We start from the raw sequence: 69,875 nt of genomic DNA on the forward strand, positions 1-69,875 counted from the left end.
CGCATCCTCCCCTCCGCCCCTGCATCCTCCCCTCCGGCCCCGCCTCCTCCCCTCCGCGCACCCGCATCCTCCCCTCTGCTCACCCGGCTCAGGCTCTCTTCCACTGTCTCCCTCAATCCCACTGTGTCTCGCCCTCATGTAAACTTCCACTGATCCCCTCTCTGATGAGGCTGGAAATGACCACACATTTTCCTCATAACTGGGAACTTTGAGAGCAACAAGAAATGAAGAGGAACCTAAGAGTCACTTCCTTGAAACACTCTGCTCCGGCCCGTCACACTAAGGGCTGCTGCCCATCTCAGTGTGAAAGCAAGTGGCCTCCCCATGGCCCACGAGGTTCTGCTGACGTCCCCCCCTTCCTTGGTGAGAGAGCCCCCAACCACTGCTCTGTGTCACTCTGCTCCAGCCAGGCTGTGTCCTTGCCGCCCTCCACGCACCCAGAGGTGCCCCGGTGTCCCTCCCTCCACCCGTAGCCCCCTGGCCAGTCCTCACCCCGTGGGGACTTTGCCCCTGGGTCGGTGTCGCCTTCTCACTGACACTTGCTCCCCACGGCCCTAACCCGGACCTGCCTTCCAGTCTCACTCACAACCTCCGTACATCCTAAGCAGCTTATCGGCATGTTATGAGCGGTGTGTACTGTTCTGCTTCCCTGCCCTCCCTAGAACTTACATTTCATGGAGACAGAAGTTTCCGACTGTTTTCTCTCCCCATCGACCCCAAGTACCTTGAAACCATCACTTCCCAGTAGTGGGCGCTCAGTAAGTATCAGAAGGATGGGGCCCCTCCCCTGCTTCCTCCGTGAGGTCTGAACAACGCGGCCCTACTAACTGTGTCTCTACATGGTGGTCCCTCAGATCCAACACATGCCAAAACAAGGTCTTCCTCCTCCTTTCTCTCGCAAGTGTGCACCTCCCTTCTGCACCCAAATCCTGAACTCTCCCTTTGGGGGCATCTCATAGCAGTGCTGGGAGCCCAGGGAGCCCTCGGTAGGAGATCACAGCCGAGACCTGACGGATGCCCAAGTTCCGCTGGTGACGGGGCGGCAGGGGTACCTGAGGTCAGCAAGGTGCTCTCAGGGACTGAACGTGATTCCTCAGGCAGGATTCTGTCGTTCGACAGGGACAGACAGGAACGAGGGGTCAGCAGAGGGCTTTGCTCAGGAGAGCGACGTTTGTGCGGAGAACGCTGGACGGATGCGGCTGGGAGAGGGATCTGCGTGCAGTTCTCTGCCCCGCGCAGCGTGGACCAGATGGAGTCAGGGGCCGTGGAGGAGGACCAGGCAGAGTTTCGGTGACGATCATTCCGGGTGTGGTGATGGAGCCTGAACTCGCGGTGGCTGGAGGAAGCCCACGAGGGTGGAGACAAGGGAGCCTGCTGGAGAGACGCGAGGCTGTGGGAGGGGTGGGACCAGCCTTGTCTTAGCCACGGGGGTAAGGAGAGCCGAAGCTTGGTGTCCGCCCGGGCAGCCGGGTTGATGGTGGTGCCGTGGTCCGAGATGAACACAAGGAGGGCGTGGACTCCAGGGCCCGTGGAGGCCTCCTGTCGTCGGCTGGACGCACGGGTGGGATCTGCAGAGGGACAGGGCGGTGCGGGCGCCATCTGGTGGAGACTGGAGGTGGGTGGCTTTGCTGAGTGCGGACAGTGAGAGCAGAAGGCTGGGGCCACAGCACCAAATGCGGAGGCGAGGCGAGTGGAGACGGAACGAAACATCCCCCAGAAATTAGGGAAGGGCTGGTCATTGGCATCTGGGGGGCCACCGGTCCACGGCGCGTGGGGACAGAAGCCAGGTGGCTGCGGGCCGAGGGGGCAGGAACCCAGACCATGGCTGCCGGTGAGCATTGATGGACGAGAGGGGGCCAGGCGTGACAGAGGTGCCAAGTCGTGGGGACGACTGGGGGCTCAGCGGAGACAGCGGCAAACAGGAGAGCTCGGAGGAGGGCCCAGCCCTTCGGGGTGCACAGGGACACGGAAGCCGCCCCAGCCCTTCCAACTGTTCAGGAGAAGCCAGAAATCTGTGCTTCTGTGTGGAATGTGCTGATTTTCCAAAACGATGATCAAAGTGAGGGTGTAAAGAGTTTTCTGTTATAAAACGTGTAGGATAAGAAGGGGGCGTAATAACACAGTGGTGTCTGGGAGGGACCTGCAGCGTTGCTCAGGCTTCATTTAAATGCTCCCTCTGCCCCGCCATGAAACCTGCCCCCCAAGTATTCTTAAAATGTTGCTCTTCTAAATCTTTGACTTATTCTCTAACACCCAAAGCCCAAAGGAAACCAAGGAGCCGGCAGGCCCCTGGCGAGTGGATTATGCCTCCACGCTTGCCGGCCGTGCTCTCTGCTCCACTGGTGGACAAGGAGGATGGGACTGGTGGACCTGCAAGTACTGATGCTTTATCCAGCGGAAGTTTGTTTTCTGATGTAACATAGAGAGAAAAGAGTCATTTAGTTTTTTAACAAATATTTAACCTACAACCTTGGCATCACTTATTAAGCAATCCACCCTTTCCTCACTAATTATATCCCATGAGCTCTGATTTAGGACTTCCTACAGTTTCCACACTGTCCCATTGACTAAATGGCAGTACTCATTACTTTTAACATTTATTTTATTAAACTATTAGTTCCATTTTATTGTATTTTCTTATCTCCACAATAGCAAGTCCTCTTCATTAATCCTCTCCTTTCTTTTTCATGAACTTTATTTGCTATTCTCATCTGTTCATACTTGCAGATGATTTTAAGAATTATTTCATTCTGTTTTTTAAATTAATTAATTTGTTTTTATTTTTGGCTGTATTGGGTCTTTGTTGCTGTGCACGGGTTTTCTCTAGTTGGGGCGAGCGGGGCTACTCTTTGTTACGGTGTGCGGGCTTCTCATTGCAGTGGCTTCTCTTGTTTCAGAGCGTGGGCTCCAGGCACACGGGCTCAGTAGTTGTGGCATGCGGGCTCAGTAGTTGTAGCTTGCTGGCTCTAGAGTGCAGGCTCAGTAGTTGTGGTGCACGGGCTTAGTTGCTCTGCGGCATGTGGGATCTTCCCGGACCAGGGCTCGAACCCGTGTCCCCTGCATTGGGGGGCGGATTCTTAACCACTGTGCCACCAGGGAAGCCCTTCATTATGTTGTAAGAAAAATAAAATTTGGTGAGCTTTCAACTATAATCGAATTAAATTTTAAAATCTATTTGGAAATATTGGTAGCTTTACAATATATTTTTCTCATCAAGGAACGTTTTCGTTATTAATTGCTGGAATATAGGAAGACAGTTATAATATCGGTTTTGAAATCCCTTAATTATAATAAGGTTCTGGATTTTCTAAGTTAAAAGCCATGTTATCGGATAGGGAGGGTGGGAGGGAGACGCAAGAGGGAGGGGATATGGGGATATATGTACATGTATAGCTGATTCCCTTCGTTATACAGCAGAAACTAACACACCATTGTAAAGCCGGTATATTCCAATAAAGAGATGTTAAAAAAAGAAAATAAATAAAAGCCATGTTATCTGGAAATAATGATAATTTTGTCTACTTTCTCCTTTTCGTAGTAGGTAGCAGAGGGCAGTGTTGTTGTGTAGTGGTGGTTATGAAGAAGACTCATCTTCATCCTGATCTCAGCAGGATGGGAGTGATTCTGGTGTCAACCACAGGGATGTTACAGGCTATTGGTTAAGAGATTATTATTATTTTTTTACCTGAAGTCATGATTTATCGGAAGCCATTGCTAAAAGAATCTACAACAAATGGTATTGACATTTTTTTAGTTCTAAATTTTTATTGGAGTCTAGTTGATTTACAATGTTGTGTTAGTTTCAGGTGTACAGCAAAGTGATTGAGATAAATATATATATAATGTGTATATACATATATCTATTCTTTTTCAGACTCTTTTCCATTATAGGCTATTACAAGATACTGAGTAGAGTTCCCTGTGCTATACAGTAGGTCCTTGTTGTTTACCTGTTTTATATAGAGTAGTGTGTATCTGTTCATCCAAAACTCCTAATTTATCCCCCTCCCTTTCCCCGTTGGTAACCATAAGTTTGTTTTCTATGTTGAGTCAGAGATTATTTATATATTAAAATAAACCACTTATTTGGGGATGACAAATGTATAAAAAGTTTGGAATCGTTTTTAATCTAAGCCTTTCCACATCAGCTGGGCTCTCGTGTGATCATTTTAGTCGCTTTGCCAGCCTGGCAGCCTCCGTGCACTCCAAGCGGCGGCACGCTTGCTTATCTGCAGTGTCTGCCTTCCTAATGTGCTGCTGGGTGCTATTTGCTGGCTTTTTATTTGACTTTTGTAACTATAGTAAAACAAAAAGATAATTGGCATACAGTTCTCCTTTTGTGCAAAGGAATTTGCCACTTTGTGAGATGAATTGGGAAGAAATTCCCATGCCCTGGGACAGTTTACAAAACATAAGGAAGCTCTGCTCCTGGTATAAAGGGAAGATTCGTGCTGGTGAAGCACCTGAGGCCACTGGCTTTCTCTGAAGCAACCCTAACAATTCTTGTGTTTATATTGTCGCGATGTTGAGCTTTCTGTCTTCACTTGTCAGTTTTCTCGGAAAGTGGTGACTTTGAGACTAACATTGACCATTGCATGACTGACTGCCTTTAGGAATTGTCTAAGCTCTTGGTGTGTCATTTTCCTCATCTGTAAAATGAAGCTATAAAAAGAACCACTGCGTAAATCTCTGCCTTTTCTTCTGGCTAATACTGTTTATTTTGTGAACTTTCATTTTATAGCCTGTTAGAATAGTGTCAGGGGGCAACCAGAAACTCTAACTGTCCAACTTAACAATTCCAAATTTCTAGCCCACACCCAAATGGGTTCACATTTTTCTCTTGTTGACATCCCTCAGGAAGAGCCACAGCCTTGGTGTTTGAGGACGCGTGTGTCCTGGTGCTGCCACGATCTAGGGTAAGTCCATGAACTTTCCACTGTGAGCCTCAGATTTTCATCTGAAGAATGTGAGCCTTGTTCTCCCAGGGCCGTGGTGAGGATTACAGGGGGGGGATTTATGTGGATACACCTGACACTTGTTATGGGCTAGGTGCCCCTTTATGGCGTTGAGGCTGGCTCTGGGGGACCCACCTGCAGGATGGAGAAAGCGTGCCGGAGCAGCCACTGGACTGTTCTGGAAACACTGCGTGTAGGAGCACTGTTTTCATGCCCCTTTCACTCCCCCATCACCCCTGTCACGTGCTGGACAGGTGGCCTCTCCCTCAGCGACAGGCCCCTCGAGAATGTTCTGGACTCCTCCTCTCTGCTGCCCAGCCACCCTCTGCCTTCTGTTTTCTCTCCTCCAGAATCGGGTTGACACCTCCCCTTGCTGATACTCCCCTCTGGATCTTTTTGATATTATGGGGTTTTATCTTTTTATTCCTTTACCATATTTTAAGGGGGCCTTGACATGGTGCAAAGATAGACACGTGACCACTCTCCCCTCTTGGCCTGGGAGGCTGCTTCTGCTCCTGCAGACCCCCAGCCCTATGGAGAGACCCCATGGGTCTGGGGTCTGGTTAAGCTGGCTACCATACACCCCACCGTCCCATGAGCCCTCCTGGTGTTCCTTCCTCTTGTACAATCATCTCTGAAACCAGGTGAAAGACCAAGCATCTACTAATATAGGTGACCCTGGTGGCGAAGGGCTGTGCATCGTTATTGTTGTTAGATTCCTTGGGAAAGTCTGGGTTATAAGAGCAATTAGACGGTTTCAAGATTGCCAGGGGGAGGAAAAGGGCAGTGTATTCCAGAGCCCCACGGGTCGCCAGGAGACCTAGAGCCGCCACGTTCAGTGGTAAAGGCCTAACTTGGAGACACTTTCTGCTCCCCTGCTGCTCCAGGAGCCCGCTGCCCTCCTTGGGCCAGAACTCACCCCCAGGCTGAGCTCTGCTTTCTTCCCCAGCCGTCCTCAGCCCTCATCTGTCACGAAGCTCGTTTGCAACCCTGGGCTCCCCACACGGAAGGATGAGGGGGAGAACGTGACCAAGGTTGGCGCCTTCATCCTGGTGGGCTTCCCCCCGGCCCCCTGGCTGCAGCACCTGCTCTCCCTCCTCTTCCTTCTCACCTCCCTCTTCGTGCTGGTGAAGAATCTGGCCGTCATCCTCACCATCTGGGGCAGCTCCTCCCTCCACAGGCCCATGCACTACTTTCTGGGCATCATGTCGTCCCTGGAGATCTGGTACGTGTCTGACATCATCCCTAAGATGCTGGACGGCTTCCTCATGCAGCGGGGACGCATCTCCTTCATCGGCTGCATGACTCAGCTCTACTTCTTCAGCTCCCTGGTGTGCACCGAGTGCGTGCTCCTGGCCCCCATGGCCTGCGACTGCTACCAAGCCATCATGACCATGGGGCTGTGCGTCCAGTTGGTGGCCTTCTCCTTCGTGAGTGGCTTCACCATCTCTGTGATCAAGGTCTACTCTATCTCCAGCACCACGTTCTGTGGCTCCAATGTCCTGAAGCACGTCTTCTGTGACATCTCCCCCATCCTCAAACTGGCCTGCACGGACTTCTCGACCACCGAGCTGGTCGACTTTGTCCTGGCCTTCATCATCCTGGTGTTCCCGCTCGTGGCCACCATGCTTTCCTACGGACACATCACCCTGGCCGTCCTGCGCATCCCCTCGGCCACGGGCCGTTGGCTAGCCTTCTCCACCTGCGCCTCCTACCTCACCGTGGTCACCATCTTCTACACGGCCTTAATCTTCATGTACATCTGGCCCCAGGCCATTGATTCCCGGAGCTCCAACAAGCTCATCTCTGCTGTTTACACTGTCCTCACCCCAATCATCAACCCCTTGATCTACTGTCTGAGGAACAAAGAATTCAAGGATGCTCTGAAAAAGGCTCTGGACTTAGGTCAACTTTCACAGTAGCACAATTAAATGTCCTATAATCTAATCTGTGGTGATAATAAAAACATAGGACACTTTACTTTCTTTAATAGTGACACTTTATGTAATTAATTAATTTCTTTTTGGCTGTGCCATGCAGCTTGCAGGATGTTAGTTCCCCCACCAGGAATCGAACCCGCACCCTCAGCAGTGAAAGTGCAGAGTCCTAACCACTGGACCACTAGGGAATTCCCACTTTACGTTTTTTAAAGAAAATTTTTAAATGTAATTTAGCAAACCTACAGAACTGTGAATAAATAATAAGTCTTCATCTGGATTTGGTTTCACAAAAGAACCACACTTATGTCACCAGCACCCAGATCAAGAGTCAGAAGCTACCCTCACGCCCGCATCCCCAAGATTTCCACTATCTGGACTTCTAACACCAGATACTACTTTTGACGTTTTTGAGGTTTTTATGAATAAAACCATGAAGGATGATTTTACATTTGACTTCTTGCATTCATTATGATGTTTGAGTGAATCCTCAACGTTTCTGCATGTAGCAATAATACATGCATATAATGTGTAATATCCCACAGTACAAATACATCACAATACATTTATGCATTTTACTGTTGGGGATAGAATTATGGATACTGCCTATTATGGATAGTGCTGCTATAAATAACTGGTTTGTGTCTTTTCTTCAATGTACATACAGTTTTGTGAGCTGTGTGCTAGGCCAGACCTACGTATATAAAGGCTATGCCTACAATTCCTGCAACAAAAGATTCACGTATGATCAGGCTTCATAGAAACAGCAAGACTGTTTTCCCAAGTGGGTGCATGAGAATTCCAGTAGCTCCATATCCTTACCAACACTTGGCATTCTAAGCATTCTCTATTTGCCATTCTTCTGGGGTTGCAGAAGAAGTTCTCACTGCAACCTTAACTCTCATTTCCAATGGCCAAGTCTTCTGGGCACTTTTGTAAGTTTAGTGGTTTAATGTCCTTCTGGATGTGCCCTTTCTGAAGGGCCCTTGCCATCAGGTCTTTTGCCTATTTTTATATTGAGTCACTTTTTCTTTTTAACATGCAGGAGTTCTTACATATTCTGGGTCCATGGCCTCTGTTGGTTATATTCACTGCAAAAATGCCCTAGTGTCTGGGCTTGCCTTTCATTCTCTTAATGGTGTCTTTTGATGAAGAGAAGTTCTTTATTTTGATGTCCAATTTGTTCATTTTCCCCATTTATAGTTAGTTCTTTATTTTCCATTTGTTTGCCTATTCCAAGATCATGAAGATATTCTCCTGTTTAATTCCAGAAGCTTTGTTGTTTTACCTTTCATATTTAGATTCAGTCCATCTGAAACTGATTTTTATTTATGTATGAGATATGGGTCAACATTAATTCTTTTCTATAGGGATATGAAATTGACAAGAACCCACTATTTATTGAAAAGACCATGCTTTCCCCTCTGCAATGTCACCCTTTTCATAAACCAAATACCTATCTATCTGTCTATCTATCTATCTATCTGTCTGTCTATCTATCTGTCTATCTATCTGTCTGTCTGTCTGTCTATCTATCTATCTATCTATCTGTCTATCTGTCTATCTATCTATCTATCTATCTGTCTGTCTATCTATCTATCTATCTATCTGTCTGTCTGTCTGTCTGTCTATCTATCTATCTGTCTATCTATCTATCTATCTGTCTATCTATCTATCTATCTATCTATCTATCTATCTATCTGTCTATCTATCTATCTGTCTGTCTGTCTGTCTATCTATCTGTCTGTCTGTCTGTCTATCTATCTATCTATCTGTCTGTCTATCTATCTATCTGTCTATCTATCTATCTATCTATCTGTCTATCTATCTGTCTATCTGTCTGTCTATCTACCCTTACCTCTTTTTGTACTCCTCCTTCTGTCCCGTTGGTCTATCTATCTATCTATCTGTCTGTCTATCTATCTATCTATCTGTCTATCTGTCTATCTATCTATCTGTCTATCTGTCTATCTGTCTATCTGTCTATCTGTCTGTCTATCTATCTATCTGTCTATCTGTCTATCTACCCTTACCTCTTTTTGTACTCCTCCTTCTGTCCCGTTGGTCTGTCTGTCTATCTATCTATCTGTCTGTCTGTCTATCTATCTATCTATCTATCTGTCTATCTGTCTGTCTGTCTATCTGTCTATCTATCTATCTGTCTGTCTATCTGTCTATCTATCTATCTATCTGTCTGTCTATCTGTCTATCTACCCTTACCTCTTTTTGTACTCCTCCTTCTGTCCCGTTGGTCTGTCTATTCCTGCACTAATACCATGCGGTTGTAATTACTACAGCTGTTTCATATATCTTGGTACCTGGTAGTAAATCCTCTGTCCTTGTTCTTTTTCTTCAAGATCGCCTTGGTTATTCTTAGTCCTTCCCAAATGGGGGTTGGGGGAGATACATTTTAGAATCAGCTTGTCAATTTCAACAAAAGAAAACTTGGGGGGCTTTTTATTGGGATTGTATTAAATCTATAGATCAATTTGGAGGTAACTGTGCTCTTTACAATTTTGAGACTTTTAATCCAAGAATAAGGCAAATCCTCTCTTCATTTACAAGTCCTTCAATTTCTCGATACACTTTTGTGGTTTTCAGTGTAGGACTCTTTCACATGTTTCTGGGGATTTGAGTTTTTTGGGTTTTTTTTTAAAAAAATTCTAACACAAATGGCATCCTTTCTTTTAAATTTTTAAAGTTAAAATTAAAAATTTTTATCTCTCTTGTTGCTGGTACATAGAACACAATTTTTTAAACTTTCTTCTTGAAACAATTACAGATTTACAGGAAGTTTCAAAGAAAGATGGAGGGAGGTTCTGTGCACCCTTCACCCTGTCTTCCCCGATGACACTGTCCTACATGACGGTAGCTTCCACACTGGGACACTGACTTTGATGCAATCCATGGAACTTAGATTCTACCAGTTATACATGCATTCACCTATGTGCGTGCACCTGCGTGTGTGTGTGTGCGTGCGTGCGCATGCATGTGCAGATACGCTTGTAGCTCTATGCTATTTTGCCAGCTGTGTAGCTTTGTGGACCATCACCATCAAGATATGGAACGTTTCCATCACAACCTCCCCCCATTCACTAGCCTCTGGTGACCACTAATCTGTTCTCCATCTCTATATAATTTTGTTATTTCAGGGATGTTATTTAAGCAGAATTATATTGTATGTAATCTTCTGAGATGGACTTTCTTCGCTCAACATAATTCTCTACAGGAGTCCAGGCTGTTGCCTATATCAACAGTCCATTGGTTTTTCTAGCCGAGCAGTGTTCCATGGTATGGATGTTTAGCTGTTCACCTTTGAAGAACAGGTGGGTGGTTCTCAGTTTTTAGCTGCTAGGAATGAAGCTGCTACGAACATTCATTCGAGTTTCTCTGTGAACCTAAATTTTCATTTCTCTGGGGTTAATGTTTAAGACTATAATTGCTAGGTTGTATTACAGTTCATTTTTAGTTTTACAACTTTTCCAATTTGGAAACTGCTGAACTGCTCTTCAGCAGAGCAGCTGTACCTTTTTACATTCTTACTAGCAGTGTATGAGTGAACTAGCTTCTCTTCATTTTCTCCACCATTTGGTGTTATCACTGTTTTTTTAATTTGGCCTTTCTGATAAGTGCGAAGTGGTAGCTCATTGTGGATTTAATATACATTTTTCTAATGGCTGATGACGTTGAACATCTTTTCATGTGCTTATTGGCTATGTGTATTACCTCTTCAATGAAATGTCTGTTCATGTCTTTTGCCCACTTTTTAATTGGATTACTTGTTTCTTACTGTTCAGTTTTGGGATTTCTTTATGTGTTCTAGATGCATGTGCCTGGTCACACCTGTGGTTTGCAGATGTCCACCCCCACCCCCACCCCCACAGTTGCCTTTTCATCCTCTAAGCGTTTCTCACAGAGCAAAACGTTTTTAAAATTTTGATGAGGTCCAATTTACCAATTTTTCCTTTTTTGTATTATGCACTTGGTGTCAAGCCGAAGAATTCTTTCCCTAGTCCTAGGACAGTGATGTCCGATATTTAATTTAAGGTTATTTTGTTTCCTACTGGTATCACTCTCCCTTTTTTGCTAGGCCATCAGTAAAAGTTGTTAAACACAGAACTTTGTCTTGGGAAGTGAGATGAAGGATGTGTGTTTGCTTGGGGTGAAGCAGGAAAGACAACCCGAGTGCTGGAGGGAAGATGCGAATGGGGTGGACAGTGACACAAGGCCAGAGAATCTGACAGGGAGGTGTCCCCACCCTCACCCCCCCGGACTTCTCAGACGCGCTGGCAAGGACATGGAGCTTCTCAGACATATCAGAATGTGGAGCCAAGCCTTGGGTAATAGGCGGTGACTCCACAGGGCTGGATGACTTAGGGCTACCTGGTCACACCTGCTCATCCAACTGTTTTTGAGGTGCACCTGTGATGTGTTAGGAGCTTTGCTTGGGGCTGGGGGCACAGTGGTGTAGGATCTGGAAGTGGCCCACGCTCTCAGACAACGCAGGGTGCAGAACCCTATTCTCTCAATGTGGCTCATTTACATCAGAATTAGCTGGAAGCTTGTTAAACACATTTTAGGGCCCATCCCAGATCTTCTAAATCAGACACTCTGGCACTGGGGACTAGGAATCTGTATTCTGGACAAGCAGGGATTCTCTTATTAGAGAAACATCCATTGAAAGGACCTTCGTTTTTACAACTCCATGATCATTCTGAAAAGTTGAAAACCAAATGAAATTTAAACAAAAGAAAAGTTAGGGCGTTAAAAATAAGCCCGAGGAGGAGAGTGAGGATCATAAAACCTTTTCAAACGGCAGCTAGTAGGTAAGAAATCTCACATGAAAGTCACCTACTAACCTGAAAGGAACTGAGGCCCCAGGTCATTGGATCGATTGATTGCGGTTTTAACGGCGGAATGAGGGCAGCTTTTGTTTGCATGTTACTCAAGGTGTCAGCACCACCAGGCCCGCCAAGGGGTATGAGACCTCTTAGACCTGGAGTCGTGAGCCAGGCGGGGAGATGGGCCCTGGGCAGGTGGAGGATGCGCGGACCTCAGCCAGGCCGGCCCTGCTGGACAAGCGCCGTGGGTCGGGAAGGTCAGTCTACGGTCCTTCTTCAGAGCCTCTCGGACGCCCGCGCTCGTCCTGGGTCGCTCTCACACCGGCGCTCCTTTCGCCCCCCGCCCCAGCCCCAGGCCGCCTTCCTAGCCTCGGGTGGTTTGTGAACTATGGAGACACTTTCAAGGAGGTGGTTTTGAAGTCCGCACCTGCCGGTCTAGGGAGTTTGGGAGGGTGGGGAGCGTCCTGGGCGCGGGATGTGCTGCAGCAGTAACTACGAGGTCTGGGGCGGCCTCGGCTCCTGGCACTGCGCGGCCTCAAGACCGGGCAGTGGGCAGGCCTCATCTTAGAGCCTGGGCGGCGGGAGGCCCTCCTCTTGGAGCCCGGGCGGCAGGCGGGCACTACAAGGTCCAGAGGTGGCGGGCGCCAAGGGAGACCCGAGGTAGATCAGCCCCCAGCTGCGCTCTGCGCGCCTGCGTCCGCCGCCCGGAAGTTCCCGACAGGCGCGGCGCGGGCATCCCGGCCGTGACGTCACTGTGGCGCGCCGGTCGCGGGAGGCGCCCTGTCGCGACTGCGTCCCCTCGGGTCCTTGAGCCGGTGCTGACCGCGGAGCCATGGCCTTGAGGCTGCTGAGACTGGTCCCCGTGTCCGCGACCTCTCGGGGCCTCGCGGCGGTCGTCCAGCGCGTGGTGAGGCGGCGGCGGGCGGGGGCCGCGGGTGGGACCTGGCTTGTCCTCCTGGCGCCGCCCCTTCCTCACCTCCCCGGGCCTCCCGGCGTCATTCTCGGGGAGGATCCCACTGTCCCCTGGAGTGTTTGGTCCTGAGTCGCGAGGGCAGGCCTCGGAAGGGCCGCCGCGAGCTTCTCCAGGTCGTTTTCTCTCAGCTCCGAGCAGAACGTGGGGCCCGGAGGGGCCGCCCTGCTTGGGGAGGCCAGGTTGCAGATATCATTACCCAGTGCGATTGTGCGATAGACGGATGAGCTGGTGTGGGCGAGCCCCGAGAGCCTGGGGGCGCTCATTCATTCATTAATTCATGTGGCAGCGCTGTCAAGGGCCAGGTAAGGGGCGATGTGACGTTGAGCAGAAACGACAGAAGGCGTTCAGGTTAGATCTGGAAGGATTAGGAGGACTTCCTATGGTAGAGACAGTGGAATGACATTGTACGCAGATTCAACAAGACCAGCAAATGAACTGTGGCTGGAAACCTTAGGAAAACGATTTTATGACAGTGACTGTATCATAGCTCCTTTGGATACTAGTGGCTGGAGCAACGTTGGTGTCGAACTGTAAAGGGACTTGACCTCTGTGCTCAGGATTTTGATGAGCAAAGGATTTTGAACAGTACAATAGCCTTATTAAAAAGTCATATAAATGTTTTCAGGAGATAACTTGGGCTGCAAAATAGAAGAAAGAGTGAAAGAATGAAAGAGGGAAAGGTGATTGTCTTTATAACACCCAGCGTCCTTCCCTGCATTAGTGAAAGTGAGGGCCCCAGGGTAGAGGGGGCTGCCGGGCACACACTAGATGGACCCACCTGTAAAACTGTGTTCACCTCTGGACCCTACTCCCTACAGGGGATGTAGATGGATTTCAGTAGGTCCAGAGAAAAATGAATAAGATGAAAAGGGTATACAGCTTGTTACTTGGAATAACTGAAGGAGTTGGAAATGTGTCGTGAAAGATACTTATTCCCTGTGATTCCAGAGAGCCGAAAAATGGGACTGAGGATGGGAAATAATAGAAAGCCTATCATAACCATAAAAAAGCACTTTCTAAAGATTTGAAGTCAGGGAATAGTTGATTGCTTTATTCACATATCACTGTGCACCTGCTGTGTGCCACATCTGAGGTATATTCAAGTTGGAGGGAGACACAGATGGGAAACAGTTTGCACATGGCTCAGAGGTAGCCTGGAGGAGAGAGTGATTAATTTCTGGGGTGCAGGGTACCAATATGATTAACACCTCGTCACTTATCTCATCTGCTACTCTTCCCCCATCCCGTCCACTTGGCACCAGCCACACTGGCCTTGCTGATCCTTGCGGTGCTCTTGCCTCAGGGCGTTGGCGCTTACTGTTCCCCCTGCCCGAGAGGGAGACCCTCTTCCAGATAGCCACGTGGCCAGTTCCCTCACTGCCGTCCAGTCTTGGTTCAAATGTCACTCTTTCTGCCAGGGCTCCGTGACCACCCGTTTTAACGTACCTCCCACCCCGTACACCGTCCTCCCCTTCACAGCACGCACTTAATATGCTGTATAGTTACTTGTTTTGTTTTCCTGTGGAATCTTTTGCCTCACTGCTGTATCCCCATTGTCTAGAAAAAAGACTGCATAGTATGGGAATCTAATAAACAGTTGCTGAATGAATGAATGAATGAGTGAATGACACACAGTTGCAACTGAGTAAATTAGGTGTTCACAGTTGTTGGGATTTGAGAGTTTTGGAATATATAGAGAACGTCCTGCCATGTACCATCCTGGTGTCCTGTCGATGGGCCTTTGGTTGGTTCCAGTTGTTTGTTATTGCAGGTGTTACTTCTATGAGCATTTTGATATGTATCATTCCTCCTGTTTGCTTCTCTTGGTTGCGGTGCTTTCTCAGATTCTCCTTGTTTCTGATGACCTTGGCAGTTTTGAGCAGTACTGGGTGGGTAGTTAGTCCCTCAGTGGGACTCGTCTGATATTTTCTCGTGACCTGACTGGGGCTGTGTGTTCTTAGGAGGAAGAGCGCAGAGGCAAAGTGCTGTTCTCATCACATAATATGAAAGGTACACTGTGAGCGTGACTTATCACTGATGACCTTCATCACCTGGCTGAGGTAGTGGTAGTGTCTCTGCTGTGAAGTTACTCTTGCTTCCCCCTTTCCATCGTGTCCTCTTTGGAGGGGAGTCACTGCGTGCACACAGGGAGTGGGGGATTATGCTCCCTTCCTCGAAGGCAGAGTAGCCCATAAATTGTTTGGAATTCTTCTTTATGAGGGGTTTGTCTCTTCTCCGCATTTATTTATTTATACCAGTATGGACTTGGGTATATTTATTTTATATTTTGGGGTAAAATTCAGTACAGCTCTACTTTGTTGCTCAGACCGTTCCAGCTGTGGCCATTGGGAGCCCTTTCAGGGGGCTCCTGTATCCCTGTAACCTGCCCCTCGTGGTGTGTGTTGGAGCACTTCCTTACTACCTGGCCTGGCAAGATGGTAGTCATAGAATCAGCCATTTCTCTGAGGAGCCCTTGTTCCTCTTACTGGACAATGGCATTAGAAATCAAGACCTAGGTACTCCGTGTAATTGATCTTGGAGTGTTGTTGCTTCTAGGTCCTCTCAGCAGACAGAGCAAGGAAATGTACTATACTAACCTGTGTATATACCCGTATCTATAAGTATTTCTCTGTGTGACTGTCTGCATCTGCAGTCCACTAAACACGAGTTCATACTGTGTCTGTAGCTCTAATGCGGTACTGCATGGGTCTTTCCAGCTCCTCCCCTCGCTGATCTGTGGGGGTTTTTTTGTTTTGTTTTTCAGGGATAGAGGTTGTTTGAGTTTCAGTGTGGAGAGTAGATTGGGACACTGGAGACAGGAGTCAGAGCAGGCATTTGCGTTGCAGACGAGAGGCATGAGGATGTCCGCAGAATTGGTGCACGGGGTGGGTGGGGGGGCCGCTGGCCAGAGAGACTTAAGATTAGGATCAGTAGGGTTTTGTGAGTGATTATGGAGTTGGAGGGAGGAGGAGGGTATCAAAGGTGACCCTTGGCTTTGCTCTGTTCTGCTTGGTGGATGGTGGATGGGGAGCTTGTGAGGGGAGCAGATTGGGGCTTGGGGTGTGGATGCTGAATTCCAGTTTTAGGTCTCTTAGCTTTCAGGTACTTTCAGGACATCTAGGACATCAGGAGCTGTTTAAAGGCATGAGATAACCCGTTCCAGAGCTCAGGACAGGAGCCTGCACTAGAGAAATGTTCTTTATCCCCTTCCGCCCTGTCTCCCCCTCCCCCTCCTTCCTGCCTTTCTGTCATCCGTCCATCCATCCATCTATCCAATTTTTATTGAACGTGGTAAGTGTGTCCTGTTCCAGGCCCTGAGGATTTAGCAGTGATCAAAACAGGCAACCCCTGCCTTTATGAACTTACGTTGGGGGTGGGGCTGAGAGGCAGTCATTCAACAAATAGGTTATACAGATGTCGATGTTGGCCGTTTTGTCACCGAGGGTCTTCTTGGCATTTATTTTTACCTAATAGCTGCTGATGCCTGCGGTGACCAGAATGCTCACGTGGTGCTGTTGTATGATGTGTGTTTTTCAGGGAGGAATTCATACAAGTGTCCAGAGCAAGCTGCAGTACGGCCCGCTGGCATACCTGCTTGGTGAAAGAACGACCAAAAAGCTGACAGAAAAGAGCAAAGTGATAACTGTAGATGGCAACATATGTTCGGGGAAAGGCAAGCTTGCAAAAGAAATAGCAGAGAAGCTAGGTATGAACTTGTGTCCTGCAGAGTAACACTATTTACTCAGATATACAGTTACTTATCTGAGTTGGATTTTACTTTAATATTGAGTAGGTAGAATTGCGCCTAAGGTAGGTTTTTTACGCTTTTGAAATATTTACTGAAAAAGCTGTTTTTAGTCTTTCAGATTTGGAAAATTTTAGAAGTCCATGCTGATTGTCAGTTTGAATTGGGATTTTATCTTGACCACGTAAGCAGAGCACGTTCACAGGAGCAGTCTCATTTGAACTGTGTAACAGCCCGTGAAACAGGGCTGACATTCTGCTCTCACTTACGGACGGGCAACCTCAGTAAGAAGCTGGGTCACAGGCTGCTTTGTGTAGGGCCAGGAGTCCACCCTGTTTCCTGACTCTGGAGCCGGTGTCGTCCCCGTGCCTTTGTCTAGTATTTGACAAGCCGAAGCCCAGTTCCATGCAGCGGGCACCCACACTCAGAGGCAGCTGTCCTCAGGAGGAGTTCATACGAATGGTACAGTGAGAAATGCTGCCATATAGCCCTGGAGCTTCGTGCTGCCCTTACACACGTGCTTCAGACAGGTCATCTTCCGTGTCTCGTGTGCTCCCTTTCACGCACCAAGAACACAGGTGTCAGGGTAACTTTCCCCAGGTCTTCGCCGACCGGCCTCAGCGATGGTGTTCAGATGCATCTCTGCCGCTTGCTGGTGGGATGCACCGTGCCCATAGCATGTTTTGTCCGGTTGTTTCTCTCCTCAGGCCTGAAGCACTTTCCCGAGGCAGGGATCCATTATGCAGCCAGCACCACTGGGGATGGGAAACCCCTGGACATACAGCTCAGCAGCAACTGCAGTTTGGAGAAGTTTTACGATGACCCGAAAAGTAACGATGGCAACAGCTACCGCCTGCAGTCCTGGTTGTACGCCAGTCGCCTCCTGCAGTACGCGGACGCCTTGGAGCACATGCTGAGCACAGGTGCAGTATCTGTGGTCGGGTAGCTGTCAGGCATGTGCTGCACTTGAACCCTTTTCTGAAATGCAGTCGTTTTAGATTGCTGCTCATTAGAGCTTTTTTTAAAGGGTATTTGATGAGGCAAGCTCTGGCTTTCCAATAAGATCATGGATTCTCTGAGATCCATGGTGGTGGGCGTGGGGTGGACGCCCCGGGGGTCTTACTGAGCATCTGGGATGGGGGCAGGGTTGCAGTGAACAGGGGCGGGGGGGCGTGGGGCAGGACCTATGGTTCCAAAACGAAATCTCTTTCTCTAGTAGCCAGGTGCTTTCGTCGGGGCTGAAAGAATGAAACAGAACATTATATTGCCAAAACCAAACAAGTATTGTAGCTTTGAAAATGATTTCCCACTTAGAAGTGCAAGTATGTTCTTTTGAAAATATTTGGTTTGGAAATGGAACTGTAAATAATTTTTTCCCTTTCTAAAATGAAAGGGCTAGTTTTCATTGCTTTAATTACTATCTGAGTTTTGATTTTTGTTTCCATGTGTTTAAACAGGGCAAGGTGTGGTGTTGGAACGCTCCATCTACAGTGACTTTGTCTTCCTGGAAGCGATGTACCGACAAGGCTTCATCCGGAAGCAGTGTGAGTCCGGCCGGCAGGCTGGCCTTCCCGGGCACGTGGGGTAACTTGGTAAAGGCCCTGCTAGACTCACCCTGCAGTTAGTATGCATTTTGTGAACATCTGTTAAATAGATGAATAATGACTCTTTTGGTCTGTAGAGATGAGAAGCACTGCCCTGCAGGGTGGCTGTGAGTGCTGCGGTCGCCGTGTGCCAGCCTCACGTGTGTGCAGCTGGCGGTAACGGCCGTGACTGTTACGTGGTTCGCAGGTTGACACGTGGCTCTGAGAACCGCGTGTACCTTTGGCCTTTTATTTGAAGAGAAGTGTGCATCTGAGGGCTGTCCGTGGACCGTCGGCTGACAGATGGTGCCTCTCTCGTGCCAGGTGTGGACCACTACAACGAGGTGAAGAAGGTCACCATTTGCGAGTACCTGCCCCCTCACATGGTCATCTACGTCGACGTGCCCGTTCCCGAGATCCAGAGCCGGATCCAGAAGAAGGGAAACGTAACTCAGCCTTTAACTCCGAGACCACTGTCTCTTTATGTGTCCTCGTTACATTTAACATAGACCAGTGCTTCCCACCGATACTTATAGTGGGATACTGTGAATTCCTGGTGGCCCCTACAGGGATGGGGGCACGCACATGGGTCCCCCCGGGAGAGCGGGCACTTGTGAGATGGACGACTGAAGGAGGCCCCGGTCACTCACTGCTCTCCTCCAGTGCTCTCCGTCCCTGGTGCCATCCTGCCATTGTCCCCTGACCCTGGGTCACCTGAACCACTCTGAGGATGGGTGCATCTCCTGACAGGACTTCCCTTTCAACAACGGGCTTTTCATGCCCTGTTGTTTCCTACAAGTTGAAAATAATTTCTAATACCCTTTCAGTTTACCACTCCCAAATGTTGGGCCTGTCTTCCTCTTTTTCCTACTCAGTAAACAGTAGAGCAGTGATCTCCACACACGTTCATTTACTCTTAGGGGCGTTGAGACAGTCAGGTGCCTAGAAACCCTGCGATTTGAAGTTGGCTCTGCAGGTGTGATGCAGGATGCAGGTTAACAAGGCCCGTCTTTGCCCTTTTGACTAGTTCTTATTTGGAAAGATCCCTCCTACTTAGAGTATTTTTTCCTGGGAGGAAATGCTCTTTTTGACATTTTGATGAAAAGATAGGCTTGCCTGGATATCTGTCATCCCAGGGCCTGTCCTCAGCACTGGGAGTCTTGTGGGTGCTCCATGAGTGCCTCTCTGATGGCAGGTCCTTGCCAGGGTGGCAGAGCCCCTCTGGGCGTCTTCGCTGCAAAAACTGAAAGAGGCTGTGGGCCACCCTGCTCGCTCATTTGGCAGTGAACACACGTGACACCCGTGTCTCCCTGTTGATTAACAGTCTGCACCTGTGTAAGAGTTTACGCCTAAGTGTGACGTGTAATGTAGACTTTGGAGAATATTCCATCAAGTGGCGGAAGGAGGGAACTACAAGTCAAAAGTATTTAATTATCATTCAGTGGAATAATTTTGAACACTTTTGCTTATTAGAGTGATGTTTATTGAGAAATATGAAGATATATATTGAGAATTCTCTAGATAACTCTTTTGATACCTGGATAACAATATTTTAGAAACCATCTTGAGGAACAACTTAGAGCTATGAACATTTTTATTTTTCCAGTATTCCATGAATACTGTCACCAGCTAAAATTATCACTGTGTCTAAGTAAAGGAGACATTTTATCAAAGAAACATTATGTCATTAATAGATGTGTGTTCCTATATTCTAGCGGGGAGACTAATAGTAAACAAGGAAATAAGAAGTACGGGAAATAAAGGCAAATGCCATGAAGAAAATCAAACAGGGTGACAGATAACTTAGCCTTTAGCGTTGCTAAACCGTGAGAGGTTTTCAGTATGGAAACTTGCCACTCATAATTGGAGCTTTACGTTTCTGAAATTGGCAGACGTCGTATGAAAGGGAAGTGGAGATGGAAAAAGTGGGAGAGGTTGGGGTGAGTGGTAGAAAAGCGGGGTGGGCAGAGAGTTGGCCACGGGGGCGGGTTCTGCGGGTTGGGGGGAAGTGGGCCAGTCCCCCTCCCAGTCCCCTTGTGCGGCATGTCGTCTTGCATCGCCCGCACTCGGGCACGGCCCAGAACGGGAGGCGGGGCCGTAACTGTAAAGGGGGTTCTTCCTGATCCTGTTCTAAGTCCACCTCTTAGAGTCTGTGAAAGAAAGGTCATGCCATACGTTCATCTGGGCAGGCTTCCGTGCTCTCTGCGGCGGAATGAGAACTGTTCTAACCGGTACCAAAGCCCCTCCCATCACCCGACAGTTCCTAGAGCACCCAGCATGACTCGCTCTAGGAAAGCTGTTCATTGATTGTCTCACCTTTTCCATAAGCGCGGGAAAAAGAAAAGTCCAAACGTATCGCACTTCTCTGCTTTTGTTTAGCCACATGAGATGAAGATCACCTCCGCCTACCTTCAGGGCATCGAGAATGCCTATAAGAGGACCTTCCTTCCCGAGATGAGGTGAGCCCAGGGCACGGTGGATTTACTTATTTATTTTTATTTAATTTTATTTTTCTAGATGTTTTTGATGTGGACCATTTTTAAAGTCTTCATTAAATTTGTTACGGTATTGCTTCTGTTTTATGGCCTCAAGGCATGCGGGACCTTAGCTCCCTGACCAGGGGTCAGACCCGCACCCGCTGCACTGGCAGAGGAGGTCTTAACCACTGGGCCGCCAGGGACGTCGCAAGGCTTTATCCGACAGATCTCCACACGTGCAGTTCCTTAGGCCCCACCAGCCCAGGGGCGCACTCTTGTTGATTTCAGTGGATGTCGTCTGGGGAGTTTTAATCTGACGTTTATAAGCAACAATGCCAGCAGATATTTCAGTTTGAGTTAGTAGGTTTGGGGTTGATTTTTGCTTTTTGATTTGCTTATTTTGCCAAGACATTTTTTTGTTGTGTTTTTAGAATATTTTGTTGCTAGTAGTGAGCTGAAGCTGTATTCTATGACAGGTTTTAGGGTTAGAGAACTCACGTATTCACTCTAGGTGGCAACTGAATGGTCATGTTTATTACCTGGAAGGCTTGCCTGAAGGTGCTCAGTGAGTCCACACAAAATTTGTGAAAGGTCAGCAACGTCTGTACATACTTTTTTTTTTTTTTTTTTTTTTTTTTTTTTTTTTTTTTGCGATATGCGGGCCTCTCACTGTTGTGGCCTCCCCCGTTGCGGAGCACAGGCTCCGGATGCGCAGGCTCAGCGGCCATGGCTCACGGGCCCAGCCGCTCCGCGGCATATGGGATCCTCCCAGACCGGGGCACGAACCCGTATCCCCTGCATCGGCAGGCGGACTCTCAACCACTGCGCCACCAGGGAGGCCCTGTACATACTTTTGAAAGATGTTCTTAAGTGAGGTCTGGGTCAAATGAAAACACCACCAGACCTTTTTTCCATTTGGTTTCTTCTCTCCCTCCCTCTTTATTGAAAGCACTGAGGGATTCGTGGTTTATCCACTCGCTCTAGATGGTCATTCTGTGGTCTGCGTGTGTATCATGTGGAAGGGGTCATCTCCTACTGTCACTCAAGTCCAAGTAAAATTAGGATGTTTGAATAATGCTGTTAATGAAGGTCTCTAGTAGTATTTCTCAGACTTTTAGAAAACGTAAGCCTCTCGCGATACCTTAAAATATTACACTCTTGTTGTTTAAAATTTCAAAGTAACTGTAAAATTGTGAATAAAAACAAAGTAATGTCTAGCAGTTTTGGAAGAAAAGTTCGATTTTAAATTGGAATGTAATTTTTTTAGCTGTGAGCATTGAGGCTTATAGTATCTCTTGCTTGCTTGTGATAAGCTTTTCTCTCATAGGCAGTAGAAACAACAGGGTGGACTGTAGGTCGTACTGCTCTATTTTCAAGGCCAGAAGTGCAGAAAAAAAGTCAGTTTTGTAAATCTTGTCAAGGGGAATATATAGAGCTATGAGGATAAACAGAGATAGTGGACCCTAGGATTTCAGTTCCAAAGATTCCTCTTGGAGATCTTCTGACTACAAAATCACCACCGAGACAAGGCTGCCCAGCAAGTTCTCAAATAGGACTTTCAGCTGTAACATCAGGAAAGTAAAGGCTAGATTGAACTTGCAGATGGGGGGGAATTTTTCTTGTACCTGACAGTTATCTTCCAGAACTTACCCTCAGGGCTTCCTGATCATGAAATGTTTAGCAGTGATTCTGAGTATCCGTTGCTTCATCTGGTGCTCCGTCCTTGAGCTGCGTTGAGAGTCAGCTCGTGGCCTCTCCAAGGTTCAGCGCTCCTGAGGGGCCACTTTCTGTTGTGCTGGAGATCAGACAGCCTCCTCCTCAGCTGGTGAACCCAGCCCAGCACGTTGCCCTCTGGTGACTGGTGAATCCCAGCGTGGAGCAGACGGTTTTTCACATCCTCACTGATCAGGGCAGATGATCAGACGTTCAGCTGTTTTCACATCCCTGCCTCGGTGGTCAGGTGCGGGCCTTGTGGGTCGCCGCACGATTTGGAAGCCGTGGCTCGCTGGTGATGGACTGGTAGTTCCTAAGGATGGGTTTTTACTGGCTCTTGGTCTCTGCTGGACGGTGGTGGCGCACGCTGGGTCACCCTGCCGGGGTCAGTCTGGGGAGCTTGGTGGTTTCACCGTAACAGCGCAGATGTTGTGCCTTCCAGCTGATTCCCGGGCTTGAAACAGCAGCTTTCTCTGCAGTGTCATTACCTGCACCTCATTCTGAGAAACCTTGTAGGCGGGGTGAGCTTCCTGTGTTGCGGTGTGCAGGGCCCTCGTTGGGAGGCGCCCGAGGACGTGAGGTGCGCCGGTCATTTACAGCGGGGCCTTTGCCGCCTCTGCTGGTTCCTCGTGCCAGGGCCCCTCACTCTCCTAAGAAGCAGGTCGCACTTTGGAGGGAGAGGCTTCTCTGGCGTCTTCACAGGTTTGGCTGAGTCTGGATGTTTTTAAGTGCCACAGGCTTAGTTAGTTCAGAGTCGCTCAGGAGTGTTAGACCTACTGTGCGTTGTGAAACGGACCTCTGTTTCTGCCGTGCGGACTTCCCAGATTCCCAGGTTGGTTTCTTTCTCTCTTTGTCCCTAGCCTCAGCCACCTGAAAGGGGAAAGTACAGCCAAGGGTCTGGCTCTGTCTGTGGAGCCGAACCTGTTGGGGCATGGAGTCAGGCTTCCACTCCGAGAGGCTGCGCTGCTGTCCTTTTGTTTCCGTCTCTCTCCTTGCAGACTCACCACCAGTCGGGCACCTCAGGCCCTAACGCTGGCTTCTACTTTGATAAGCAGTGAGCAAACCAGATGAAATAAAAAAGAGGGTTTTTTTGTTGATGTTTGTTTGCTTTTCACGCAACACATGTAGCGCGGGACTGTGACTACAGAATATGTTTATTTTAAGATGATGCATTTATTCACCTGAAAAGAGGAAACTCCACTCTGTTTATGATGGTGTTACAGGCCGTCCTGTGCGCTGCTGCCCGACACTGCACAGGGGCCGGGCTTCCCGCCTGGAACCGCTTTGCAGGAAGGTTGGGTGGAGCCCTGCTTCCAGTAGTTTGTATCGAAGGAGCTGTATGTGGGCATATGCATGGGGGGCCGTGTGTTCTTGGAGTATTGACCCTGGTGTAGATGTAGCTCCCGTCAGCAGGGGGCACTCTGGTGTAAAGACGCCTGAATGAGAAGATGTGGAGTGGTGTTCATGGGAGCGGTGGTCCAGCCTTGCCTTTCTGCTGTACCCTCCTGGAAGCGGGGGGCGGGGGGGGGTGTCAAACACTTCTGCAGAGACAGGCTCTCCAGTGGGCCTCTCTGAAGCGTCCCTCGGGTTGGTCTGGAGGTGGTGGCAGAGGCAAGGGCCCGCGGACTAGGAGGCGGGTTTCAGTCTTCGCCTGGCTGGGCAGCCAGGTCTCCGCACGGCAGTGGATGTGGTGAGGAAATGGGTGGACGTGCAGGAAGCTCACTCCACTGTCCCCCTGTTTGGGACCCGGCGTGACTTTTCAGTGTCCAGACTAAGGACCTGGACTAAGGGAACCGAGTTGCTACTGTCCTGTTGCATAGTTTGGTTGAAACAGGTTATTTTGAGGGTTTCATTTGTCTCCAAAATTCCAGCAGCTCAAGTAATGTGCCCCTCCCATCCCCCCTCTGGCTCCGCGACCCCCACCCCCCAAACACCACTCAGCTGCTCTCTGTGCGTCCGTCCCACTCAGGCCCCGGGCTCCCCTGTACCTTCCTCTAGCGAGTGCTGCAGCTGGAGATGGTTTGTATGGCAGCAGAGATGACTCGTGTCCCTGCCCCCTGTAGACGCTGGCCTCATGCGCATGCAGTGGGGGGCGGTCCAGTCAGAGGGGAAGTCAGGAAACAGACCTGCGGCTCTCACCGTCCAGCCTCGAGCATGTCCCTGCTTCTGACTTGCTCTCCTTAGCTGGTCATGCCCTGTGAGCCAGTTCAGAGAATGTAGAGTGTTGATATTTAGAGTGGGAGCCTTGATGTCATGTATTCATTTGTACAGGAACATCCACGTGGAAAATTTACATGAATGTCATCTTGTTTTCTCTTACAGTGAAAAATGTGAGGTTTTACAGTACAGTGCAAGGGAAGCTCAAGATGCAGAAAAGGTAAGAAGATGGCTGAAAGATTTATAATTATTCTTAAATTTAATTCGTGTATAAGGTTTTTACAAATCAGGTAGTGAGTTCAGCTCCTACTGGTCTTAGAGGCGTCTATGTTTTATAATCTAAAAGAAGTACTGAGCCAACCCATCACATTCCCCTGGTCATGAGATTTTGATTTTCTTTTAAATTATTCAGCTTCTAGAATCTTAAAATTATGGAATGGTGAAGATACAAAGAACCTTAGGTTATCTGCACCAACATTTTTGTTAAACAGATGGTAAAACTGAAAGTTGGATTAGTTAACAGGAAAGACTTATTAAGACTGTTGACCCTTGAACTACATGGGTTTGAACCGTGCGTGTCTGCTCATACGTGGATTTTTTTCAGTAGTAAATCCTACAGCACTGCACGGTCTTCAGTTTTCAGTAATAAACATCCTGGTGCTACACGGCACCGTGGATGTGCAGGGACCACTATCCACGCACAAGGAGGGCCGCCTCCAAGTTGTACTCGGGTTTTTGACTGCGTGGAGTGTGTTGTGCAGCAGCCAACTGTGTAAAGACACCAGCTTCCCCCAGATTCGCAGGTGCATTTGTGACATCAAGTCAGCCTCTGCAATTTGCAGAACTTAGTAATAACCAAAAATTTTGAGAAATAATACCATTTTCCTGCCCAAGTATGAAAACATATTACAAAATTATGTTAATTAAGGCACTGTGGTATTAATACAAGGATTAATAAATAGCTTAATGGAACAGAACAGAGTCCAGAAACAGGTGCATATGTGTGTTCATGTGTGTTTGTGACTTTAGCTTGGAAAAGCCAGTACCTTAAATGTTGATAAAAAACAAAGTAGAGGAAAATAGATTATTTCTTAAATGGTATTGAGGCAAATGACCATCCGTTACGTTAAAGAAAAAAGGCCCGTATTTTATGTTATACATTAAGCATAAATTACTAAAAACACAAAACAAAAGGTGTCAAAAATCTAGAAGAAAATACAGGTTTTATGATCTGGGGTTGGGGTGTAGGTGGTGACAGCAAACAGAAAGCTTTGCAAAGCAGTTGGCTGCTTTAATGATAGCACAGCCCTCAGCTGCCTCCTGGCTTGGGGAGAGGGGAGGAGAGAGTTAGAGGGAATAGGCCTCTCTCCTCCAGGACGGGAGACCCACAGTCAAGTCCGGCTCTGGGCCCAGCACTGGCAGTTCTTTTAGGCTTGGTTCTTTCTACTTGGACCAGTTAAGTTGCATTTCATTTCCTTCCAGCCTTCTTTTTCTGTGATGTTGATTTTTGTTTATCTTTAGGTAAGTTTTATTCCTTTGACAGACTGTTTCCATGGCATGTGCCTGAGCAGAAGAGTAATACATTTTCTCTGAGACTGGGTTATTATTTGTGTTTATAACTGAATGTGCTCCAATTCTTGAAAGCTAAAGAGAGGTCCCCAAGTTCGGTGTGTTTTCGGGGAGAATGCGTCTGGAAAGGCCGCCCCACTGGGAGGTCAGGCTGTACAGACCACAGGCTTTGGGGCTGAGGAACTTGGATTATTGGAGCTCTCTAGGAAATGTATTTATTTTCTTGTCCTGTTGTTGTTTTGAGTGGCTGAATCTTGCCTTCTGGAATAAAGTTAGGGAGGAAATGAGGAGTCTGTGAGGAGTGCTGATTTTCCTCCGTCATCTTGATTCTTTCTGCACCTGCTCCTTTTCTCCCAGCCTGCCAGGGAGTTGCCACAGCACCCCAGGTGCCCACACTGGGCGTCGTCACTCGGCCCCCACTTCACAGAAGGCTGTCTGCCCAACTTCCTTTCATTTTGACTTGCACGGTGCGATTCTCCCTGCCAGGTATTTGTGGTTTGTCGTGCACTGAATGTTGTCTCATTAAATTCCTCTGTCCAGGTGATCGAGGATATTGAGTATCTGAAGTACGAGAAAGGCCCGTGGCTGGACCAGGACGACCGCACTTTCCACAGTCTGAGGATGCGGTGAGTCTGCCGGAGCTGGGCATTGCTGGGATGGGGCAGGGCTGGCTTCCAGTGTGGCGCGTTGCCCGCTGTGGGAACTTACAGAATTTTGGAGTAACTGTGTTGCAGGTTGCCAGATACTGAGGCGTACTTCCTATTCCCTTCCAAACAGGCTCTTGCTCTCTCTGATCTGACAGTGAATTGATAGACTGCCATTATTAATTCAACAGATATTTTGCTTGCACCCTGTGCCAGGCAGTGTTCCAGATTTAGGGACTATAGTGTCAAGTAAAAGTCCTGCTGTCACTGAATCAGTGGAGCCATACGGGTGCTAAAGGCCGGGGAGAAAGGTGACCCTGAGCAATGGGGCAGCGAGTGGCTGGGGCGAAGGACAGAGGGCGCTCTGGGGAAGGCTCGAAGGCCTCGCTCCTGAGGAGACCCGAGTGTGCGAGGACTGGGCCCCTCAGTGTCTGGGGTGAGTGCGGGGCAGGGATGCCGGCGGGTGGAGAGGTCCTGAGACGGGAGCCACTGGGGCTGGAGCCGGGAGAGAAGGGGCGGGGAGGCCACGGAGGGGAGGCCACGGCAGAAGGGGACATGCTGAATGAGCTACTTTGTTCATGAGAGATGCAGTAACACGTGGGCAGTATTTTGCCCAGAAAGCCCATTAGACACTCAGTGCGCAGAACTTGTGCTGGGTGCTGGTCACACAGCGCCCTCTGCTTTAGTACCTACTTGGGTCCCAGCCTCCCAGCAAGGAGGCAGGTGCTCACCGTGGTCACGCTGTCCCTGGTGCGTGGGGCTTGGTGCTCCAGCCCAGGGAGACGGCGGTGCAGGCCTGCTCTGCTCGCAGCAATGGGCAGGTTCTGTAGGCGTGCGAGCTGTGCTTCTGCAGAAGCGTTCCAGGCAGAGAAGACAGCTCCAACACAGGAAACGTCACTTTCCTGTGAACGTAGGTGACTGCCCCTGTGCTGGAGGGACCCGGGGAGCCGACCCCCGTTGTGCCCTGGGGCGGGGGCCTGGCGGAGGCTCGCATCGGCCTGCGCTGCCGGCACCCGGGCTCAGGCGGTGGCGGGGCTGGGTCAGTGTTGGGGAACACACGTCTGTGTGACCCTCGTGTGGCCTTCTGCCTGGGTGACCGCTCTGCCGTCAGCCCATCGGGTGAGCGCCGCGGAGCTGGTCCGCTGGCCTTCCGCGGCGCAGGGCACTTTGCTAGGTCCGTTTTTCTCTCAGTAGCGAACGCACTTGTTTTTTTCCACTTGGACGCATCCTAATATGAGCATGTATGGAAAATGGACTGCCATTAGTTTTCCATGCCCTGTGCTTGAAAGTGAATAATTGTTCCTTTTGAACCTATTGATTTAGTTGTTAAAACTAAGACTTAAAATTTTATTCATTTTTCACGGTTTTTGTTGTGTGTGTGTTTTAAGGTGGAAGAAATCGCATGTTTTGTACCAATGAGAGAGGTCCTGTGGCTGGGCTGGGGGTATGGATGCCGAGAGGACAGGAGAGGCCCCAGAGGAGGGCGTGGGCTGGTGCACTGGTGGGCAGTCCCTGCTTCCCACGCCGGTGCGGGGCAGGCGGGGACAGGGCGGGGCTTAGGGAAGTGGGTCTGTGCCAGGCGTGCCTGGAGCTTCTCTTCAGCTGGCTTCTGTCTTCATAGTGAAATGAGAGACGGGTCCTCAGCCCCGAGAGGCCTTGAGGGCGGGAGGCGCCGTTTGAGGAGGGAGGAGAAGGTCCAGAACGCTGTCCAGGCCCGTGGGGAGGACCGGAAGGGGAAGGAGCTGTGGACGGCTGCCGGGGATGGGGGTCCGTGGTCACGGAGGTGCGGTGGGGGCGAGGCGGAGCTCCGCATGCGAACAGGTTGGGGCTTGCCCGGTGGATGGGAGCGCGCAGGGGAGCTGAGAGTGCGTGTGAGGAGGGAGAACTGAACCTGGGGAGGAGCACTGGAAACAGACTGGGGTCAAGAGGGTCAGAGGTCAGAGTCACAGCCACTCGTAGAAGAAAGTTAGGAAACGGAAGTCCAGGACGGAGCCAGGTCACCTGCGGTTCTGCCACCACAGGGGCCAGTGTCGGAGTTTCATGCAGGCTCTTCCAGTCTTCTGTAAAGTGTGGGTGTGTTCATATATTTCTAAATAAAAATTACCTTGTATTATGTCTTTGTATTGTAACTTCTAATACGAGCGTGTCCCTATCTTGACAAACGTTTAAAACTCGATTTCTTAATGGCTGCTCACGCTGCATAAATCCACTGACTGATGCCAGTCAGGGGTTGGCAAACTGTGGTCTGTGGGCCCACCCAGGCCTCAGCTGCTAAGAACGGTCCTTACATTTTTAAAAGGAAAAAGTACATATATGAAGCCGTACGTAGCTCTCTCAGGCTGAAATATTTACTCTCTGGCCCTTTACAGAAAAGGTTGTTGACCTCTGAGATACAGGCATAATCCATTTACCGTTTCTTTAATACCAGTCTTTTGGGTTACTCCCACTCCTTCGTAATCGTAATAACAGTGGTGAGCACAGTGTATTTATTTTTGCTCCATTTCAGGTCGCTCTCTTAAGGTATAAACGTGGAGTTACCGGGTCAGATGATAGGAACACATTTTGCAGCTATTGGTGTGTTGTGAAATTGTCCTCCAGAAGATGTGTACCAGCTTGCACACTTGAACTGGTCCTGTGAAAGCCCTGGTTAAGACAGGATAGTTAAAATAAGAAGCAAACAAAAACTTGTGATTTTGATATCAAAGAAAAGCATTTGCTTTATTTTTGCATTTCATAAACACTGAACTTCAAACAGGTTTATTTTTATTGGCTATTTATTTGTCCTTTGTGAATTTTTTCTTCGTGTTTATTGATCTTTTTAAAGCACCAGCTCTTTGTTTTATTGATTTTCCCTGTTGTTTTCTTATTTTCAGTTTCATTGACATCTACTCCAAGTTTTATTGCTATTTTTTTTTAACCTGTTTCCTTTAGGCTTCAATTGCTCTTCTTTCTCTAGTTTCCTAAGGTAGAAGCTTAGATGACTGATTTTGGATCTTTCTTCTTTTCTAGTATATGCATTCGATGCTATGAATTTCCCTCTAGTTTAATTCTATTGTGGTCTTAGAACATACTTTGTATGATTTCTGCTCTTTTACCTTTGTTAAGACGTTTCATATGGTCAGCAATGTTTTCTGTCTTGAATAATGTTCTGGCTGAGCGTGAGAAGAGTGTGTATTCTGCTGTCCTCAAATGGTGTGTTCTACAAATGTCAGCGAGATTGAGCTGACTGATGGTGATGTTCAGGCCATCCGTGCCCTTACTGCTTTTCTCTTTGCTGGATCTGTCCGCTCCTGAAGAAGAGTGTGGAAATCTTTACCTACATGGCAGATTTGTCTGTTTGAGTTTTATTCGTTTTTGCCTCGTTGTATTTTGGAGCTCTGTAAGTTGCATACGTGTTTAGGATTGTTAAGTCTTCTTGGACAACTGACCTCTTTATCCTTACGCAGTGCCCCTCTTTATTCCTGATCCTTTTCTTGCTCTGAAGTCTGCTTTGTCTGAAATTAACGTATCTGTTCCAGCTTTCACTTAGTCTAGGAATGGTGTATCTTCTTCCTTCCCTTTACTTTTAGCCTGTCTTTGGATTGATTTCAGGTGGGTTTCTTATAGACGGCATATAGTGGGTCTTCTGTTTTTAATCAACTCTGTCAGTCTCCATCTTTTAATTGGTATATTTGGATAGTTCACATTTAAAGTGGCTGTTGATATACTTGGATTAATTTTTACCATGTTTGTCATCATTTCCTATTTGTTGCATTTGTTCTTTGTTTCCTTCCCCTGCCCCTTTTTCCTACCTTTTCTGGTTTTAATTGGGCATTCTGTACGATTCCATTTTATCTTTTCTCTTAGCACCTCTGTTGTACTCTGTAACAATTTGTTATCGTTGTTGTAGTTTCCAGTTCACGTCTGCCTGCTTTCAGGGGCAGGTTCCTCCCTCCATCCCTCGTGGCGTCGCTGTCACTCATTCCACTCTCTGTGTGCTCTAATCACCCATATGTTGTTGTTACTGTTATTCCAGGACAAGCAATTGATTTTCATTTTTCTCAGCTTCCTTTGTTGTAAGGACTAGAGGGATGGTTTCCAGGCTATTTCCTTGTTGGAGCTGAACCTGGAGTCCCTCTTTGTTTTTTAAAGCTTAGTGGTTGACTTTGTTTTCTGTCAGATACTTACATATGTATATGTGTTTGTAGATTTACCTAAATGACATTATGTACTATTTCATTCTGAACCTTGTTTAAAAGAAATAATCTTTACAGGCAGACTTGAGAGAGAATGCAGGTTGGTTCCAGACCACCACAGTAAAGCACGTCTCACAGTAAAGCAAGTCACGTGAACTGTCTGGTTTCCCAGCGCGTATAAAAGTTACGTTTACACCACACCGTAGTCTGTTAGGTGTGCAGTGGCATTATGGCTAGAAAAGTGTACGTACCTTAATTTAAAAATACTTCATTGCTAAAAAATCGTAACCACCGCCTGACAACGCAGGGTTGCCCCAAACCTCCGACTTGTAAGAGACGCAGCGTCTGCACAGTGAGGTAAAGCAGAGCACGTGAGACGCGGCCTGCCTGCACTGCTGCCTGGCGTTCCCCCGCTGCTGAGGTCTCGAGGTGTCAGCCTGATCACAGGCACACAATCAGCGTCGACGCCGTGTCTGGGAGGTGTCTGAGAAACGTTTCCTGAGTCCACAGCACTCCGTCTGGTGGAGGCTCCCGTCCTCTTGCAGGTGGGGGACTGGGCCTCCAAGAGCACTGCCCCGCTGAGGTCCTGGAGCTGTGGTGGGCCACGCAGCCCGCAGCTCGCCGCGCCCTCCTCGGTCTCCCCTCCTATCTCGGCCTCGGTTGGAGTCCGGGTGGGGTCGTTGCTTCCTCCCCTGGGGTCATCTGCTTGAACCCTCCTTTTCCCTACTGACCCCTCCCCTTCCCCTGGGTCCTGCCCTCAAGGTGGTGCTGGTCTCCGGTGACTCTTCTTCTTTGGGGTTTGATCTCCGCTGCTTGGTGAGTTATTTCTTCATCCCACCCATCCCCTGTGCGTACGCCCGCCAGGTTAATTTTCATAAAATGTCACAGTGACCCTGTTCTTTCTTTACTCAGAATCCTTCAGCGGCATCTCTTGGTTTAGGCATAAATCCAAGTTTCATTTCCTAGAATTAATTCAGTCCTAATCATCTCGTTCTACCTCTTCCATCAGGATACAGACAGTCTCCTGAGTCCATTACCTCCCCCTCTGCCCAGTAATTACCCAAAGATCTGAGCATTCTCCTAAGCCTCGCTCTAGTCACCTTCTTTTCTACTTGAACCCTTCTCTTAACTTTCCCGGCTGTCGTTTTATGTGGATTTCTATGTGATTCTTGTTAGTATTAGCTACTGCGGGGCAGAGTACGTGAAAAGCATACAAAAAGGTGACTGTCCTGGCACCCTGACACCTTGCCGAGACTGGGCAATGTGGGATGCCTTTGCCCCTGCTTCCACGGGTAGTAAGCACAGTGTAATTCCTAAAGGTGCTCTGGAATGCGCATCAGTTAGATGCTAGGCCATGTCCCACGTTCACGTCTTCAGATGATCATCTTATTAGTTCTTCGGTTATGTTGATAGCAGAGCATGGAGAGGGAGCCTGGCATTCCCTCACAGTTTACAAATCACAGCATTCAGTCGTTTTAATTATTTTTGAAATAAATGGTATTGTTCTTCCTTCTCCCAGTTTTTTGCACCTCTGCCTCCCAAGGACATTGCATAATGGTTTACAACGGTCATTGTGTTTACTTTCATTTAAGTACCATTTTGTAATTTGGGAGACTCAAGTGAAAATTATGACCATTTTCTAAGATAATTATGGTAAACCCGTCATTTACCAGTTATACTCATTTTGTCTAGAACCTGACCAAATTATTGGTTTAGGACACTTTTGTACCATCTCCGAACGGGTGTGGTATATAATTATGTGCGTGTGAGGGCTTATTTCCCAACCTTGATAGCATTTTGTGTTCGTGTCCGTAACCCATAACTGACCGGCGCCGCCCTGGTGGTTTCATCCTCATGCTGGAGACTTGGTCCCAGTGAGGCCTCCACTGCGCCCACCTTCCTCGCGCCCCCCAGAGCCTGGGCTCCCCTCTCGCCCTTGCTGCCTCCTCACTGCGACTTGTGTTTCTGAGACTCCTGGAGGCTGGCTCTCTAACAGGAGGTTCCAGTACCACAAACACTGCAGGGTATGAGCTTGGTGTCAGAAGTGTAGGGTCTCAAGCAGAACTTTGCGATCCAGGAGAAACTAAAGACTGCTCTGGACATGCTTGAGGAGAAAGTATGAGCATTCTGTTCATTGGGAAACAGTTTGAGCCATAAGTCATAGTTCACTATTTTCTTTTCTTTCTCTTCTTGGCCTCGCTCTTTCGTTTTGGAATTCCGTGGCAGAGCGTGTCGTTTCGTGAACCACACTGTAGGATGCTCCGTCTTCTCACGGGGGGCACTTCGGCCTGTGATGTGAAGAGCGTGTGCTCAGGGTTTGAATCTCCTTAATTAAACTAAGTGCTCTGTGAACAGAATGTTTCCTTTCACCGCTTTTTGCTCCTGAGTCATAAAAGGCTTCCTGTTGTCTTCGTTCCTTGCTTATCTTCAATCTGGAATGTGTCTAGTTTTTGGAGGCTGAGATTTGGGGTTTACTGGAGACGAGACACACGGGCTCTTCTTGGTCATCGTTTAAGCTGGTAGTGAGAAAGTGAAGGAGCAGTTTATCCAAGTTTGAGTAAGTGGGAGAACAGTCACTGTAGGTTATTTTTTTAATCTTCAAAGGCAGTTTGAAGATATTTGTTCAAAGATACACCCATTTTGAAAGCGGGGTTGTGTGTAAACTGTAATTCTGCCAAATTAAGCACGGATGGCGCTGTTGCTCTGTATATTACACACAAGCCCCCAGGCCAGTCTGTTCTTTCCAGTTCTTCAGGGTTGTTTTAGGTTTTTCAAACCACAGAGAACATCAAATCATACCCCACTTTGATATTTATTAACATTTAAAAATATAAACTTCAGTTTTAGTTGAAATTGTGTATGGTGAGATCACTTTAAAAATCATCCTTGCTGTAATAAGTATAGAAAAATTCTATTTGTGTTAAAAATAAATATGTACTTTATTGATACATGCTGATGAAAGGTATTCTATAACCAACTTACGGTTAAAACTGAGAAAAAAATTCTCATGTTTGGGCGTGTACGTTATAGCCATATGCAAGATGTCACAGCAGTGTTTGCTTGGAGTGATGTTTGGTTATTGGATTACTAGTTGTCATGCGAGTGACACTGACACAGTGTTTACGGTGACCCTGGGATGTGCCTGTGCCTCCTGTTCAGTCACATTCGGCCTGTCACAGGTTCTCAGTGCTCTGTGGTCCTCTATGGGCGAGAGGGGCCGGGCGTCGCCTGGGCTTGGGCTGGGACCAGGCGGTTCTGACTGCGGCCGAGTCTGCCCAGGGTGCAGGGGACAGTCCTGGGCTTGTCCTCACAAAGCGGCTGAGAGCCAGATCCATTTAAAGAGCTTCCGTTGGGGCCATTACAGACAGAAACGTCTTCTGCCATTATAAGTCATTAATGGGAAAGGGGCCATTTAAAATAATCATTTTCTTTGTTTTGAGCCCGTAGGAAAGGAAACTTTATTTTAACATTGTTTCCTAAAAGCACTCAAAATGCTTTTTATCTTCAAGTATAGTGGTTATATTCAGACTAAATTTAATTTAAAATAAGCAAGTTATAACAAAGTATAAATATTTTAGCATTCAAAATAAAATGGTGAAGCATGGAGTGTGTCCTCTCATGTGTGTTTCTCGGTGCCAAGAAAAGCAGGGAAGCAGACGTTTATAAGCAGGGGTGCAGCAGGCTGTCCTGCGGGGCAGTTCACCCCAGCCCCGCCCTCCGGTTCCACGAAGGCCTCGTCAGCCTCGGCTCCTGGAATCGGTCCCCCAGGCGGCGTGGGCATCGTGCGGGGCGTGGAGGGTGGGGTGGGGTGGGGGAGATGCAGGAGAGTTGCTCGTCTCTTTCCCCCAAGAGTCATTAAATGTGCACATTTTTCATGAGAGCAGACCACGCGCGCGGCACTGTGACATGTGGTGTTTGTGTTTAGCTTTGTATTCCTGGTAGTCCTATGTTTAAAACACACTGCGGCTCCTTTTTTATTTTTCAAAACTGTGTCTGTCCCCAAAGGGAGTCACCTGTGGCCATGAGACTCTTGAAAGACCCCGTCTCCGGCTCTGGAAGTGGTTTCAGAAGAGCAGCTCCCACAGCCCAGATGGTCTTTGGGGGAAAGTTTGGCTTCTGAGATGACTGCTTGGGAATGCATGGTTGAATTTTTTTAATACGGATGTTTTTAAAAATCAGCCTGAGAGCGTATTTTATTATATTTACTTTGACGTTTAGTGTGACTGTATCTGCCTTATCTTCTAGGGTTCAGAACAAGTTGGAGGTGCTGAATTACACAACCATCCCTGTCTACCTCCCAGAGATCACCATCGGCTCTCACCAGAGTGACCGGGTCTTCCATGAGTTCATGGAGGTGAGGCGCTCGAGTGCCGGGTCTCAGACGACTGGCACAAAGCCACTTCTCTGAAGAATGCTTTCTGTTTGTTTGTTTTAGTGAGAGAGCTCCGTTTTCACTGCAGTAATTCTCCTTTCCCCCTTCATCAGTGTATTGACGCAGCTCCTCGAAAGGCAGGGCCGCGTGCAGGGCGCTGCCCGTCTGGGCTGTGTATGCCGCGGGCAGCCTTCCGGGTCAGCGTGTTGTCTTGACGTCAGGACCTTCTCTCTTCCTCAGCTTTCCTCTACGTCCTTTCATGTCAGATTTCACTTCTGGCGTCGCCTTCCTCTTCACGGTACATCCTCCATAAGGAGGGAAGGTGTGTGTTTCTGCAGAAGGTCCTCGGTTGGACGGGAGCCCTTGGGAGGGCGAGGGGCAGGAGTGAGGCGGGAGCTGGGCGGGGCCGAGTGTTTGTTGGTCTTCTTTCTAATTTCCGTAGCTTTTTAGTGAATTACCTGTTTTCAGCATGGTGAATGGTGAACTTAGAGAACACTGTAAGTTCTGCCTTGCAACCTGGCCGGTGAGTGAGCACCTCCTCTGAGAATCGTGGCATCAGTGGGGTAGTGAGACCGTGACCCGTTTCCCCGTCAGTGGTGGTTGTGTTTGGTTATCGGCAAAGGCGAGAACTGATTGTACTTAGGTCAGAACTTCAAGCTGAGCAGTCAATACTTAGGTGAGTTGAAATCTTGGTTAGATATCTTTGCATGACTGTGATTCTCTGATTTGATGCTTGATCAAATGTCCAGGGATACCCCGTTGCTCTCTTTCTTACCTGAGATACTTGGCCTTTTCTTTTAAGTAAGTTCTTTTGGTGGCCTTGGAAGTGGTTTTATTAAATGTAGACATTCGGGGAGGTACGTAAAACTGTAAAGGTGTCACTCAGAGGGACCTACAGTTAGTACTTTGGCATGTTTCTTTCTTCCTGACGTTTGCGGGGATGTGAGTGCGTGCGTGGTGTCTCTTTCTCTTTTTGAGGGGAGCTGGCAGGCCAGAGGCTGAGCCGGCTCCTCTCGGCTGCTGGTGCCTCAATGCCGCTCCTGCTGAGGCCGGGAGACCCACCCCCGTCACTGTCCCCACCCTACACGTGATGACCCACTGGGCCTTGATGAGGCCGTCTTACAGGCGGCTGGGTCCTGTCATCAGGGCTGCTACCTTGTGCCGGCCTCCACCGTCCTACTTAAATTTGTCCTGCAGCTTCCTGTCTGGCCTCCTCCGCGTCGGGTCTCTCCCTGCAGCCCTCCTCTGCAGTGCAGAAGCGCCTGAGCTGAAAGGCCAAAGCGGAAGAGTCTGTCCCATGCCTGCAGCCCTTCTGTGACCTCTGATGAATCCGGTCCTGCAGGGTGGGTGCCCTGGCCCCTGCAGAGCCCCCTCCCTCATCACAGCCCTGCGAGCGCCTGTGAGCCCACTGGTGGTGTCCGTTCGTCCGTATACGGGCCCTGGGGGCTTGGAGGTGGTGCACAGAGAATTTTGAAACAGATAAATAAATTGCCCTTTTAACTTGTAAATTCTTCTGATTACCCCAGAGTAGTGATTTACTGATAATGTGTCTTTAACGCCCTCACCTTTAAACAAGGAAGCAACGGGCAGAGGGTTCAGAGCTTGTGCAGTCACCCACATGTGAGTGGGATTTCGGCACGTGGCTTTGTTTTGGTAGTTTTCCTTATGCTTGCTACTGTTTGTGTTGAGTGATACTGGCTTTTCACTTGTATTACTGATATAAAGTTTCCTTTTAAAATGAATTTATGTAATAAAGAGAGGCATTGCATTTTTTAACGTAAGAGGCAGTGCACTTGGTATGCAGCTGTGACCTGATGGGCAAGGTGCCTTCGGATGACTTGAGTAGCCGCCTCTGCTCGTTTCAGGTTCTTCAGGCATCAGGCGCTTTCGTCTTGTTCTTTCATGCATTTACTCCGTTTGTTCATTAGTTCAGTTATTTATTCCACTAAATATTTATTGAGTGTGTACTAGGTGCCAGACCTGTCCTAGGCCCTGGGAGCAAAGCAGCGCGTGACCCGGAGAAGAATCCCCGACCTCCCAGGCACTTACATCAGAGTGGGAGGAAACAGAAAATAAACGGAAGGTGAAGCAAAGAATTCGTTAAGTGACGGTGGCAAGTGCTGTGGAGAAAATTAAATTCCCAGAGGAGGGCAGGGCCGAGCTGTTGTGGGCTGGGGGAGTTGGATTTGAAGTCCTGGTCATGGTCCAGGAAGGCCTCACCGAGAAGCTGATGGGTGAGCAGAGGCTGCAGGGGCGAGGGGAGGGGGTGGGTGTCCTGGGGGAGGTGGCCACACGGGGAGGAGAACCGAGGCAGCGCAGCTCTGCGTGTCTGGGACATCAGAGACACAGGCAGGAGGCCACTGTGGCTGGAGCGTGGAGGGGGAGGGAGGGCGGGCGGGCGGGCAGGGACAAGCAGTAAGAGGTTGCGGAAGCCCCCCGGGCTGGTGTGAGGGCTCTGGCTTGTCCTCTGCAGGATACGGGGCAGGAGAAGGATTTGTGTGATGCACTTTGTTTGTAGTGGGAACGTTCTGGTTTCTGATTAAAGGATGGATGAGTAGGGGTGCAGGCAGAAGCAGGGAGATAAGCCGGGAGGCTGGTAACGGCGTACGGGCCGAGAGGCGTGTCAACAGGGGCCAGGGTGGTCCTTGTGGGCGTTTGGGACAGTGCTCAGGCTGTGGATAGAACCGACAGAGGCTATTGAGCTTTTGTATTGGGAAGTGAGAAAAGGAAGCTGATTTCTAGGTTTCTGGCCTCAGGAACTAGAACTCTGGAGCTGGAACCGGCAGACTTTGGGGAGGCGCAGAGGTCCAGGTTTCCAGGAAGGATCAAGAACTTTTCAGTGGCCACGGCAGGTCCGAGATGCTCGTTATTCCCCAGAGGAGGTGCGGAGTGGGTGGTCGCCCTCGTTTCATCGCACTGTGTGGACACTGTGTTTCTTACTGATTGAAGGTTTGCAGTAAGGCATGCACAGTGGTTTTTGCAGACATAATGCTACTGCACACCTAATAGACTACAGTATAGCATAAACGTAACTTTTATACGCGCTGGGAAGCCAGAAATTCACGTGACCTGCATTATTGTGTTGTTTGGACCTGAACCTGCCTCCGAGGTCTGCCCGTAACGGGTTTGGGGTCTGAAGGTCGTCAGCGTGTGACGGTCGTGTGAAGCTGTGGTCCTGGTTGGGATGGCTTTGCAGTGAGGAGAGAAGGGGAGCACGAGGTTCAGGGGGGCGGGAGACGGCAGGGGACCCAAGTCACTGTCTTCAGGGAGCTTACGCTTTTGTGTGTTTATTACTTCGTCAGTTATCTTTACAAGTGGGGGACTGTTCATAGGCATTTCGTCTTTTCTGTTGATGTATGTCTCTTTATAAACAGGTTGTGTTTATCTCTATCTCTGTAAGCAAGGAAGATTGAGCCAAATGACCCCAGAGAAGTTGAATGGTACCCAGAACAGGCGGGCCCCTCGTGGTAGCCAGGTAGGGGGGCATGCACTGTGGTCGAGCATGGGTGGGCAGATGAGGGGCTCAGGAGGTCCAGCAGGGCTCCCGGGGACGGAGTGGCCTGATGTGTCATGGAGGAGACCCAGTTGCACCAATGTCGTCCCTCGTGGAGTGGGTGAGGGCCCCAGGTGGCCCTGCTTACTGCTGGGAGGAGACGCTTCTCAGAGCAAATAAATTCCAACGAACCAACAGCCCAGGCCATCGTCATGACAATTACGGGAAACACTACAAGTTTCAAAAATTAAATCTGGGGCTTCCCTGGTGGCGCGGTGGTTGAGAGTCTGCCTGCTGATGCAGGGGACAGGGGTTCGTGCCCCAGTCCGGGAAGATCCCACATGCCGCGGAGCGGCTGGGCCCGTGAGCCATGGCCGCTGAGCCTGCGCGTCCGGAGCCCGTGTTCCGCAATGGGAGAGGCCACAACAGTGAGAGGCCCGCGTACCGAAAAAAAAAAAAAAAAAAAAAAAAAAATTAAATCTGTATGGAAAATGGGCATTTGAAAGTCCCATATAAAAAGGAAAATGCATGCCAGCAAATAATGACAGTTTTGTTTCTTTCTAATCTTTATACCTGTGTTTCTTCCTTGCCCTACTACACTGGGTGAGTCTCTAGTTCATGGTTGGATAGAAATTGTAACCGTGGTCGCCCTTCTCTTGTTTCTGATCTCGTGGAGCAAGTTTTCAATAATTCACCAAATATTATGTTTGCTCTGGGTTAGGTGTAGATACTCTTTCTCGGATTAGGGAAGTTCCATTTTATTAGTAGTTTCCAAGGACCTTCTATTGAGTACGGGTGTTGAGTTTTATCACATTTGTCTGTCATGGGTGGTTTTTCTCTTCTTTATGTTAATATGGTCATAAAAATTTTAGAGATTGACTTTCTACTGTGAGGCCAACCTTGATTTCCTGGATCAGTCCCACTTGCGCGTGCTTTATGCTCTGCATGTGTAGCTGAACCTAATTCGCGTATTTAGTTTAGGAGTTTTGTATTTATATTGGATGGTAATTTTTCTTTCTTGTAATATCCTTGTCAGATTTATTATCAGGATCATGCTGCTATCAAACACTAAGTTGAGATGGGACCCTCACATTTTATTCTCTGGAAGAGTTTGCCTAAGATTGTTATTACTGCTTCTTTCAGTGTTTAGAAGGATTGACTGATGGAGCTATGTTGAAATATTTTAAATTATAAATTTGTTTAATTGATGTGGAATGTTCAATATTCTGTTACTTCTTAGGTTTTGAAAGTTGTGTTTGTTGAGGAAGTTGCCCTCATTTCTAATTTTCTAATTTCTTTCACTAAGTTGTTTAAAGTGTCCTTTTTTAATGTTTTAATTAGATCACATCTGATGGTGACCGCTGTCCCCTTCTCCATCCCTGTTGTTGGTCCTGGTGTGTCCCTTCCTTCTATACTCTTGAAAGAAGTTTGTCATTTAGCGAACTAGCTTCTTGCTTGGTATTGTTTGTTGTACATTCGAATTCACTGATTATTGCTCCTTATTTTTTCCTTTTCATTTGCTGTTTTTCTATCTTCTTAGTATGAGTGGGTGGATCATTGATTTTCAGCCTGTCTTGCTTTTGAATATATGCGTGTAAAGCTGGTCACATTGCCCTCCAAATTTGTCTTAATTAACTTGATCTCATAATTCTTTCTTTTTTTTAATTTAAAAAAAATTTTATTTATTTTGGCCGCATCGGGTCTTCGTTGCCGCACGCGGGCTTTCTCTAGTTGCGTCGAGCGGGGCTACTCTTCGTTGCAGTGTGTGGGCTTCTGATGGTGGTGTCTTCTCTTGTTGCAGAGCACAGGCTCTAGGCGCGCGGGCTTCAGTAGTTGTGTCATGTGGGCTCAGTAGTTGTGGCTTGCAGGCCCTGGAGTGCAGGCTCAGTAGTTGTGGCGCACGGGCTTAGTTGCTCCACGGCATGTGGGATCTTCCTGGACCAGGGCTTGAACCCGTGTCCCCTGCATTGGCAGGCGGATTATTAACCACTGCGCCACCAGGGAAGTCCTCATCTCATAATTCTTGATGTTATGTTTTCATTATCCTTCAATTCAAAATATTTTCTAATTTTAATCTGATTTCTTTTTTGACCAGTGTGCGAATTCAAATGATATTGGATCATTTAAAAGCAGTTGGAATCTTTCTAATTGTCTTTTTGTTACTGATTTCTTGCTTAATTTCACTCTAGTCAGAAACAGTCTTATTCCTGTTCTTGGAACGTGACTGAGACTGACTTTTCGGCTGAGCATTGGTCATTTTGGTGATGTTTCACGGTCCTTGAGAAGAAGGCTTACTCTGCCCCGTCGTGTGCAAGGTTCTTGCAGCGTCATTGAAAGGAAGTCTCTTGATCACATTCTTCAGATTGTCTCTATTCTCACTGATTTTTGTTTCCTTCTTCTGTCAGTTTGCTGTGAGAGGCGTCTGGAAATCTGTCACTCTGTGTGGGTTTCTGCCTCCTTTATTTCTGTCAAGTTCTGCTTTGTGTGTATCTTGAGGTTGTATTATTAGACATACACAAATTTAGACTTGCTCTACATTCCTAATAGAGTCACCCTTTTATATGTTATGAAATTTTCCCCGTTAACTTTAGGCACGGTTCTTACCTTAAAGGTTACTTTATTTGAAACTTACGTAGTGTCTACAACTTTCCTTTGGTTAGCATTTGCATGGTATTGCTTTTTCTTCATCTTTTAATTTCATTCATTCTGTATCTTTGTATTTCCAGTGGACACCTTTTAGCCTGAAAACAGTTATGTCTTTAGTTTTTGTCCAGTTTAAATATTGGGAATATTTGTCCATTCACATTTAGTGTAATTACTGATACATTTGTGTTTAAATAGCTTATCCTACTACATGTTTTATATTTTTCTTACCTGTTCTTTGTATTTGTTGTCTTTTTTTCCTTGCCTTCTTTTGGATTAAGAGGGTTTTTTTTAACATTTTTATTCCATTTCCACCTCTATTTGCTTACTAGTTATCATTCTTTTACTAGTTTTTAGTGGCTAACCTGGTGATTACAATAGTCATCCTTGATTTATTAACTTCTGTTATCAGTTAGTAGCCCTCTAGTCCCAGGACACTGTAAGGACCTCATAACACTTGTAACTCCATTTACCCACCTCTGCTGTTTTGTGGTGTTTTTGTCACATGTCGTGATTCTTCGTGTAGTTTAAGCCCTCGGGACATTGTGGTTATGGTTTATGTGGTCAGTTCGTGCAGATTGACCCGTGGCTGCCCTGCTGCTGCTCTTACCCTCCCTGGTCTCCATACCTTCACACAGGATCATAGTTCTTCTGACTGAGGAAGCTTTGCTGACAACAAATTCTCACCCTTATTGTTTAAAATGGTCTTTAATTTGTTCTAGTTTTTATTTTGGAATTTTTCAAACTTAGAAAAATAGCAAGAGTAGAAAAATAACTTCTGAACCTTTGTAAGTGGTCATCATTATACCCCATTATCTTCAAACATCTTAACGCACAGATTCTCAGAGTGTGGTCCCCATATCGGCATCACCTGGGCATTCATGAGGAATGCAAGTTCTCAGGCCCCAGCCCGGGCATACTGGATGAGATTCTCTGGGGATGGGGCCCAGGAATCTATTTTAAGGAGTCCTCCAGCCAATTCTGATATGCAGTAAGGTTTGGGAACCACTGCTTTAATGTGTAATTCTTGTAAACAAGGACATTCTCCTACATGACCACAATATAGCTATCAAAATCAGGAAATTAACATTCATACATTGCTACCTCTAATCTACAGACCTTGTTCAAGGCTAATCAGTTGTTCCAGTAATGTTCTTCAGAGCAAAAAGGTCTAATCCAGGATAATGGATTGCATTTAAATATCTTGTCTCTTTAGAATCTTTGAATCTGATCAGTTCTTCAGGCTTTCCTTGATATTCAAGACCTTGACACTTCTGAAGATTACAGGATGGTTACTTTTTAATATCCCTCAATTTGGTCTTGTTTGATGTTTTCCCATGATTAGATTTAGGTTTCATGTGTTTTTTGTAGGAAGGTCACAGAACTCATTATATCTTACCAGGTAGCACTGTGATTCCTCTTTGTCCCATCACTGTTTCTATTAACTTTGATCACTTGACTGAGATAGTGTCCTCGCTGTAAAGTTATTCTTTTACTCCTTGTAATTAATAAGTATTTTCAGGGGAAGTACTTTGAAACTAGGTAAGTATCCATTTTCTCATCAAACCTTGACGCAGTAGTTAGCATCTGTTGATTTTCTTGGCTAAATTAATGATTATGTAATTTTCCTAATTCTGTCATTCCTTCTACATTATTAGTTACTATTCTACTATAAAGAAATGCTCTCTCTTCTCTGTTTATTCATTTATTTATTTATATCACTATGGACTCACAGATTTCTGTTTTATCCGTATACATCTCTATTCGTTTCTGTCTCTCAGTGTATTGACAGCTATGAATTCACATCAGTACCTTCAATTCCAGAGTGACACAACAAGGCTTGTTTTCATCGTCCCCCAGCCCATGTCCTTCTCAGATAGTGAGAAACCCGGCTTCCCTCAGGTCAGTGCGTCTCCTTCCCGGATCCGTCCCCGCAGTGTGTCACCAGGTTCCCGCCACTGCTACCACTGCTCCTTCCACAGTGTTCACTGGTGTTTCTCCTGCCTCTGCTGTGTCCTGCTGCCCACCATGTAGGTGCAGACCTCTTTTGAAGACCGTTTTCCTATGTCTCTGGCGAGGTTTCGTTTTGTTTTGTTTTGAGGTGGCGTCTCTGACTTGGTTTTGAGCATCTACACTGTCCTGGGGTGTGTGCGTCTGTACTTCTGTGTGTGCTTTGCTTGTACTTCAGAACATTCTTTGGCTGATATTCGTTGTCAGTGTTAGAAGACTCTTGCTAGCACCTCTTCAATATTGCTTGCACCCCGTTTTCTCTGCTCTCCTTGGGCTCCACTTGACCACACGTTGGACCTTTTCACCATGTTCTGTGTCCCTCTTTTCTGTATCTTTCATTCTGTTTTCTCTATGACCTTCAGCCCGGATATGTTCTTCACTCTGTCTTCTAAGTTACTACTCTTTCAGCTCTTCCCAATCTGCTCCTAGACATGTATTTTCTATATTTGAAGTTTTGACTTTAATTGTAGTCCTTTTTGATTTTAGCATTTCCACTTTTGTATAATTTTGAGTTGTCCATTGAAATTAGTTTGTTATCCAAATTCTTTGACATATTAATCACAAAGTTATCTGGTAACTGTAATATCTGGACCTCTGTTCCATCTGTTTAAACTGGTTCTCCCTCTGTCCTTTCCGTTTGGGGACATTTAATCTTTTTTGGTATGCTGGTATTTTTTAAAATGCCAGTCATTATTTTGGAAGAACTGTAAAGCTAGCGTGAGGCTGCTGTTGCTGTCCTTACTGTCTTCTGGCAGCGTTTTAATAGGGCAGACTCCCGAGTCTGTCAGAAACCAAGCCAGGGGACACTGTGCTTAGGTTGGTGAGGTCTGGTGTATTTCCTGTTTGACCTTCCTGATGGAGCACTTTTACTAGAGCCCCTTCTCTTTGGTGGGTCCTGACCTGCAGTTTTGTCCCCAGGGCCCCTCCCTGCTGAGGGCTGGCTCAGCCCCAGGCTCCTGCCTGTGAGAGTGGGCGGGGCCCTAGGGGGAAGCAGTCACCTTGCAGCCACCCTTCTTGCTTTCCTTTCCTGGGGCCTTGGAACCGCCCTGCCTTTGATGTCTCGGGCACAGATGTTTTTTCATATGTTGTCCGTTTTTCTTGGTGGCTGGGGAGGGGCCTTGATCTGCACTAGTCCACCAGAAGCTGGACATATTCGTCATTTTACCCAGTGACACACGGAGGCTATTTGGCAATTTTTCATCGTTGTTAAGTTTTGTCTTATTTTTAATCTGTGAGCGTTAAAGGGCATCTATTAATACTATATTGGACTTACAATTTAAACGTTTAGAAACATTGAAATTTTTAGTCAATATTTAAATGATTGGGGAAATCTAATTTTTAAAATGCTTAAGTGTTTTTAAAAAATAACTTCATTTTTTAGAACGGTTTTAGAGTTACAGAAAAATGAAGGTACTGTAGAGTTCTCACATACCCCAGTTTCCCATATTAACATCTTATATTAGTGTGGTATATTTGTTACCAATACTGAACAATATTGATACATATTACTAACTAAAGTCCATACCTTATTCAGATTTCCATCGTTTTTCCCTAATGTCCTTTTTCTGTCCCAGGATCCCATGCAGAACAGCAAGTGGCTTTCAATTGTCACGTCTCCATCGGCCCCTCCTGGCTGTGATGACTTCTCAGACTTTCCTTGTTTTTAGTGATTCTGACAGTTTTGAGGAGTACTGGTCAGGTGTTTTAGAGAATGTCCATCAATTGGAGTTTGTCTGGTGTTTTTCTTACAATTAGCCTGGATGTGTGTGTTTGGGGGAGAAAGACCACAGGGTTGAAGTACCATCAACATGACACGTCACTGCTGGTGTTGACGATGACACCTGGCTGAGGTATGTCTGTCAGTTCTCTCCGCTGTGTGTTTGCTCTTTCCCCCTTACCAGAAGTCACCATGCCTGCCATAGCCTTTATATTTGTGGGGTAAAAATTGTGTGACTATTTAGAGGAATGCTGTTTTTTGAAAGGAAATTTAGTTGTTTGATATTTTAAAAAATGATAAATTGAAATTAGAATGTAAATAATAGTGACTATATTTCTTCATTCACAGAATTTCTTTTGAGTGTGAAAGACATGAGCAACAGTTATTACCAAATTTCCCTCTAGAAAGTGTGTTATGAGGGATAAAGACGAATGAATAAAGCCCTTCTGTGAGTGTCTTTTGCAGCTGTTTGTAGCTGGAAAGGTTTGTTGCTCCTCAGAGAAGGTTCCCTGGCCAGGCTGCAGAGCGTATTTCTAGAAACGCCCAGGCGAGCAGCCGCGAGGCTTGTGTGTCTCTGAGACACCGAGACACCGGTTGGTTCCCTGCAGGGAGGGAGCGAGCAGTTTGGGAACATTTTAAGGAATTGTTTCTTTTAGAGAAGGACTGGTTCAGTATTAGAGTGGAGGGTGTTTTGTGGCCATTCATTTCCTGCAATAAGGGGGGGGTTGGTGGGGTGCTTTTTTATGGCGGTGGTCTGTAGAAATCAGTTTCCCTGCTTCCTCATTTTCTAGGAAAAAAAATTTTAATGTTAAGTATGTTTCAGCCAAACTCCACTGACAACGTGACAAGTTTATACAGTTGACCCTTGAACAACGTGGGGGCATATAACTTATAGGCGGGCCTCTGTATCCACGGTTTGTGGTTCACCCCTGTCCGTGGATTCAGCCACCCAGGGCCCCGGTAGCATGGTAGTGTTCACTACCAAAAAATATCCGCAGATAAGTGGACGCACAGAGTTCAGCCCACGTTGTTCCGGGGTCAACTGTATCATCCTGATTAATATAATAAGGGTAATAAACTTAGTAGAAACACACTTCATGATTTCATAAGAAGCTTGAAGTGCACTTGCACTGTGCTTATGGAGACACTTGGGAAGCATGAGGAGGGTGGTGTTCTCATAATACATCCATTATATCGTATGCATATTTTATAGTGGATATGGAACTTGTTGATACTTTGTGGCTGGAAATTATTGGCTAACACTTCTAATTCTTGGAAAAAGAAGTCATGCAGTGTCCTTTTGTGTTTTTTTTTCTTTAAACACAGAAAAAGTAACCCCAAATTTATTCATATGCATATGGGGAATTACAAAATAAGTAGGTGGTAAATGGCTAAAATTAGACGCTTACATGGTTAACTTCAGAAGGGAAAGGGAGGGGCAACAAGAAGCTTGCATCAGAAGAACAATTTTGTTTCTAGGGGAACAAATGGGAAGTAAGAAAATTTGTGATACTAATTGTTTATGCAGGTGCAAGTGGTATTTTCCATATGTTCATGGCCATAAACACCCCAGCAATAGGAATTTATGACAGTTTCTTCTTTCTTTAAAAAACTAATTAATTAATTAATTAATGGCTGTATTGGGTCTTTGTTGCTGCGCACGGGCTTTCTCTAGTTGTGGTGAGCAGGGGCTACTCTTCGTTGCGGAGCGCGGGCTTGTTGTTGTGGGGCACAGGCTCTAGGTGTGCGGGCTTCAGTAGTTGCAGCACTTGGGCTCTGTAGTTGTGGCTTGTGGGCCCTAGAGCGCAGGCTCAGTAGTTGTGGCACACGGGCTTAGTTGCTCCGCGGCATGTGGGATCCTCCTGGACCAGGGCTTGAACCTGTGTCCCATGCATTGGCAGGTGGATTCTTAACCACTGCACCACCAGGGAAGTCCCTTTATGACAGTTTCTTCCCCAGAAGTGTCTGCTTCCTTTTGTTTTTTTTTTTTAATGAAATATTATGGTCTCCTTTTCTCTTTCAGGAACTTTCTACTCTTTCTGTCTTTGGTGTTTTAGAGTTTAACCAAGATAGGTCTAGATTTAAATTTCTTTTTTGTTACGTGGGTACTTTCTGATTTGTTGGTAGGATCTTATTCCTTGCTTCTGTTCTCAGTTTCTTCCCTTGCTTTAAACATCTTAAATGTAGTCACTATCTTCTGTGTGTGATCTCAGGTTTGGAGGCCTGTCTCTGACTCTGTCGTTTATCGTTTCCTCTGATTCTTACCCGTGGTGGCTTATTTCCTTCTGCATTTTGGAGACTTTGGACACTGAATTCATGCTTCATGGGTATTTATCCCTGGGCCCCAGGGACGTTTGATTTCAGGTGAACCCAGACTCTCTCGGTATAAGCACGCCCCAAATATTTCGTTCATGGGGCACCCTGTGTTGTTTGCTAACGCTGACAGCCCTGCTCCTGGAAGGACTGTTGCCGCCTCCAGGCCCTGAGATTCAGGAGGAGCCGGGTTGTAAGCTTCCTTTGCTGCTTGTGGGATTCCAGGCCCCGGATGGTGAGGCTTGGAACCCCACACTTGTGTGAGGACGGGCTGAGGCTGTGAATTCTTAAGACGCCCGCTGAGACACCCTTGCCGTCAGGGCGCTTTCTTCCCTCCCGCCTTTCCCTGAGGGTGCGCCCTCGGAGCTGCGCATATGTGCACAGGTGCATCACAGGTGTCCACCTGCTCTGGCACCGCTTTGCCTTGCCTCCCAGCGGCTCTGAAGATGCCCCGGGGTGGCGGAGGCTGCAACTCTCCCTCTGGTTTCCAGCTCGCTCTTCATTTCAGCCCCTTGTGATTTCTCGTAGAGCCCATCAGTGCATTTAAAAGCATTTGTAGAGGTTTTATATCAAGAGGTTTTTCAAGGTACCGGGCTGTTGTTTTGCCGGAAACGGAAGGCGTCTGTTTCTCTGTGTGACCCGAAAGCTGATTTGGTGCTGGTTCTTCCCATGTCCCTTCCACAGAGGGTCCAAGTGGGGAGCTCTGTGTCTCCCTTTGCTCAGAATGTATTTGCTCAGTGAACCCCCGGGATGGAGAAATGTTTCAGTCCCCAGCGTTGAAGGCGTAGGAGGGAAATGCAGAGGATAAAAGGCTTGTGCGGTGATGGGAGGATTGTGTCCGGGAGAGCTATTCGGGCATCTCAGAGCACTGAGCAGTACGAGGGAAGGCAGCTCACCCCGCGCACGTGGTGCTGAGCCTGACGTTGCAGACACGCCCCAGCGGGGTCATCTCAGCCGTGTTCTACATCGAGTCACTTACCACGCAGCAAATACTTACTTTCTGTTGCAGGCGCTGTTCTGAGCACTGGGGATATTGGGGAATAAGACAGAGTTGGGGGAGGAGTGGACCAGCGATCACCAGTACGTAGGGAGGCCTCTGAGTGCTGTGGGGTGGGAGCAAAGCCGTCCTGGGTGGGAGCTGTTTTGTGGAGAGAGGCCTTGGGTACCAGAAGACGTGGGTGTCCTGGCTACACTTGCGGGGAGGGGGCGGGGTTGGGAGGTAGAGGCAGGCTCGGCACGTTCTAGGAAAGGAAGAGTCCACGTGGTGAAGTGGAGGGGCAGGCCCAGCGCAGGTGAGGTGAGAAGGTAGCAGGGCGCGCGACAAGGGCCCGTGGGCTGTGGTGTGAGGACTTTGGTTGAAGTCGTAGTGAAGCTGTGGCCCGTTGGCGTGCTCTGAGTGATAGAATCTGAACCACGTGTTAGGAGGATGGCTCTGCGTGCCGTGTTGGATGTCGACTGGGGCACAGGTGGAGGCGGGGAAGCAGAGCTTCAGGGAATGGGTGGGAGACGACGGGGGCATGGCTGTGACCAGGACAAGCTCACCTTCCTTCCCCGCAGCCGCTGTCTCCCGGGGCAACCTCGCCGTTCCCTGTGCAGCCAGATTTGTTCTTACTCCCTAGGTTTTCAAAACTAAACTATCGTTGAAGGATTCAAATGAAAGAGGGTCCACAGGGGAAGGGCTGTGACTGCGAGACAGGAGAGCAGGCGCCTGAGGTCCCTGCGATGGACGTGGGTATTGGTCATATGACTTTCAGACTCACGTGTATGGTCCTAGGAGAAGAGTGGGGGAGCAGTGTAGACCACACCTGGGTGTGCTCTGAACTGGATGCTGGTGGCAGTGGGGACGATGTGGGGGCGCAGGGGATTCCTAAGAGGGGGAGTTGCTTGTGGCAACAGTGGCCTTGTGTTGTAGACCGTCAGGCACACTGGTTTATGGATATCTTTCCTTTAGAGGCTGGATAGACTCGTGGGCACCGGGGCCTGAGCTGGCAAGCGTCCAGGTCACAGGGTCCAGACAACTCATTTTGCTTCTTGGGCTTTTGTAATTTTTTCTTTTGCTTGTCCTTGTGTAGTTTGAGGTCCATGCTGACATTTGGGCATGCGGTCTGCATGACTTATGCCCCGACAGGTGGCCCATATCCTGGGAAGGGGGCTGTTTTTCCGGGAACTTCTTCATGGGGCCTCTCAGCTCTTGCAGCCCCGGAGTTGGGCGCCTGCTTTCTGGCTCCTCAGCGTGCAGCGTGATATGTTCCCGTGGTGGCCACGCTTGTCACATTGCAGAGCCAGGAAGAGGCCCTGGGAGCCCCCCTGGCCTGTGTATTCATCCGGTTCCCATTCCTTGCACTCTCAGTGCCAGACGCTGCTCTAAGGACACAGAGCTCTGGAGAGTCACCGACCAGTGGGAACCACAGACGCGCCGATGTAGGATGCGACGTGGTTCCCGCTGGGGGCTGACGGGGGAGAGGGCTTCACGGTGGTGGCCCGGGTGTTGGGATTACAGGACGAGGGGGTGAGCCCAGTCGTCGGGGGCCTGGGGGCCTGGGTCTTCTCCAAGAGGAGGAGCAGCATCGTGAGGGCCGGAGGCCGCTGGGACGGGGCTGCCGCGGGCAGGGGCGCTGGGGTGTTGGCTCCGGGGCGCGTGTTTGTGAAGGGAAGGGGGAGCGGTGAGGACTGAGACCCAAGGCAGGGCCCGGGGGCTCCCGGCTGCTTGGGGATCCTGAGTCTCGCTGTGGGGAAAGGGCTTTCGTGGGCCCCCTGGGATGAGCTGTGGGCTTTGTTCAGAATCACTGACTGCAAGAAGCCCTGTGAGGAGAACCTGAGAGACAAGGGAAGGGCGCGAGGCTCGGGGGCCAGCTCAGGGCGACACTGGTAGGAGGAGGTGTGCGGGCAGAAGCCGGTGGAGGTCGGGTCAGGAAGGTGTCTCCCCCTGGGGCACCCGGGGCGGCGGGAGCAGCGGGAGTTGGGGAGGCCGGCCTGAGGGCTCGGGACGGGAGGGGGACGAGGCTGACGGGGAAGTGGCCTCGCCGGCCAGCTTTGAACATCTGTGGGGGCGGGCCCCGCGCTGTGCCCACAGGAAGGCACGACGGTTCTCGTCGCCGCTTGTAGGTGAGGCCCTGCGGCTCCGGGAGGGCAGGTGAGGCCACGGCGTCTGCCATCCATGGCAGGCAGCCCCTCACGCCCAGCTCCCGGCTGGGGCCGCGGGGCCTCCCGTGCAGACCGGGCCAGCGGCTTGCGGCATAGTTCACGTGTCAGCACTGCCCCTTCAGCTGTGTTGTGGCCCTGGGGCCTCCACTGGTGCGGAGTGACCTTTTTAGGAGAGAAAGGATCTCGGGTTTTCATAGAACAGAAGGACTTGTAACGTCGGTTTGGTTTTGTTTGGTTGATTCGGTGGCCTGGGCGTTTGGCTCAGTCCTGTGGCTGGACTGGCTGCGGTCCTGCTGGCCTTCAGCCTCCCATCTGGTCTCCAGGGACTGCCCGGGGATCTCAGAGGGGCGTGAGTACCCGGAGCCTGAGAAGCATGTGTCAACGCATTTTTCATTCACACAGCCCCTCCGATTTTCTGTTTGGAAGTGACCCTATAGACAAATTCATATAAATACCTAACGTGTGCATGAGCGCCTGCTAATTTTTTTAAGTCATTTTTCAGACACTGTGCCAGGTCACTTTTTATTACTGAGCAGCCCTCCCTTGGGGTAGACAAACTGTGAGTCGGTCTCCACTTAACCGATTCCATCTCTTTCCAATTTAAGGAGGCCAGATGCTATTAAGATACTGTGTTCCTTCCATGAATCCGATCTTGTCCAAGACAGTTGCTAGGACAACAGGATCTTCGGTTTTCTCTCCTGCTATTTTTATTTCTTTACTATCTCAGGTTACTATTTTCATTTTCCGTATCAAGTTCTTCTTTACCATTTTTTAAAATAGAGATGTTTAATAACTTTAATATGTTAACACTGTATGTTCTTGCCTTTACGAAGTTCACCTTAATAAAGACAAACTTGCAATAAACAGAAAAGCCTTAGGATCAATGTATCTAAACCTGCTGTAGAAGAAAGGTACAGACTTGGTCGTTTCATGTTTCCTCTCGATGTTCAAACCTTAGTTAGAACTTAATTTGGTATCTATCTTTTATGTTAAAATACCGATTCTCAGTTTAGAAGTCGTTTAACGTGAAAGTAGGTGCTAAATGTCTTCAGTCTGTCCTTCATTAGTTGTGGCTGGAAGAGGCATGCACCCCTCTGCCCTCACTGCGTGCTCCGTGGAAAGCCCATGATTGAAGTTCAGTGTTTGTCTCCATGTCCCATTGTTTATATTTCTGCGTACAGAAAATAACATATGTCCCTTGGAGAAGAAAGTTAGTATATAAAAGGTAGACTTTTTACCAGGTGCACTGATTGGTGTGCAGTTGCAGGTTTTCACAGGAACCTGCTGGTGCGAAATGATAGAGTAGTGTTTCACACGCACCCTGACCCACCAGGGGTGCCTGGACTTCGCGTGTGTCCAGTCATTACTTTGGTTTTAGGATTTTTAGGACACATCCCGCTCTCAGGTATTTGAACGAGTGCTTGAGTTAGGAGCTTTTCTTTTTCACAGTTAATATGAGTTAAATGGGATTAAGACATTTAAAGTATATGATGTTGTGACGCTTGTGGTGTGAAGACAGGACCTCAATGTGGAGTATTTGTAATAGGCTGTGGTGTTTGTGTGCTAAAAATAGGAGGCACTTATTTTTAAAATAAAAAGATTGTTTTTGAAAATGGCCTTTGATAAAATAACATTTTTTGGAAGTTGATTTCATTTTCTTTATACTTGATTTGTGTTTAACGGTAATGGAAAATTGGGGACATTGCATATCACAGAAGTGACTTTCATAAATAATTTCTCTGGTGCTCTTCTTTAAAATTAATGAGGAATTCTTAGCAGGGCTCATCAGCATTTGTATGTAATAAGGAGTAACAGGGGTGGGAAATTGGAATCCCCGAGCCACCCCACAGTTATTTAGTAGCTTTCAGCTCCTTGGTGCATCTAGAGAGAGCACAGTCAATAGTACCTAATATTACAATTTATCGCTCCAGTGGAGTAAAGCAGATCCCGAAGAGCCAAGGCGTATTCCATCCTTTTTTAAAAAATTCACCTTTTTACAGTAATACGGCACAGGATTTGACGCTAGAATTACTACATATAGTTAGTCCTCCAGGAAACCCCGAGCATCACTGACTATCCCTGAGGTGATGCTAAGAAATAAAAGTGCCCCCCGCTCCCCGGGTAGTTATTTGAGGCACCCGTAAAAGGGCGGGAAAAGCAGGGCAGCCGGCCTTCCCAGGGCAGGGTGGTTGTGGACTGGACCCTGACATGCGTTCTGCAGTCTCATAGCGGCAGAGCTCAGTGTGTACCGGCTGACGGGAGGGGAAAGCTCCACGTGGTGCAGGGACTTCACGCGCTAACAGCGCACGGAGACGTGCCATTTAACGCAGCGGATATCTGCAGGGGGTGGTGGGCAAGACGTTCCGGGATTCAAGGGTCAGAGCATCTGGGCTCGGGTGTCAGCCTGCCCCTTCTCGCCCGGTGACCTCGCGCGCGTCACTTAACATCTTTTACCTCCGAGACAGTGCCTGCCTGCTGACCTCACGTGTCCGATCCCGAGGCGGTGCTGGGAATGGGACTGGCAGGCAGGCCGCCCTCTAGGATCCAAGTCCCTGTTGATTGCGGCGGGCGTCACCAGGGTGGGTACCCAGAGGATGGGACAGTGGCCTCGGGAGTCCCCAGGAGTGGTGCTGGCTCCCTCGGCTCGAGGAGAGGTGTCGTGGAGGAGCGGGCGTCGTTCAGGGCAGGCGTTCAGGAGGAAGAGATAGATGCCCAGGAGGGCAGCCAGCTCGGGCAGCAAGTTCCGGGGAGAGCGGGTCAGCCGCCCATCCAGGAGGGTCGCTTGTGGGCCCGGGAGGACCCTCGATTTGTCTGATGGGGGCTGAGCGGCGGGGGTTTGGTCGGCTTTCTCCCGAATGGTGTTTCCAAGGGCATCGGGTCATCAGACTCACTGGGTGTTCTTTCCTACCGAATCGTTAGTGCTCATAAAGCGGCAGTTTTCTTACGGGACTTCTTTCCTGAGAGTGATTCTCTAACTGGTAGATAACTGCGTGCAGTAGCAGCTGGGGCTGGAGAGTTAGACGTTCTCTGAGCAGAAACCGGAGTACCGGCACAGAGGTCATCCATCGAAGGGGGCGCGCCCGTGACCTTCGTGCTGTCACCCGCCTCCGGGGAGGGGCTTCAGCTGAGGGACCTGCTGCTCCTGACTTGCTCACATTTCAGCCCTGCAGCAGCGTCTTGCTCCCTCTGTCCCTGGCTTCTGTGGGCTAGTTGATTGTTTTCCGTGGTTCTGTTTCATTCCCTCCGTTGACCTGTCAGCTGCACCTCTTTATCTCATCGTTAGTGACTGCTGTGGGGTGTGCACTGCACACCTTTACCTTGTCACGGTGCCCCAGAAAGCCAGCATCGGGCCACGTCACACACGACGTGAGCCCCTGGCAGCCGGCTTCTCTCCCCCCTGTCCTCTGTGCTGTTACGCTTGTGTATTTCACTTCCACACATGTTAGGAGCCTCAGGATATACTGTTACTACTTTGGCTTTAAACAGTTCATTCGAGCTTTCTATTCAGTCTTTCCTCCTCCCTGTCCTTCCTCCTGCAGCTGTCGTTTCTGCTGTGCTCCGTTCCTTCGTGTAGGTCCAGGTTTCATCTGGCCGAGTAGCCCCCTTTAATAGCGGACCTCATAGTGCAGGCCTGCTAGTGATGGCTTCTATTAGCTGTTGTTTAGAAATATATTTATTTCCATTTCATTTTGATAGATTTTTCATTCATCATAGAATTCTGGGTTGACAGTTGTTTTCTGCCAACACTAAAGATACTCCATAGATTCCTGGCTTGCACAGTTTCTGAGGAGAAGTACGAAGTTATTCTTATCTTTGGCCCTCGTACCTAACGGAACTTTTTTCTCTGGCTGCTTTTAAGACTTTCCTTTACTCTCTTTATCACTGGTTTTCAGTAATTTAAGTATTATGTGCTTCTGTGGTTTTCTCTCTGTTTGTCCTGCTTGGGGTTTATTGAGTTTCTTGGATGTGAGGGTTTCTAGTTGTCCTATCATTTGGAAAATGTTTGGTCGTTATTTCTTCAGATTGTTTTCCTCCCCCATCGAGGACTCTGAGTGCACATATGCTGGATGACTTGATCCTGTCCCACGGGTCACTAAGAGTCTGTCCATTTGTCCTTGGCCTTTTTCTCTGTGTGTTTTGTTTGGGATAGTTTCTGTTGCTCAGTCTTCAAGTTCACTGCTGTTTTCTTCTGCGGTTACATGTAATATGCTGTTAATTCATTGTGTTAGTTTGGGTACTCCGAGAAACAGAAACCAAGATGGGATTAAACGCTGATGAGGTTTTGGAGGGAAGCCCCTGTGAAGGATAAAGGGACCAGACCTGAGGTGGAAGGAGTCTGGCCCTGTGACAGGGGAGGGGAGGGGAAGAGATTGGGGAGGAACAGTCCAGGACGGGTTTGGCCAGGCCGACGGGGTGTCCTAGAGCCAAAGGCTCCTGCTGAAGAGGCCCACGGCCCACGGATAGGCTGCCATGGAACCTCTGCTGCTCTTGGTCGTGGGCAGAGCCCCTTATCTGGGAAGCGTGGCCTCAGCGTGAACAGCGTAGCGGGCCCAGAGGGTCAGCACCTGGGCCCTCGGCCAGTTGTGCCTCCTCTCAGCAGGACATCTGAGCAGCACATTTGCGTGGCTGCCACACCTACCCAGTGGAATTTTTATTTCGGGAATCCTGGGTTTTTTTAAACTCTAGAAGTTCTTTTTACATTTTCCAGTTCTTTCATTATTTTCCTTTTCCATTTAATTTCTTGATTACGTTGAATATTTTTATAGCTGTTTTAATGTCCTTGTTTCCTAATCCATCATCTTTGTCATGTCCTTAGTCTGCTTGATTTTTTTCCCCTGGTTACAAGTTACATTTTTCTCTTTTCACGTGTCTAGACATTTTTCATCGGTTGCCATAAATCATGAATTTTTATGTTTACGAGCACTAGGTTTTGTTTCATTCTTTTGAAGAGTGTTAGAATTCTTTCTGGCAGGCAGTTAAGATACTTGCAAGTCAGTTTAAGCTTTGGGGGCTTGATGTTTAACCGTTTTGGTGGGTCTAGAGCAGCCTGTCTTCTAAGGAGGGAAGGGTTAGCCCCATCCCCGGTGTGTCCCGGGGGTCTCAGTGCCCGTGTGTGCAGTGAGCGGTCCCTCTGCTCTGGCTGGCTCAGCCCCAGGGCAGCTCTTGGACTGCTCGCCCGGAGACACCCTGGGACGTCCTTTGCCTGGGGTGCTCTCCACCCGCCTCGGGGGCACCGCCCCACGCACGCTGCCTGCTGCTCAGCCAGAGACCGAACGCGCTGGGTGGACGGGGCCCTTTCCTGCCCAGGTCCTTCCCGCTAGCACGTGTCTGCTCAGGGCCACCAGCGCACTCAGTTGGTCCAGTTTCCAGATGCGTGTGGCCAGGGGTTGAGTCCAGGCCCTCTTACTCCCTCGTGGCGGGAAGCTGCAGGCGTTACCTGGCATGGGTTGGCCTCTCACTTGGGCTGTCCCTAGTGGTGGAACCGGAGGCCGGCCGAGGCGCCGCTAGAGGCCAAGGTGACTGAAGTCGCGGCCGTCAGGGAGCAGCTTTCCACGCCCGGCGGCTCCAGCAGGACGCGCTCCACCCCATCCTGTCACCCTTGCCCCCCCTTCCTCCTGACCGTGTCCTCTTCTCCGCTGTCCGGATCGGTCAGGGAGGACTTCTGCATCCCCTCCACTCGTCCAGCACTTTCCACCTGCTACCATTCCACTTCCCAACTGGTTTATATACTCTGTGTATTTTATGAGGTTAGAGAAGATGGGACTTTTATTCGTGTCTCAAAGCAGCCAGCACACAGTGTATCAAATGTAGAAGGAATTCACAGTTCCCTCCAGGAGGATGAGTGCATATGTATTTCTCTTCTCAACTGGCTTTTGTCCAGGCAGCTGGCAGTTTAAGCCTGTGCCGGCATCTCTAAGCGGCGTGTGACAGAGTGCCTGGGAGGAGCGGCCTCTGTGAGCTCGGACCTCTTGAGCCACTTCACGACACCCGTGCCGTCCCGGCCTGTAGCATGTAGAGACGCGCGCCTTTTTCTACAATCAGAACTCACCCACGGTTTAAAATGTCCTCACAGTCACACTCCGCAGCGTCACTTGGTTTCAGCCGCGCCACCCTGAGCTCAGGCCTGCTGTGCCTCTGGCTCCCCGGCCTGACCCAGGACAAAACTGACCGCGGGCCCGCGTCCAGGAGTCACATTCTTGTGCTGACGGTCGGACGAGGTGCCCGCGTCGGCTTCTGAGAGATGCTCCCGCCAGGAGGTCCTGGGCCACTCCGTCCTCACAGGGCCACAGGGCGTGTTCCCTCAGGCGATGAATGTGCTGGACTGGGGCTGGGAGGTTTGAAGGTGGACTTAAAGAAGCAGATGCAGATACGAGTGATGAAAAGGAAGAAGCTTTGTTTTGCATTCTCGTTGTGAAACATCCCAAATGGGAACCCTCTTGGGGTTCTCTGTTGGCTTAACTGCACTGAAAGGGAACCCTGAGGGTCTGGGGGCCCTTGTCTGGGTATCAAAGGCTAGTTAGGTGCTGCTCCAGGAGGTCCAGAGAGCAGACTTTGTGACGCAGTTGATAGACGCTGGCTGCACTCAGCGGTTCCACATTCTGCGAGGTTTTATTCTCTGCTCTCTGGTTTAAAATTTGTTTTGCAAAGAAGACAGCAGAGCCAAACTGTGGCCTCCCCGGCCCTTCCTCAGCAGGTGCTGGGGGCTGGCCTGGTGCCGGTTTGCTGGTGTCGGTGAAGCTTGAAAACCTTTCCGATGAAAAGATACCACTTTCTGGTGTGATAAAAATTACGGAGTGATAAAAATTAAGATTGTTCTTTTCTTGCTACAGCAGTTGTGTATTCATAGCAGTTGGCTGTGAACGTCTTTGTGGACAGGGAGAGACCACGCGGGGAGATGCACCCATGGCTCCTGCTTTGTGGCCACTCTGCCCCCGTCCTGGTTCTTGTTCCCAGGGGGTGGCCGCTCTCCCACGGCCTCAGCGCGGCCTCTCTCTCGTTGTACAGACACGCGCAGTGTCTCCGTCATAAAACGCAGAACATGCTGCATGAGTTTTCTGTAGCAGCTGTAACGAACGGCCACAGGCTGAGCGGGTGAGAAGGTGCCCGTGTCATTTTCCAGTTCTGGGGGTCAGAGCACAAACGCAGGCGTGGGGCTGTGCTCCCACTGGGGCTCTGGGGAGCCTCTGCTTTTTTCCCTTCCAGCTTCTGGAGGCCCCTCGTGCCTTGGCTCCCGTCCCTGGTCAGGCCGACCTCTGCTTCTGCCACCGCATCTCCTGATCTGACCTTCTCCCAGGACCCTCATGATGACCCTGGGCCCACCTGTCAGTCCAGGGCGGTCTCCCCGCCTCGAGGTCCCGGCTTAATCATGTCTGCACAGGCACAGGGTCTGGGGGTGAGGACGTGGGAGTCTGGGGGGGGATTTTGCGATCTCAGTACCCCCTTGACACAGAGGCTCTGCTCACACCCCGTCTCCGCACACAGCGCCCCCTGCTCGCAGGCTCCGGGGCGTCTCCTCTCCTCGGGTTCTTCCCCGCGCCGTCCTCGCTGGGATGGCGCCCCCTCCCTCGAGCTGCCAGGTGGCGGCTGTGCAGCTGGGTCTCCAGCACAGCCCCGCCTTCTCGGCCACCGACCCAGTTCCCCACCTGCCCGTTGGTGGTCTCCCCGCGGCGGCCCACGCGCTGCTCCCATTCTGCTTGGGAGCCAACCTGGGTGCCCGCCTCCACTGTGCTGCCCAGGCTCTCCTGAGCCCTTAAGGCCCATGGGGGTCGCTGAGACCCTCACACAGGGCGGCACCTGCAGCTCTTCCGGCCCAGCGACCACCTTCTGCCGGAGTGCCTGTCGGAGCTGGAGAGCAGGGCTTCCGCTCTCACTCCCGGGTCCTCCCGCCACTCCTGTCCCCTGCTCCTCCGGTGGCCACGCCAGGCGTCCCCTCTCGCCCTGCCCCCGGGCTCTGCTGCTCCATGCGCGCCCCCCGCTGGCTCCCCCTTGGCGGGCACCCTGGGCCTCGTGCGCCACTGGATCCCTTCCCAGTCTCCGCCCAAGAGGATGACTCCTGGGGGGGAGCCGGGTGTTTTCTTGTTTGCCCTGTTGTATACCCAGGATGCTCCTGGCACCTGGACGAAACCTCGTGCACAGAGGCTCCCAGGGCAGGAGGCTGCGGTCAGCCTGCACTTCTGTCCTCCCCACTTACAGGTCCCCGCTTCTCTCAGCGTCCTGCAGCCGTGCACGCCCACTGCAGGCCTGTGCACCTGCCAGAGGGGGCGCAGGCTCAGGGCTGGGATGGGTAGTGTGGCCGCGGGGAGTGTCCAGGCAGGGCTGTGTCTGGCCTCGGGTGTGACTGTGACCCCCCTCCTTGCACTGCAGCCTCTGCCTCCACCTCGGTGTGGCTGGTAATGAATGCCCTCTGCTGATGAGAATCAAGGAGAGGCTGATTTGTTTTTTAAACTGCTTTAGCACTTGTTCTTAAGGGCAAAGTGTGGAAGATTTTCGTGTGTAGTATGTAGTGTGTACATATCTACTGTTGGACCACATTAACTGGAAGGTGGGAAAAAGAAAACTCCGTATTTTGTCCCCACTGTGTAACTGGATGAATCTCATTGTGCTTGCCTGTTCCCTGCCTGGCCTACGCAAGACTCCTTCTAGCCTCACCTTCAGAGCCAGGCTTCCACGCTCCACGGTGGAGGCCGACCCCGTGACGCTCCATCCCAGCCTGTGGACCCCTCGCCCTCGCCGCAGGCTCCCTTCCCCTGGGAGCCCTCCTGGCTATGTGAGGGAGCCTCTGTGCCCCTCCAGGTCCACCCTGTGTGTGCCCTGCGCCCCTGGGACCCCTGCCCCTGATTTGTGGTGGGGCCCATGGCAGGAGGTGCTGGTAGGAGACGGGCACGTGGGGCAGAGAGAGGGGCTGAGACATCTCCCCTCCCGCCCTCCCCCCCAAAGCTGTGGCTCCCCTAGGTCAGTGCCACTTCCGCCCGAGGCTCCATGGCCACCCTCCCGACAGCAGCACGGACACTTGGATTGGCCACTGGCGTGTGTAGCACCCCAGCAGCATGTAAGCCCCCAAGGGCAGGGTCATGCTGTGCTTCATTTTGCGGGACCTCTCACCCTTACAGCGGGACTGCCAGAAGCAGGCCCCGCCGGCGCGGGGAGGGGAAGGATGGAGTGGAGGAAGCCGTTAGGTGAGCTGGGGGGACGGACGTACGTTGTAAACTGCTGGTGACCACGGCTTTCCCTCCCGCAGCTGCCGGGCCGCAGGTACAGCCCTGGGTACAACAAGGACGTGGGGGACAAATGGATCTGGCTGAAGTGACGGATGCCTCCGTGGAAGCTGCCTCGCGAGGATGAAGATGCACCCAGGCCGCCTGACTCCCCTGGACTCCACGTAGCTTAAAATCGGGGGTGGGAGTGAATGATCCTGAAGTTGCACAGTGGAAGAAATGGCCCAGCAAACAGCAGTCTGCCCTGAAGTGTAGTTACGGGAGTGGAAGGAGGCACCCCCATTGAAAGCTGGGGGCCCTCCAGCTTTATTCTGGGACGATGATCACGGGGAGAAACAGTCTGCTGTGAAAGAGCAGGTATCACTTGGAGAATCTCATTTCGTCACAGTCATGCTCTGTGTCAGGCAGGTTTTGTACGTTGTGTGTTCAGACTTCAAGAAATAAAACCGTTTCTATGGCACTTCTCTCCATTATACATCTGCCCACACACGCATACGTGTCACATACGTGTGTATGCACACACACTTACCATTAGCCAACAGTTTGCTTTGATGTGGTTTGGTTTGATCAAGACATATATTAGGATTGAAGAGTTTTTCTGAAGCATTCTTTTTGTTTTAGAATGTAACTACTACATTAGAGAAAAAGGAAAAAAGCAAAGAGGAAATACCAAAAAGAGGAAGCAATTACCCGAGATTTATAGAGCAGAGTATTTGCTGTGAAAGAGAGTTTGGAAGTCTCCTGTGGTGACCATCATCAGCTGGTCTTGTGACTCCTTCCTCTGAGGGGAGATTCAAGCACAGAATGTCAGTGGGATAAAACACAAGAGCAAAACAATATACTCTCTTTATTACCTAAAAATCAAGTTGTTGATCAAAAATGAGTCACGTGAGAGAAAATCACACTTGTTTATTCACCTCTGTTGAAACTTAGAAAACAAAAGTAAGATTTCCTGAAGCCCAGTTGTTGAGATCCGCGTTTTAGTTCCGGAGTTAAGCTGTAAGTTGTGAATCCTGTTAAATTGGGCTTTCTACTGTGGAGCCCCACTGTGTTCAGCATGGTCCCTCCGAGCCGCACGTGTCTATTTAAATATAAATGAACTAAGAGTCACTTCCTCAGTTGCACTGGCCACAGCTCAGGTGCTCGGAAGCCACGTGGCCCGTGGCTTCCGTCCTGGACGGTGCAGGAGAGAAGGCGTCCTCACTGTGGAAGGTGCCCTTTGGTGTGGCTGTGTTAGAGCTCCCGCCGGCCCCCGCACCATCCTTCTTTTCCCTCCCTCCCTCCCCTCGCCCGTCTCTCCCTCTCTCTCTCTTTGGATTTTAAGAACTGAACGTAAAGCTTCCCAGCAGTTTCCGAGTTGGAGTCTAGATTTAAGTGGGCGACATTTTGCATTTCACTAAGACACAAAGCACTTTCACCATTGACTGAAAGTGCGCCAGGCGTGGGGCCAGTCCTGCAGTCTTGCGGCCCGGGCGCCTCACAGACCCCTTAGAGAGGGGAGGACGGAAGAGGGGACCACGTTCAACTGTCTTGGCTGCTCTGGCGTCTGGGCTGTAATGGCCAGCACGTCCCTTCTCTCGCCACTGCCCTGCAGTGTCCCTCCCGCCGGGGTCGGCGTGCGTGTGGCCAGAGGAGTTTGGTGGCAGACAGGCCTCTCGGACGGGCAAGGCCGGTTCCGGCTTTGGGGGCAGCCTGCACCCCCGACGGGGTGTGGCTTTGTGATCGGTGGGGCTGAGAAGGTGAATGGTGTCACGTTCGGTGTCTCCTTTCCCGTGAGGTTGGGCAGAAGAGCACGTGGATGGCGCCCAAGCCTCTGCACGTTGGAGCCCCGAGGGGCCCGGCCGACGCCGCCTCTTCCCCCAGAGCTGCCGCGTCTTCGCCTCACAGGAATGCTCGCAGCCCTGAGAATACCCAGGGTGGCAGTCAAACTGCGGTCTGAGTATTTCCTGCTCGAGGATCGGGAAGTAAATGTGTCGTCGGAACGACGCGGTTATGTGTCTCGCAGGTGTATGTTTCCAGGCGGGAGACTGTATTGAGGAAAAGATGCTCATTCTTTTCCTAAAGTACCTTTTTTGTTCTATCAGGTTTTGTAAGCAGAAAGGTGAGAACGTCGGCTGCCCAGAGGGAAACGGCAGACGGTTCCTTCCGTCCACCCTAGCCGGCAGGTGGCCCCGGCCTCACCGTCCCCCCGCTGGCTGCAGCCATTCAGCAGCCACCCGCCGGGGCCCGCGGCCTCGTGCTGACAAGGCGTGTGGCCCAGCGAGGGCAGGTGACGAGGCCCCTCAGACGGCAGATGTGCTGAGGACTCTGGTTATGTTGTTCTCATCTAATCTCGAGGGCTGGGGTCTGTGATACAACAGAATGAAAGGCGCGCCTGCCTTGCCTGCCAAAAAAGCCCCTTTTGTTTGTCAAAAGCCTCCCCCCCTCCAAAAAGCCCTTCAGCCACCAACTTGGCTCGGGACCTTTCTGTGTCCTGTGTCCTTACCAGTTACCCATCTCTGGGTTGGTCGTTCTTAGCGGTGTACGTGTCAAAACAAGGAAGCAAGCCTTCAGCTGCTTTTTTGTAAGAGAGTACTGTCCGTGCTCACACTGGGTGCAGATCAGTGTGATTCGGGGATGGGCAGTGGGGGTGGAGAGAAAGCTGCCATTACTGTCACGTTGGGCTTTAGAAGAGAAGCCTGTGTGGGCAGCAGCCCCGGCTGGTCAGGACTGGGTGAGCGGAAGTGTGCACCCGAGGGATGCGGGGCTTTCATCTGGCTGGAAGTGAAAGGCGGGGACCTGAGCCTTCCTTCGGGAACATCGGGAGAGAACGCAAGGGCAGCGGCTCCGGTGCCAGCCCACTGCAGGGACCACCTGATACTTTTTTGAATTTTGCTGAGGAAAGTGTGCTTTTAAGTCCACATCCAGGACTTGAACCAGAGGTTTCCTCGGGGAGGTGCTGGGGGCTTGGCCAGGATGAACCTGGGGTGTTGGGACCCTCAGGGCTGCAGGAAGAGGTGACGCTTCCCCGCACAGCGTGGTCCCCGGGCTCGCAGTTTGGCTCAAGTTCCTGTTAGGATTCTCCCCGCAGGAAGCAGTGAAACGTGGTCAGACTTTATCTTCAAATACGTAAATAAATTCCACATCTATACTGTTGACTTACTAGTTTTGAAATTCCTAACGAAAAATTGTAATAAGAATAATGACGTGTGTCTCGCAAGTGCTGCTTCCTAGTTGAGGCTCTGAGGCTCCGTGCTTAGACCCAGCTGCTGCTTATAGTTTGGAAAGTACTCAGGTTGGTACCATGTAGTTTCATGGAATTAACTTTTTTTTAACCACGAGGCTATGTTAGTGACTGTAATAAAATCCCAGCTTTTCATTTTTAAAAAGGCCTTTTCCTCGGCAAGGTTTGCGTGGTGGTGGGTTCTTTAATACGCGGGTGTGTGGAGCCTCCTGGGTCCCAGGCACCGTTTGCGGCCCTGGACGGAGGGCAAAGAAGAAACAGACACCAACCGCAGCTCCAGATGTCGGGTCCCTCGTGTGGAGAAGCGCTGGACGCCATGAGGCTCGGTGACCGGCGGGGCGAGTGTGTCGGCCCAGGAGGTCCAGGCCGGCCCCCCGGGGCACCCCAGCTCAGGCTCGGGAGCTGAGGTCGGGGGACAGTGTGGCCTTGGGAGGTGGCTGGGCCGAGGTCCTGGGAGGATCTGGGCCGGGAAGACGGCCGGGGATTTGACCCCCGGCAAGAGCTGCGGCCGGAGGTGGACAGAGAGCCTGGTGGGTGGGGACCAGGTGGGGCAGGGAAGCACATGGGGACAGCTGGGAGCAGAGGCCAGGGTCCTGTTAAATTCCGAGTTTTCCACTGAGCCTTCTTGTAAAGTTAGTCCCCACGCCAGAAGTACACGAGGGTGAGCATGTGCCCGTCCCTCGTTGCTGAGCCTTCGTCTGCTTGGGGAGCTCCGTGAAGAGACGGCTGGGAGTCACTGGGGGCAGCCTCGCCCGTGCTGAGCATTCCCTCCCGAGACGCAGGGACACTCGGGCCGGGGAGGCCACATCTTCTCTGAGTGTCGCAGTGGAGCGTACAGCTGGGACCCTTTCGTAGGAGTCTGGGAGCCTGAAGGAGGACTTCGACTCTAACCTCCCAGACGTGCACTGAGTGAGGCCGGGGCCCCCGGCCGGGACGAGAGCCAACGCTCAGTCCCCTTCCTGCTTGTGCTGCTGCTTCCCACCTGTTCTCCCTCTAGAGAAGTTACCCCACGCGTGGTGAAGACGCCAGTGTCTTTGCTTGAGTTTGTGCGTCTCACCTGTGCGGCCCCGGGGGCTCACCTGGGCTCAGGTGGGCGGTGCGTCAGCAGTGGGGTGTCCAGAGCTCGGTTTTCTGTCGGGGGCCGGGGATGAGTGTGTCTGTGTCAGCGCAGCGTGTGTCTCCAGGGGTGACTCCAGGCCCCTGACCTGGCCCTGGCCCCTTGTCCTGTTGCTGCCCCCTCTCCTGTCCCTGTCCCGGGGCACCCGGTCCACCCCCCGCGGCGTCAGCCCCGAGCCTCGCTGCTGCTGCCCTACCTGCCCTTGGTCCCTCCGCGGGGAGGCAGGGCTGCCGCTGGAGGAGAGCGCGTCCGCAGAGGGGGCCGGCGGCGGAGTCCACGCAGAGCTCGTGGGCCGGTGGCTGCCCCCTCCCCCAGCGCCGCCCCCAGCGTGCCCCCCCTCAGCCCAGGCTGCCTGTGGGCAGCTCTGGAGGGGGGGGTCTTCAGTGGACTCACAACTCTCACCCTCACCTCGTAGGCTCTTCCCTCCGGGTGCCGGGCACTGTGTGCCTGGAGCCGAGGGGCCGACCGGGTGGTCAGCGTGCACCCTGTGGGCCGGACCCGGATGAGGAGGCCTGGGCACCGAGCGCTGTGGCCGCTGGACAGCCGCGTCCCGGTCCCGTTGCCATGAGCTCTCTGCCATCCTGAGGCCTGGACGCCCCCGCTGGCCCCCAGTCGTCACACAGCCAGGCACCCCGAGGGCCCCTCCACCCTCCTCTGGCCCCTTCACATTCTGCAGAAGGGTCATCCCCCACCCCCAGCCCCCCAAGTGCTGAGGTTGCCGAGATGACCTGCTCTCAGGGCAGTTTTCCACATATATACGTCTATAGTATTTGTCTACTTAATGTGAGCCTTGCTTTCTTAGGAGATAAATGCAATAAACCCATTTCTGTTGAAATAAAAAGCAAGACTTGCAACGCACCTGTCAAAGCTGAAACGAAAATGAATCCCTTCTGCGAAGGGGGACGGTCTTGCCGAGAGAGTGTAGCTGAGACGCAGACAGAGCTCCAGCTGGCGAGGAATCCCCACTGCAGAAAGCCGGCAGGTGAGCCGCTTGTCCGAGGAAGCGTGGCTGTCCGTGGCCGGGAGGGGTGGCGGCGGTGACGGCGGTGACGCCTGGGACCTAGGACCCTCGTTTCCAGAACGAACTCGAAGCCAGCATTATGGCGTCAGTCACTGCCTGCCAGCCGTGCTGTGCAGTCAGGCATCTCTGGTCTTGCTCTGGCTTTTTCCAGCTGTCAGCAGTTTTTACATCTGTGAGTACAAAAAAAATCTAATAATTTTTACCTGGTCAGAGGTGACTGGAAAGACCCCAGACCTTCTTTGTTTTAACATAAAACAGCCCTTTTCTCTCCGCCAACAAGTATCATCACGTTTGCTCTTCTCGTGGGTCTGTGTCTGTTGCTCCTGCTTCCCTCGAAGGTGCAGGGTCGGCCATGCGTGCAGTCACCTCGCCCTCCTTAGGAGCCGCTCCTCTGCCTCGACGCCGCTGCTCTGGAAGCTGGTTGGCGGTGGACTTCCCCAGGGCCGGGACGTACCCCAGAGGAAGCTGCGGCAGGTGCACGTGGGGACGCCGGGGGACTGGCTTCTCCCTGCAGGGCCAGGCCTGGAGCCCTGGTGAGGCAGCGGTGGGGAGCCATCCTGTGAAGGGCGGCGTCCGGTGCTCAGCGGTCAGAGCGGGTGTCCAGGCGGGAGGGGCCCGTGGTGGGTGCCCGGAGCCCAGTGCGATTCTGCCAGGTGTGCTCGGCGGGGCCGGGGTGGGTCCGTCACAGCCGCCATGGACTTAGGGGGTCAGAGGACACCGGTGTCCTCTCGCAGGGGGCCTCGGGTCCAGCTGCCGGCAGGGCTGCTTCCTCCCGGAGGCTCAGCGGACAGAGGCCGGTTCCCTGGCTTTTGCAGCTTCTGGGCGCCTCCCGCAGGCCCTGGCTCACGGCCCCTTCCTTGCACCGCGGGCCTCTGCTTCTGTCCACACGTCTCCTCTGACTCTGGCCCTCCTGCCTCCCTCCTTGAGGGCCCTGTGAGGACATGGCCCACCGAGATAAGCCGGGGGTCCTGTCTCAAGGTCCCCGATCACATCTGCAGAGCCCCGTCTGCCACACAGGCTCAGAGCCACAGGTTCCGGGACCAGGACGTGGACATCTTGGGGGCCGCCAGTCTCTCCCCCACGAACCCCATAACACAACGACTGAAAGGCCCTTTAAAGCCCGCGGGGATGGCCTGGAGGTGCTCCCGGCGGTCCTGACCTCACGCCCCGTCTCCGAGGGGCCCGGCCAGGAAGGTCCATCCTTGGAGAAGGTGCTCGGCACTGAGGCCCACCTCGGGGCTGTACCCTGCTGTCCCCGGCAGCTGTCCACAGCCCCCTGGCCATCGTGAGCAGGCCCACACTCGCTGGGATCCAGCAGCTCCCAAGGTGGGGCCTGCCCTCCCCGGGGCGCCCTGCCCAGACCCAGGCTGGCTGCCCACACCTTGTGGGGGCGGCTCTGAGCGGTCTCCACGGGCTCGCCCAGCGTGGGGGCTGCTCCCTGGGGAGGGTCCCCGCCAGAGCCGCTGTCCTCCCGGACCTTCACCGTCCACGACACCCGCCTCCTCCTCCCTGCCCGGGTTGGGGTGCGCCCTCTGATGCCGCCCCGCTTTGTGCTCCCCGGAGCCCTGCCGGCCCCCCACCCCCTCCCCGGGCCTGCCAGCAGCCTCTGTCTCCCGGGGCCTCTGCCGCGTCCCTCTCCGCAAGCTGCTCCACCCAGAAGACGCCCGGCTCTCCACCCGTGGCCCAGCTCCTCTGAGATACAGCGTCGGGGCCACGTGCGTGACGGCGTGGGCCGGGCCCGGCGGGGTCACTGTGTGCAGACCTCGTGTGGACCGTGGGCCGGACCCTGAGGCTGGGCAGGGATAAGAGTGCTGGGCACCAAAGCCCCTTCCCAAGCACGGTCTGGGTACTGTGGCCCCGCTGAGCTGGGCACGTCCTACCGGCCGCTGCTCGAGCCCCGACCCCGGGGATGGGAGGGGATGTCAGGACCGGAGAGGGACGCTCCCACCCCCTGCCCTCCCTGCTGCCTGGGTGATGACCAGGCGGGGCCCTGGAGGTCAGGGCTCTGGGGAAGTGCCCCAGCCCAGCCGGTGGCATCAGTACACCGTTTCCTTACAATCCTTCCTCCCCACTTCCTGATGCGCCAGTACTGTGTGACCGTTTTACACAGTTTAGGCAGCAGCAAGGAAGAGAACTTCAGAGTCAGCTGTGTTCTCTTTCTCCACGTCCTTAAAGACCTTCCCAGACAGCGTGACGGTGCTCGGTGCCCCCTGCCCAGACAGGATAGAAGTTGTGATCCCACCCTGGGGTTTCTCACCTGAGCCCAGGGGCCAGTGTGCCCCGTACTGGGGGTTCAGGGCACCGGGGGGAGCGTGCTGAGTGGTGGACCCTGGCCCAGTGCCGTGGGCATCTCACGGGGCCGCTGGCGTTGGTACCTCTGCCACCTTCGCTTTGCTGGGTTTTCCCTCTTCCAAAATGAACTTTGCCTGATTCCTTGTGGCTGGACATCGGGCAGTGGTGGGCACAGCTCTGATGCCTGCGCCTCTCAGTGGTCTCAGCCGAGCTTGCCCGCGACCGAGGACACGCCTGGACCTGAGAAGGGGCCACAGAGCCCGGCAACCTCCAGCCTGGCGAGGGGAGGCCTCAGTGGGCACCGTCTGTGTTGATTCAGGAGTTTTCACTTAATTAGTGGATCCTCTGAGGCCGGGCCCTCCCAAAATCAACCACCTGCCGAGGGAGCCGGGCAGGAGTGGAGAGATACAGAAGCCGTGGCTGGCACATGGTCAGCTGGACGCTGACAGGACACCTTCCTGAAGCAGGTGCGGGGGTCGTGAGAACGGTTTCCCTGTAAAATATGGGACAGTAGCCTTCAAATGTCTGCCTGTTCTAAGGACACGGCAGAGCGCGAGGGGCCCCCAGACACCAGGATGAAGAAGCGGGGTGTCATGGGTGCTACCCCTGAACCCGGTGAGGGACGTGGGCCCGCTTTGGGGTGTCTCTGGTTCCTTGCAGGCCCGAGCCCAGTGCCTGCAGCTTCAGATGGGTGTGGGAGAGTGGGTGCTCTGATTCCTACACCAGTCAGATTCCCAAGTCAGCGTCTTTGAGGGCAGGGAAGGGCCTGGCCACCCTCCTGATCTCCAAGGGGAAGGCGCCTCGAGGGCTCTGCGGGCTTCAGCTGTCGGCGGGTTCCCGGGGTCTCACGACCACGCCTGTGCTCTGACAAGGCTCTGGGTAGGTGGAGGGCTGGGTGGGTGCGCCGGAGACCCGGCCTCGTTTTACCGTCGGCTCCTTGAGTCAGTAGCAGCCGGCAGACCATTTCCCTCCAAGCTCAGTGCGGCCCGTGGGCCTGGGGAGCAGGCTGGCGGGTGGGAGGCCTGGATGGGGCTCAGCCCCAGACCAGGGACACCATCGCGAGTGCTGCCAGGGGGCCTTGGAGCCACGCTCCGGAGTTTGATCTTGTTTCCCAGGAAGATCCCAGCTTCTATTGAATTGCAGATCATTTTTTTGATCCAGGCTGCCAGTTTCCATGAAGAAAAACGCTCCCAAACCTCCCAAACCAACATGGCGGGAGCCCCACCTCCCTGGCTTGTCTAGGACAGGGCTGAGTTAACACAGGAGAGAAAACCCATCCCCGTGGGCTCGCCGACAGCAAGGCTGACAGCCTGGGCCTTGGGAGTCTCCACCCTCTGGGACTGCATTCAGTGGTCCCCAGAGGGGGCAGAGGCCCACGCCGCCACCCCGTGGGATGCTCTCCTGCTACGTCGAGTGATGGGAAAGGCCTCAGCGTCCATGGGTCCTTTCAGGTCTGTCCTGGGGCTCCTAGTAGGAGGACCGCAGTGCCAGGTAGGGGTTGTCCAGCCTGTATCAGCAGCCTGGGTCTGGATCCGTGCTCTGTATCCCCGGGAGGACCAGTCTGGGTGGCCGCAGACCCTCAGGATGCCGGGAGAGGCCCCGCGATGTGCAGGGACGAGGGAGCAGGGCACCTGGAGTCTGAGGTACCCTGGCGGCGGTGGCTGGCTAGGGCTGACCTCAGCTCTTTGCCCCGAGCACTTGTGTGCCGAGGCCCATCCCTGGGAAGCGGCCTAGAGACCCCGGCCCTGACGTGAGGAGGCGGGAGCTCCAGGCTCCCATGCCCACCTGCCCCCACTCGCTCTCCCACCTTTATAAAGCTCCAGTGGGTGCCAGACGCTCTGCAGGGTGGGGTCAGCACTGAGGGGGATGGGAAGGCCCCCTGGCCGCCTGCAGGGGATGAGGATGTGATGGGGCGGGGGGGGAAGGGGTCCGAGTGGAAGGTCGCACACAGAGCCCTGACGATCACTCTTGAGAGGCTGGAGCAGCGAGGGGTGGGGGGCCCTGTACAGATGGGCCAGGGTCCCGGAAGTGGGCCGAGGTGGGGAGGGCGGGAGAGCAGGGGAGCCCTGGAGTCAGTACCCAGGAGCGGGGAGCAACCGGTCCTGCGCCTGGAAAGTCAACGCGGCTGCAGGGGTGGGTGGTGAGGTCCCAAGGGGGCAGGAGCTCAAGAGGAGGGCGGGGCGGGCGCGGGTGGGCTGTGCAGGAGCAGCGGGCACCCGCGACATCTGAGGCCCGGCGCGGCATCCTGGTCGCACAGCCCACCCGCCTCGGGCTTCCACGGCTGCAGGGCGTCTGGGAAGCGCCTCGCTTTCTAAGGAGCCCGAGTCCCGCCTGGGAGGACGTCGTCAGATCCGGAACCTGCCTGGGGGACGTCTCCCTTCTTGGCCTTGATATTACTTTTTGCTCTTTTGACCTGGATTGCGCTCCAGTCATGGCCCTAAAGCACTACGTTTTCCCTTCTCAAAGACATTCCCAGCACCCCCAAATCAGATATGCTCTTGTGGGGCTAAGAGTTGTCCCTGTTTGTGAACATTCAAAAAAAAAGT

At 50.8% G+C, this 69,875-nt stretch overlaps 2 protein-coding genes across 3 annotated transcripts; both read left to right on the forward strand.

The window, feature by feature from the left end:
- Window positions 1-1,841: 1,841 nt before the first annotated feature.
- LOC309809861 (olfactory receptor 6B2-like) lies at window positions 1,842-6,877 on the forward strand (the record flags this gene model as incomplete). The annotated part of the gene is made up of 3 exons (XM_082631316.1): window positions 1,842-1,953; window positions 4,858-4,916; window positions 5,843-6,877. 3 exons carry the CDS (start codon window positions 1,842-1,844, stop codon window positions 6,875-6,877), a joined length of 1,206 nt encoding a protein of 401 aa, XP_082487442.1.
- Window positions 6,878-12,478: 5,601 nt separating this feature from the next.
- NDUFA10 (NADH:ubiquinone oxidoreductase subunit A10) lies at window positions 12,479-60,136 on the forward strand. Of its 2 annotated transcripts, XM_082629744.1 has the most exons (10): window positions 12,481-12,640; window positions 16,244-16,412; window positions 17,159-17,374; window positions 17,909-17,995; window positions 18,359-18,480; window positions 20,414-20,493; window positions 24,547-24,601; window positions 26,491-26,576; window positions 35,015-35,123; window positions 59,700-60,136. In XM_082629744.1, the coding sequence occupies exons 1-10, from the start codon at window positions 12,566-12,568 to the stop codon at window positions 59,766-59,768; spliced, it is 1,068 nt and encodes a 355-aa protein (XP_082485870.1). In that variant the 5' UTR covers window positions 12,481-12,565; the 3' UTR covers window positions 59,769-60,136. The 2 variants fall into 2 exon arrangements, with proteins under 2 accessions (XP_082485871.1, XP_082485870.1); XM_082629745.1 differs by lacking the exon at window positions 35,015-35,123 and having other exon boundaries at window positions 12,479-12,640.
- Window positions 60,137-69,875: the final 9,739 nt, after the last annotated feature.

The sequence above is a fragment of the Mesoplodon mirus genome, assembly GCF_964341445.2.
Source record: "Mesoplodon mirus genome assembly, chromosome: 8".
NCBI lineage: Eukaryota > Metazoa > Chordata > Mammalia > Artiodactyla > Ziphiidae > Mesoplodon > Mesoplodon mirus.

What these genes read in the sequence shown, in the direction of transcription:
- NDUFA10 (XM_082629744.1), top strand. Translation starts at nt 12,566, where the DNA reads ATGGCCTTGAGGCTGCTGAGACTGGTCCCCGTGTCCGCGACCTCTCGG. An exon ending in AGAAATAGCAGAGAAGCTAG is followed by an intron (nt 16,413 to 17,158) that starts GTATGAACTTGT and finishes TTCTCTCCTCAG; the next exon opens with GCCTGAAGCACTTTCCCGAG. An exon ending in ACCTTCCTTCCCGAGATGAG is followed by an intron (nt 20,494 to 24,546) that starts GTGAGCCCAGGG and finishes TTTCTCTTACAG; the next exon opens with TGAAAAATGTGAGGTTTTAC.